General features: G+C 43.2%; 6 protein-coding genes across 7 annotated transcripts; 2 read left to right on the forward strand and 4 right to left on the reverse strand.

Annotated features, from left to right (window-relative positions):
- Positions 1–2769: 2769 nt before the first annotated feature.
- LOC308134974 (transmembrane protein 182-like) lies at positions 2770–7504 on the reverse strand. The gene is made up of 5 exons (XM_080502837.1): positions 7183–7504; positions 5244–5367; positions 4788–4886; positions 3469–3606; positions 2770–3278 (listed from the first exon to the last, which is right to left on the reverse strand). Exons 1-5 carry the CDS (start codon positions 7354–7356, stop codon positions 3058–3060), a joined length of 756 nt encoding a protein of 251 aa, XP_080358963.1. The 5' UTR covers positions 7357–7504; the 3' UTR covers positions 2770–3057.
- Positions 7505–8033: 529 nt separating this feature from the next.
- Positions 8034–14030, reverse strand: LOC308134132 (sodium/hydrogen exchanger 2-like; the record flags this gene model as incomplete). The annotated part of the gene is made up of 13 exons (XM_080501762.1): positions 8034–8203; positions 8313–8376; positions 9310–9438; positions 9572–9668; positions 10241–10375; positions 10701–10771; positions 11422–11511; positions 11584–11780; positions 11881–12098; positions 12184–12434; positions 12521–12761; positions 13243–13465; positions 13787–14030. The coding sequence occupies 13 exons, from the start codon at positions 14028–14030 to the stop codon at positions 8034–8036; spliced, it is 2130 nt and encodes a 709-aa protein (XP_080357888.1).
- A 9173-nt stretch (positions 14031–23203) lies between these two features.
- On the reverse strand, positions 23204–34669 carry sh3bgrl (SH3 domain binding glutamate-rich protein like). The gene is made up of 4 exons (XM_080502169.1): positions 34430–34669; positions 26436–26621; positions 24485–24565; positions 23204–24085 (listed from the first exon to the last, which is right to left on the reverse strand). The coding sequence occupies exons 1-4, from the start codon at positions 34472–34474 to the stop codon at positions 24050–24052; spliced, it is 348 nt and encodes a 115-aa protein (XP_080358295.1). The 5' UTR covers positions 34475–34669; the 3' UTR covers positions 23204–24049.
- A 1016-nt stretch (positions 34670–35685) lies between these two features.
- On the forward strand, positions 35686–39029 carry hmgn6 (high mobility group nucleosome binding domain 6). Its single transcript, XM_080502242.1, has 6 exons — positions 35686–35819; positions 36780–36806; positions 36972–37001; positions 37635–37682; positions 37778–37897; positions 37988–39029. The coding sequence occupies exons 1-6, from the start codon at positions 35805–35807 to the stop codon at positions 38033–38035; spliced, it is 288 nt and encodes a 95-aa protein (XP_080358368.1). The 5' UTR covers positions 35686–35804; the 3' UTR covers positions 38036–39029.
- A 10384-nt stretch (positions 39030–49413) lies between these two features.
- tent5d (terminal nucleotidyltransferase 5D) lies at positions 49414–55783 on the reverse strand (the record flags this gene model as incomplete). Its single annotated transcript, XM_080501763.1, has 4 exons — positions 49414–50028; positions 52495–52761; positions 52926–53240; positions 55640–55783. 4 exons carry the CDS (start codon positions 55781–55783, stop codon positions 49414–49416), a joined length of 1341 nt encoding a protein of 446 aa, XP_080357889.1.
- A 2478-nt stretch (positions 55784–58261) lies between these two features.
- Positions 58262–63403, forward strand: LOC308134853 (charged multivesicular body protein 1B2-like). Of its 2 annotated transcripts, XR_013936780.1 has the most exons (9): positions 58262–58387; positions 58688–58785; positions 59569–59715; positions 61230–61298; positions 61375–61482; positions 61597–61640; positions 61880–61952; positions 62711–62820; positions 63273–63403. XR_013936780.1 is itself a non-coding variant. In XM_080502688.1 (8 exons), exons 1-8 carry the CDS (start codon positions 58372–58374, stop codon positions 62756–62758), a joined length of 603 nt encoding a protein of 200 aa, XP_080358814.1. In that variant the 5' UTR covers positions 58262–58371; the 3' UTR covers positions 62759–62977. The 2 variants fall into 2 exon arrangements, 1 of the variants encoding a protein (XP_080358814.1); XM_080502688.1 differs by lacking the exon at positions 63273–63403 and having other exon boundaries at positions 62711–62977.
- The last annotated feature ends 4625 nt before the right edge of the window (positions 63404–68028 follow it).

Genomic DNA, 68028 nt, shown 5'->3' on the forward strand with positions numbered 1-68028 from the left:
CAACAAGTCAAAGTACTTTTTAAGCACACTCAAGTAAAAATGAAAAGAAACCGTAGATATTAGCAAACATCTACATTCAAAGCCCATTTCTCATTCGAGCAATTAAGCATATAGAAATGTGAAAATTTACTTTTTGATAAAATGCAGGATTTTTCTGTTCAAAACTTATTGGTTAGAAAAATGTAAAGTAAATAAAGTCAACAAAACAGCTGCAGTCAGTATGATTATAAAGGTAATAAAGTGAATTAATTTGTCCTCTTTAGTATAAGTGAATTCATGTCTATGTGAAGAAATGTGTAACTTCCATGCTTGTTTTTAATCTTGTACATATTTTATTATTGTTTCTATCAATCGGATACAATTAAATTACAAGTAGTGAATTGTCACCTAAAATTCAATGAGACGCGCTTTAGAAGCATAAGAAAAAAAAATTTTTAAACTTCACTGCATCAGTGTAAAATAATGCCGAGGTAGCGATGACGTATTAATACAGGAAACAACTTTGTGCAAGTAGAACAAAAAGCTATTTTTTTGGTGCAGCAGTCATGAAATCTGCCTCAGAAAAAGTGGATCCTCTCTGTGTTTCAAGACGGTTGCTTTGCACTAAAGAGGAAAATCACACACAGTGTAGGATATTGCTTCTTTCTATTTACTTTCTACTGATGTTATTGCTAAGCCCGTCTCAGGCTTTCTATGTTTATGGCAGGTAATCTCGCTCTTGTGATGCAGATGCACGGCTGAAAAGGAAATCTTACCACGTTTTTGCATACTTCCACACAATGAAAGTTATTTTTCTCGTCTGGTTTTGCTTTAAGAAATTGGAACATCACTCAGTTGTTACCATTGTGTGCGCTGGAGTCACTAAGAGTGTGTAAAACATCTCCCACATTAAGCAGGGTTCATAATTGAAGGTGAGATTAGTTGCTACCCATTGTAAAAGTGAGTTTGTGTAAACCAATTCTTAAAACAAACAATCTTACAGTACATTTTACATCTGCTATTTCAGATTTGAGTGCAAATACAAGATGAATTTAGTCATTTTAATATCCAGGTACGTTAGATTTCAGCAAATGTTGCCACCTATTTGGCACCAAGCTATGACTCATCATGTTTCTGGTGTTTGTTTTAATTTAATTACTTTGATTAATCAACAATATATTCGTAGGCTGAATATAAATGTCTGCAGCCTTTATGACCAAAAGCGCCCTTTTTTTCTACTTTCAACCAAGTATAATTTGTCTGGCGCTGCAAAACACGTTTCACCATTGAAAATGAAGACAATACATTTCATAAAGATTTTTATTTGCTGTTTTTATGTTTATATATTTTATATGTTTGCTATATGTACAAGATAACTATATTATGTTCCAAAAGTTTGATAAGTACAATTTTGAACACTTTATGATTTTTTTCTTTGTGCCATATTATACATTTTGTAGCGGCGTTAAACCTACATTAACTGATTCCACCACAGAACATAAATGGACGGACGAGATAGCTAATGTGAATGTGTGTAAATGCACATGTAGCAGATCCAACAAATTATGAGTCAGCTGGACTCTAAAACATACTAACTGGCATTAGTATTTAAATGACACTATGTCTCTAAATAATGTGTTTATTTGTAGTCATCATCATGGAACAGAAGTCATCTGTTTGGAGTTTCTTCTGCATGAGCTCAAAACTTTTTTTTATTCATATATAATAAAGTCATATTTCTTAATATGGACACATTTGTCTCGGGCTGTAAAATCTCAAAGTAAGAATGCCCATTTTCCACTACAGGACACACAGCTCTTATTCAGTTTATTCAAACGTGTCCCAGCCATTAATATTTTACATATTTTAAAACTGCTGAAACTAGCGAACACAGAAAATGTACTGGATATCAAATACACGTGAAATAACACAATAAAATAGCAATAACAGTCATGTGAGGGTTACAGTTAAATCCCAGCTAAGCTCAGTGACAAGCAACGTTTGATGACTGAGGTACTTTATTAAAGTGTAACACTCAATCTCACATGAATCAGAACTCAGCTGTGTGTGTGTGTGTGTGTGTGTGTGTGTGTGTGTGTGTGTGTGTGTGTGTGTGTGTGTGTGTGTGTGTGTGTGTGTGTGTGTGTGTGTGTGTGTGTGTGTGTGTTGAAGCGAATACACCCCCCTCCACCACCTCTGCCCCTCAGCAGAGCAGATGAAAGCTGATATGTGTGATTGAGAGTCCACTCGCTCGATGCCCATTCAGAAAACGCAGGCTGATCTAATATAGCGGCAGTTGTGATACAATCACAAGTTGGTGTTTCCTCGCTCTGTGATAACATTGAGGAGAGGGAAAGGAATTCCCATAAGAAATCTGTGTTGTTCTGTTTACATCTGCATGTTTTCGTTTATTTTACTTTTTTAAAATTTCCATTTCAGCTGCTGTCGGATTTTGAATTTAAACGTCCGCGTAAACATGTGAGGTGGAACCGAGGGATGGGACGGGGGCACGGGAGACTAAACTAAAGCAACGCGGTGGGGGTCGGGGGTGCGGGGTGGGGGTGGGTGGAGGGTTCGAATGCAGCAGTGAAATGAGATTGGGGTGAAGGAGGCAGGTGGCTGGCCCGGCTGTACACTGAACAAACCCACAAACAGCTGTTCATTTCTCAAAGCCCCCTTCTGCCCCCCCCCCCACCCCATTCCCCCCACACACATCAATTCTCTCACCCTTTATCCCACCCGCGTCCGTCCCTCTCCTGCTCCACCCCCACCCTCCACCCACCGCCTTCAGTTCATCCTGCCATTCCAGCCTCCCTCCTCACCCTGCACCCTTTGATCGTCGGCCAGAATCAGGACACAGCTGGTTCACCCGTCATCACTGTGGCACCGAAATATACAACAATGCACAAAGCTGTGACAGTGACATATTCATGTAAATAATGTTTTTCATTAGTGTTTAAGGGGCGATGTATAGAAAGCGGTGTTGTGATGTTGGTCGCGCTTGTATTTGCGTCCCACAAGTGTGCAGGACATGGCGAGGTCAGTGCTCTTCTCTCCCACGGCCCAGATGGCCGGCGCTCACTTGCTGGCACGCAGTGCTCGTCCCACCAGCATGAAAACCAAGCCGGCGACGAGCTCCAGCGGCACGCCAGCCGCCGCCACCATGAAGGACAGGCCGTAGAGCACCGACACCTCCGCGCCGTGACATGTGTCGCCCCTCTCCTGCAGGATGTAACGCTTCACGTCCACCACCTCCATCCACAGGACGTAGAGCAGAAGCAAAGACAGGAACAAGCAGGCTGCGGGAGAGACAGGCGGGGTATTAGAGGCGCGCTGTCACTGCGGCTTCGTATCATCTGCTGTTACAGTGACAGTGCAGCAGAGTGTTTATCGTGTGACAGGTATGAACAGCTGACGGCAGCCAAGCCTGCAACATGCAAACATGTGTGTGCAATCACACACACACACACACACACAGATATAGTTTACCAGCGGCGATGAGGAAGGCGCCACCCAGCTTGTAGAGCTTGTGGCTGATGAAGGGAACACCACAAACCAGGAGGAAGCCTCCAACCAGAGCCGAGGCCAAGCCCAGGATTATCAGCACGGTCCAGAAACCTCGAAACACTGCAGGGAACAGGAAGAGTCATTTACTTATGAGTGCACACCAACACACAGTCACCATTAAAATGTGAGGATGATTTTTTTTAAAAAGGTTTACAATGTGGTTTCTAAAAGTGAAAAAAATACAAGCAAAACATAACTTAACACAACATTTAGGAACTATAAAGCTGTATTACAGCTACATTTTCATTCCAGGTAAGAATGAAGTAAGAAGATGCTTGAAAGGTCATTAGCAGTGCTGAAAGTGATTTATGTCCTTCTGACAGCAGCATCAAAACAGCAGAGATCAACTACAAACACTATGAAAGCTGATTAGCGAATAATTATTTATGCCTGTTAATGCGTCGCAAACTACGACCGGGCCTCTTTCATGTTGTTGCCGAGAGAAAGGAGTTTGTGCAGGACTGACGAGCAAATGGGAGTTGAGTGAAATAGTAACCCCCAAGCGAATACCTTTGGTTAACACTAATGCTAACAGTAGTTGTTAGTGTGCGGGTCGCAGGGAGCCCAGCAGAAGTGATGTGATCATAACGAGCATAGATGTTCCTGGAGTTGACTTTGCTTGAACGTTTAACTTTAGTGAAACAACAATAGCAGGGTATCTATAAAGACTGGATGTAGGTATAGATATCGGTTCTTATTGCTTAGAGGTCACGACAAAACATTATGTGTTCATCATACAATTTGACAAAGACGAGGAAAATGAACATTCGAGCCTCGAGGCGCTTGTCTTCCTACACTTTGAAAACCTGTATTACAGAAACATATCAGCGTATTACTAATGGCCATGTATTTAATTATAGAGCTTTCAAAAAGCATTTCGGTGCTAATGTCAGTTGAAAAGTATGGTAATTATTCATTAATCAAATTACTTGATGTGCCAACTAATATTGTGACAGTGGATTCCAGTCACAGCCTGGGTTGTAGAATAGAATAGAATAGAATGGAATAGAATATTGTCATTAAGTTTATAATAAAGTGTCAGGCACTCAGTGCAACAGCCAGAAAAAATAGATAAAAGTATTAAAATACAGCTGACAGGGTAGAATAAATATGAAAACAAGATAACTAATAATGCATTTAAAACAGGCACATGCACATACATTGCTAGCACATCCCGCCTGAACTAAATAACCTCTCCATGACAGTGGATTATCTCAGACTGTGCTTGTAGATGTGTTTACCTGCTGTAGCATCATAAATTGGGTGAGGGACTTGTCCCAGTGCAACAGGAAGTGGAAAGAGGTAACCATGGATACACACTTTGGACTCTGGCTGGTATACTTTGGAAAAAAAGAAAAAGACAGAAAAAAACAGGGTTAAAGGAAAGATCTTTTTCTTTCTTTCTTTTTTAAATACCCTCAAAACCTCTAACTCACAATGTAAGCAGTTGTTAAAGTATGGTATATGATATATTAGGCATTAAAAAAAAACCCAAACTGTATATAATCTAAAGTAAATGGTCCTATATTATTCCTGCCGTCCTTGACTTTTTCCCCCGTCACATATCCACATATTGGATATTTTTCTCTCCCGCTCTTGTCAGCGTGTCAAACAGACCACACGGCTGCGCACAAGGCTGGAAGGCTCCCAAAGAAAACTTCGAGGAGCTTTCATGGCGGAAGGTTTTGCCGACATACTGAGCAGCGTGGCCAGGAGTGCGTGAGTGGTGGGCTCCACCTGGAACACACAGCGCCAGAAAAAGCCCTCGTGGTGCAGAGCGAGGGCCGAAGGAGCATCGGTGACGGCCTCCATTGGCTGGATCTGGAGAAACACAGACATCACAGAGATAGACGCTCAAATATCTACAGATGGATGGGAGCTCTATTTCTTGTCAGCTTTTTCAACACGCGTCTGTGCGATTGTGAACTTCAGTGGTGCCACGGCATCAAACGTGGTTCTGATTATGGGCTGCTGGTCTGTGAGGTTTTCCCCGGGAACTTATGAAACACGCATGAGCGAGACTCTCCACTGGCTTGTCAGGAGCATGATTGATGTTGCTGAATAACACAACAACTTTAATCATCCTCTTTTATTGAAAATGAAAGACTTTGTTGGGCTGTGATGTTACGGAGGAGTTCACCGGGGGATTAGCTTTTATAAGTATATCCCTTACTTTGCACTTTGTGAGCTTTCTCTCAGAGGCGGCATGGGAGAATAGACTGGAAAATTAAAGGGCCACGCCACTGATTTCACACATGAAGATCACAGTCACATGGAGCCTATAGAGTTCTGTCAAGTCCAGCCCTGACGAAGTCCTCAGAGGGAAGTTTTATGATGGTACACAATGCATTATAATCTTGTATATATAAGAATATAAGATGAAATGTTTTAAAGTAGAGGATATTGATCTAACTAGTAAGTTGTCAGTTCCAGTGTAAATCCAATGATGTTGACCGATGTAACTATTGTTACCATACATATTCACAACACGTGTGCTACACATTTGCTCTCTTTATATATTTGCACAAAAAAACCCATCTCTGGACTAAATAAAACACGAAAAGGGTTGAAAATATGTATCTGTGTTGCTCTTCTGGGCCCAAGAGGAGTTTGGACAATCCTCAAGCTAAGTGGTAATGCAGATCTGAGTTCAAACCGATTCTGTCATCGAATGCGTCACTACGCTGTAATTCCAATATGTATTTATGGCTGTGGTGGTTTAAAGAGACTACAGCCTCTGCTGTGAGGGGAGCCAGGCCTGCCACCTCTCATCATCTGACTCTCAGCTCACACTCTCACACCACACATTACTGTCATACAAGGAAACTTAATTGTCATACCACATGAGGTGGAGCCAAATTTCAGGTCCAGTTCAAGCCAGCGGACAGAAAAAGACACATTAAAAACACCCAGAAAGACAACTTAATGACAAGTATATACACAAACAACAAATGTGCACCTCATAAACCTCAAATAGCCAACATGGAATAATGATAAAAGTGAACTTGTGTCAGTAACACTGCTTCAAAATCATTTTTATTTGGTGGCTATTTAGGAAACAAAAGTATATTGTACTGATAAAATATACGTGACTGCAATTTTAATTGTATACAGAATGTGTGTGTGAACCCAAATGTCACTTTAAGTTGAGGTGAATAGTTGGCGGCCCTGGTAGAGCTAATCACTTTAATGCTGTCAACACTAATGTTTGTTTAGCAAACTGCTCGGACTCACTGGGGAAGTGTTTGCCTGCTCTATACTCAGTGCATTTTTTTTTTTTTTACTTATGCTTCTAAATCCAGACAGAACATCGGAATGAAGTCATTGTTTCAAATTTGTCTTCAGTCAAATCTTCATCTTGGTGGAAGTGACGTACTAAAACATTTCAGTGCATCTTTAAATACCCTGTCGTGGCATAACTCGCACGCCACAGTTCGCACGGCATCTGATCCGGTTCCACGCTGGGCTCTTTGTGGTCCTCCCACGAGATCTCCAAGTGTTATAAATAATGTTGTAAATAATGTTCTGCTGTGACTCCTACTATCATGTTTTTTTTTTATGAAGGTCACCAACGAGTTTGTGCTTCAGACACTTGGGTTACTATTTATTTTGTTAGCGAACGCAGATTCAACCTACCTCAGTTGCATTGGTAATATTTCCCGCGACACTTGTTGACTCCGTCAGCCATGTATATGGTCCACAGTTGTCGCTGGCCAGAAGCCAGTAGTCTGTACCGAAGGCCAGGAAGAAACACAGGGTCCCAGTCACCCCAAAAATCCCCCCTGCCAGGGCGGCAGCTCCCACTCTCATGCCTGCAGCCTGATAGTGTCTTGGATGTGTTGCTCTGGTCAGTGTTCAGTCCTCCGGTCGGTGACTCCTCACTGGTGTCCACCGTGCAGCCCACTGCCCAGCCCCAGTCCCAAAGACAACAGTCAGACTGGCCCAGCCACTCCCTGGCATGCTGGAGCGGCGAGGAAGAGGAGCTACAGTAACTGAGGAGGTCAGACAGGGGGACAGGAGTTATTTTAGGAGCAGTGAGGCTGTCCTCGTCAAATTACCAGGGGCTGTGCTCTGCATTTATACAGGCAACAAGGAGAGGCTGGACTGTTGTGTTTTGAGTGCATTTTCAATGTGAATGGCAGGGTCTCTGCATTTATGACCTCAAAGTATTTGCAGGCTAGGTGTTACTCTCGGAGTGCCACTTTGAAAATGAATTAGGCTGTAGACGCAAATGACCCTCAGACCTCGACCAGAGATGTTCGAGAGGTGAAACACAAGGACGGGAGACAATTTATTGTAGTCGGCCAACACTCAAAAGAATAAAACCCATTTATTTTTGGGCCATTTTAATTGTGAAGTGTCCATGAAAGTGATTAAGGATTCAAATAAACCTCTTGTACCCCATCAATGAAACTAAAAGACTAATGATCAGTTTATCATTTTGGGGCTGCTTGAAGTGACTTTTTTTTTTTTCCTCCAGTCTGTCTTCACTGCTGCTTCTCATTCTCCAATACAAAGCTGAGATGTTTCCTGGGGACTCTCTCCACACGTGATTGCTGGGCTTCTTCTGCACGATCCGTGTCCTGTTGACTTGTCTGAGCTGAGGCTGGTAAGGCTGAAGACACCGGGAGGACCGATCTGGGGCTTATGGAGCACACTGCCAGAAGAAGGAACGATTGGACAGTCTGGTAAAACATTACAATTACACATGTTCATAGATTTTGTCCTCTCTGAGTAAATAGCGATGGAAATCTCATCGTCTTTACCTGTATGAGATCTAATGAGTCCTACTCTTCCTCTGTGTGAGTCGCCGAACTCTTCATCCTCCACCTGCCATGATGGAAACATGCAGTCAAACAGCCTGGAGGGGTTCACTTATATGTCTCTAAAATCAGAAGCAGCTTTTTCATATGCCATGTTTAATCAAAATGATGATGTGCTTATGCATAGAATCCAACATTTTCCCATTTAAAGTGTAAAATGTAAGGTGCTTTCAAACCAGTTGTATTTCGATCTACAATAATGGTTTGAGCACCAAGAAAGGAAAACTAAAGGCCCGTTTCAAGTGAAAACACAAAACTTTCATCGCTTCTTGGGGGTTGCTCAACATCAAAACTGAATTATTTTCAGCTTTTCCGTCTTTTCCATGTAAATGCACAATTTTTTCAAAAGCTGAGAAGGCTCCTGTAGCCCGATGTGCTCCAAAGCCATCCACAAAACACATGAATGCGTACAATATGCTTACGTTTTAATTGCTCCATATCTCAATGCTACATTAAGGCAAAAATAATTGTGGTTTTCATGTTAGCAGTACTTTGCTAGCAATAACAGAGTTAGCTTCTAACTGCTGCATTACTACGAGCATTTTTTTTCCATCTACTGTTTAGTTCTGGGTGCCAATTATTTTTTATGTCCCTGTCCCCAGCAATTACATTTTTTTAAACTTGCAGTTAATGTCTACCTTGTCATTTTTATATCCCGCGGGCCACATTGCACGCTCTCAGGGGCCTGTTTTGGCCCTTGGGCCTTATGTGTGACATTCTTTCATTGTTACATTAAATTATGTAAAAACATCCCTGATAGAGATGTTGACAGACGGTTAAGCTGCTCCTATAATGATACCTGAGTCCAATACTGACCTTCAGCATTGTTCCTTGCACAGGTTCAATATGGAATCAGTTGGTTTCACAATTTAAATTATAATCGCACTCTGTCTCAAGTTTAGGTGAATCTGTGGATGTATAATGTAAAATTCTTCTGTACCCGAGGCCAGTGTGTGATGGTGTTATACGTGTGTCTCTCTCCCAGACTGTGGTGTCTGTGAAGAGGCCTCCTCGTCCTGCCCATGGTGGCATCCTGGTGCAGGGTGTGTCTGCTGTAGGCTGGTGTCTGCTGGAGTGACAACACACTCATCAACAGGGAAACCTCAGATAAAACCTGCATAGAGCTCACACACTGCTCATTGGTTGGGGATCAAAACAATGGTGAAATCAGGAATACTCAGAGGATCACGTGAAGTTCATACCTTGTTGTTGAAGTTGTGAAGGTTTCTGGAGAGGATACGTCTTATGCTGTCCATTTCCTCTGGCAGGAGGGGGCGGCTGTGGGACCGAGGATCCACTCTGAAAGCCAGTTTATCAGAGTCTGAGTCGGTTATCAAGGCATATAGAGGGTTTGAAGTAAAAATAGGGATAATCCTCCAATTAAACCAATGAAAGCGTTGCAGTCAGATATCTGGAAACCTTTAACTTCCTCATATCTCAGCTCGGGTCTCAGTGTTGTCTTAAGAAACATGTGTTTTTAAAAACATCAGTTTGAAATTTTTATAATTTGCTTGGTGGTTTGGCAAACTGGATTGGAGTCTCCTTTTGGGGCTGCTTTTGGCCTTGTGTTTGACTTCTCTGGCTTAAATCACTAGTGAAAAGCAATGTTGCCCACTTTACACCTGTCCCCTTAATTATATAACAAACAAATGATACAAAATTGTGCTGTTGTTGTTTTTGTTGTTGTTTTTTAAGTCTAAAGCTTTGACCCTTCAATTAATCAGCAAAAGGTCTCTAGAGTAGATTTTTCTGTGGTAACAAAGTAGTAACAAACTTCTTTTTTCCTTCTAATACCTACAGGGCTCCTCCGAGGAAACAAACGTCAGTGGTCCATGGAGGAATAGTAAAATGACAGAAAGAGTGATTCTCACATGGGTGTTGCTTCCTCGTCTCCTCTCTGCTCCCTCCTCTCCAGCTCCTGGTAAACTCTCAGGATGCTGGAACGGGCCTGGTGGTCCTCACGGATCAGGAATCGACGGAGGTACCTCTTGTTGAATTGTTCAAACCTCACACACACACACACACACACACACACACACACACACACACACACACACACACACACACACACACACACACACACACACACACACACACACACACACACACACACACACACACACACACACAAGCCAACATGAACGTGAAAGCACGACTGCAATGCATTTGCTGCCCCCTACTGGTGGTTTACCACATTTACTTTTACTAGATGCACATTTTTTTTTACCATTTCAAACAGCTATCAACAATATGGAATATCAACAATAATGAATAAATGCTCAAACGGCTTGCCAGTCAAACAGAATAGAAAGTTAAAGAGGAAGAACTAACTTGTCCTTCCAGTAGTGCTGCCCCCAGTAGCCCACCACATCCTCGATTCCTGCAAGCAGGTGATCGATGAGCTGAAATAAAGGATGAGTCAATGGAACGTTTCATATTTGAAACGCTTCACGCTTCTTTTTGAATGCCTCCATCCTAACTGCATGGATATTGAAAATTATACGAGGAACTATAAAGAATGTTTCACGTTCCTAAGTTACAAAGACTCAGTGTCGTCTTCACTTTGAAGAAAAACTTCCAGTTGGTCAATAGACATTGTATTTGTTATGGATTTTAAAAAAAAGAGAGAGAGCAGATGTTACTATTTCATGCAGGGACAACATGTGCAGCCTAATTTCTGGCTTCAGTGTTGCCTCACATACGGGTTTAAACAACAGTTATGAGGTTGAAAACACATATATGATAAATACTCTTGAGTCTTGAGATTTCAATTCATCTCAAACCTTTGACAGCCGATGCGGTGTTAAGTACAATTGGGAAAAACATGTTCTCCTGTCTTTTTCAAGTTGTGCAAATGTTTTGGTCAAAATACAATCATTTTAAAACAACAGTCTGATATTTCTTCAGTTTCCATCTGGCAGGTCTGGGGAGTTTGCTGTGAATTGTAGTTTTAATGCTCACATTCATTTACTGAATCTGTCACCAGATTTTCACCATATTATATTTACTATTCTGTGTCTGTTTCTATAATTGATCTTTTTTTTCCCCTCACCCTGCTGTGGATCTCCTCACTGACAGTTGGCAGGGCTCTCTTCTTCCTCTTCACATCCAGAAGCTCCACCAGAGGCTTTATGGTCATCCCCTGAGAACCAAAGTCAACCAGTAAAAACACACAATGCCATGGAAGAATGAGACGCTGAAGTGATTCTCAGACCTGCACAAAGACGGTGAAGAGGATAACCACGATAGTGGTGGTGATGAACAGTCGTTTTTTCGGGAAGTCGTCGATGAGGAACACCAGGGAGAAGCAGATTGCTCCCCTCAGACCTCCGTACGCGATGATGAACTGGTCTCGGAAAGTCACGGTGTTCCGGCGCAGCTTGTTGACCACAGCGGTCAGCAGGAGGACTCCTGATGACAGGAGACGTGTGCATTGGAGAACGTGTACGGAGGCAGGATATATGCTTTTTTTTTTTTATTATTTCTATTTTAAATAGATTTCCAAAGTTACCCGAGGCCCTCCAGAGCAGGCAGAGCAGCAGGGTGGAGGCCACAAAGGGCCAGCTCCACATGTGGACGTCCTGTATGGTGGACACGCCCAGGAAGATGAAGATGAGGGTTTCACTCACGCTGCTCCACATCTTCAGAAAGTACTGGATGCTGGTGTTGCTCCGCTCTGACACATTCGCTTCCACATACTGTTTCATGGTCACGGCACAGGTCACAATACTGCCGGGAGGAGAAGCAGCAACCGCTGGGGGACAAAGTCCAATTCAAGCAAGAAATGAGGTTTTAGTTTGAGTAACGTACTTACGCCATGATACCGGAGAGGTGAAGCATTTCTGACGTCAGGTAGGACAGGTAGGAGTAGAGGAAGACGAAAAGTGGGGCGATGACTTGAGCTTTGGAGGTGAACCGTGACGTGAGGGCTGCCACCAAGCCGAAGAAGAGCCCTACGAACAGGCCTCCCAGGCCCACCACCACCACCCTGCACCCGCCCAGCAGTACGTCCAGCCCCGACACTGACGGCAGGCGGAGGAAGGACTCAAACAGTTTGTACAGCACCTGAGATTAAAAAAAAAAAAAAAGGGTCTCACGGTAACACAGATACTGGCTTGACGATGAAACCCTCACACCACCTGTGCCCTCACCACAGTCACTGCGTCGTTGAGCAGCGACTCTCCAAACACCAGGATGTGCAGCTGATCGTTGACGTGCATCTCCTGGAAGACGGACAGCACGGCCACGGGGTCGACGGCGGCGATCAGCGAGCCAAAGAGCAGGCAATGGAGCAGGGAGACGTCTCCCAGAGAGCTCGGCGCCAGCAGGCAGACACCGTACAGAGACAGGCCGATGCCCAACACGTTCCACAGCGTTCCCAGCACCGCATACCTGTAGGATTGTACAGAACCTACTGTTTTGCAGCAGATATGATGCACTTGATTGTCATAGAAAACGGTCGTGAGGGAATTTGATGTTTCAAAATCCGTACAGAATAAGAACCTAGACCTACAAATAAGGCCTCTGTGGAAGAATACACTTTAATGTGTGTTTTAAAAACCAAAGTCGTCTCGTATTTGTTTTGCGTTAACATACACAGACTTGCATCTGTTGTGTAATTTTCATCATTCAATGTAATTTCTTACCATCTTCACTCACTATGAATACCACGACTTTAACCAAATTGCAGCCTTAAATGCCTGTGAGATGTCATATTTGAGTATAGTATGCTAAACTGTTTCGTGTTTAGAGTAAACCAACACACACTGTGTTTTCATGACTTTGCATTTGCCTCCTCAACGACAGCAAATTCATACCACGGATCAATAAAACACAACAAAACAAACAACAGCACACATTAAAGTTAACAAACCAGAGAATTGTGCCGAGGTTTTCAAAGAACAGCCTCCCTGGCAGAAAATACCCCGCATCCAACACGATGGGTGGCAGCAGAAAGAGGAAGAAAGCGTCAGCACTGAGAGTCGGAGGAGCAGAGTGGCGGACCCCGTAGATCACTCCTCCAACCAGGAGGCCCACCATGATGAGGACGCAGCTCTCTGGGACCACTGCTGGTACTCGACCCGACCAGTGAAAACCTGGCAGGATCAAAACACGATAAAAGAAGATTTATCCACTTTTTGTGTTGTTTCGAAGCCCGTTTTTTTTTTTTACAAGGCACTGACGCTCATATGAATGCGAATGGCAGTGCACTGACTACGGCCATCACATACCTCGAAACACCTTTTGTCACGACTGATTCAAAATTGTGAAGCAGTTTAAAACAACTCACTATTAGAGTGCAGTTTATTGAAAGTATTTTCGTTATATATGGCGTAAACTCTAACCCTGACAATATTACTGTCCCAACTATTCCATGTCAATAGCACACATGGCTGCCAGTGCAGCAGGGGGCTTACCCAGCTTGGCGAGTGAGGCCAGCATGATCCACAGCACGATTTCAAAGGGAGCCTGCACGTGGTGGTAGTCCACACTGAACACCCGCAGAGCCATGGGCACATCCACAGTTAGGCTGTCGTCGCTGCTGTTGAACCCCAGCGAGGGGGAGAGGTTGCGAGGCTGAGGGGGCTCATCTCGGGGAGTGAGGGCCAAACACACTGACAGATGTGCAGACAGCAGCGGCAGCGTCCACAGAGCGTCCATCCTGCAGCCATGCTGGTCTGACAGGAGAGAGAAGCAGAGGAAGAAAGGGAATGGGATAATAGGATGGGGGGATATGGAGCCAGGGGAGCACAGCAGCATGCACACACACACACACACACACACACACACACACACACACACACACACACACACACACACACACACACACACACACACACACACACACACACACACACACACACACCAAACAAGAGCATGAGTGAGACCCATGCAACCACTAATGTGCACAGGAATCCCTGAGCTTGCAGTGGTATCCAACCAGCAGTACAGAGCTCAAAGGCTGTGACACACACACACACACACACACACACACACACACACACACACACACACACACACACACACACACACACACACACACACACACACACACACACACACACACACGGTCATTATCAGTCAAAAACACAACTGCTCTGAGCTCCACTTTCACTGTATTTTTACCTAACTTCCGCTTTCAGTTCTGCATAGCTAATCACAACCCATCTCCAACCTTAGTTTGACTTTTAAACACGTCTTTTCTTCAGAATGCAGTGTTTTTCAACACGTTGCCTTCAATGTTGCTTCATGGTTTGATGTGTGGCTTTGAAACAGACCGGTAACTCAGAGTTTCTGTCACAGTCTGAAAACTAATTTGAACTCTCATGTTATTGGATCTGCAATAAATGACTTCAAACAATCCAGAGAATTACTGTTTGTATGGCTTGTTTAATTTGTAATGTTTCATCTCTAATAAACAAGTAAACAAGTAATTGTGGACGTGGTGTGGGATGATTATTGAAAAGACTTTATAGAGATACGAAGAAGATCTTATCTTCTGGCAACAAAAACATTTTAATTAGTAATATCTGTTGCTGTCAGTGTCTCATTATTAAACTCAAGGTTTATCATCTCTCTGTGAATCCCCATTTCTTTCAGTAATGTTGTTGGCTCGGTTTTATGTCTAACATGAGAAAGGCTATCAGAATTAGTTTTTCTTTTTAAAATTACACAAATAATGTGAACAGCAGGAGTAGTATTTCCTAAACTTAGTTGCTCAGGTCATTTACACTATAAACAAATATGGTGCTTGTGTGACTTTTCCTCTCCAACAGTTTTAAACAGATGGGTTTTTTTTTTTTTTTTTTTAAACTTTGGTGATCAAATCTGCTGCAGCTGCCTTTGGAAAGTTCTACTATTTTTCTCTTTTAAGTAAACGCTTTATGAAATCAATCTTTTTTTTTTGCTGGGATCTATTCATCTCTGTGAAACTTTTAAAATAGAAATACAAATAAGATTAAAAAGTAAGTGAAAAGTAAAATAACAGTACTGGAAAGTTGAACTGTTTGCACCACCATGCAATTTGATTGTTTTGAATATTTGAAAATAAAGATAGCTGCCAGAGGCGGTATTAGCCCAGTATTTGTACTTTATTATTGTATTTAAACAGGTCTGAACTTTCCGCATTTATTATTTCAATAACTGTACTATTGTTCCCCCCATTTGAATACAAATAAATGTGCGGCCTTCTGTGTACATTCTTCACACTGGAGCATTGTTGATAGTAACAGTTATGAAATCAAAAACCGATGGATGGATGGATGGATGGATGGATGGATGGATGGATGGATGGATGGATGGGATTTCAGTAAGAGCAACACAGGTCTCCTCATGATGCACCTCCCACCCTGTCATTAATTACACACACTTATTTATTCTGTGAAATGCCACCATATCTACTGTGAAAACGTGTGACTGACATTCCCATTTGATTGAGGGAATCTGGTTTGGTATATTTTTATTAACTTGACATAGTTCACCTCCAATCAGTAAACCTTTGATTGGACTTTTCAGATATGTAACAGTGGGTTGTTTTAAGCCATTCAATAATAATTTGGTATTTATTGTTATCAAAATGTTGGACGGGCGACCTTGTTACTTCTGTATGTTTACGATCATCAGGTTATTTCTCTGTGCACCCACAGCGAATTGCAAGAAAGATTTCAAAGACTCTATTGTTCCCCATCATCTCCTGAGGACTTTGACTTGATTTGTGCATCATCCATGGAGGAAAATCAGATTTTTCCTGCTCTTTGTCTTCATGTTTAATTTTTAGATTAGCTCTTCTAAATTACCTGGGAATTACCTGCCATAATCTCCTGACAGAATTCATATGCAACAAAGCCTGATTAGACTGCCAGCTCTAATCTATTAATTACAGAAGAACCTTACGGAATCTCTGTTTTCCATCTTTTTGTGCACTGAAGTGAAGCGCCTCCAGCCTCTGAAGAGTATGTTAGTGCATGTTAATGGGTCACTATTATTCTCACTGCACAAAAGACAGTATCTAGGATTTGTGATTCCCTGGTTACAAAACAACCTGATCATAAATCAGATAAATCCGAACTCACGGGGTCATTTGGATGAGGCTGGGGTTTACTGTGGATTTAAAGATCAACTGACTCCATGTTAACCTTCGGTGTCACCGTGGTGGAAGTCGCTGAGAAGGAGCATGGCAGGATCGGCACGTCTGAATAATTCTTGCAAACAAGACAAGAAGCTCAGTTCAGATAAGTCATGTATTGTAAATGGAAGACACCATGTTTTGTCAAGAGCATTATTTTCTCTTTGTGAAATACCTCAAGTGTAGATTGGGTCATGTCTGATGTGTGAAAGCATCCCCATATTTGTACAGTGGATAACACTGTGATGTCACAGCAAAAATATCTCTGGTTCAATTGTCAGCTTGAGCTCCTGTTTCCTGGTCCTATAGTTCTCTCTCACTGTCTATAGACGTGCTTATTAGGTGATTTAGTGTCTTCAAATCAATGATAAGTGTTTGCCCTGTGATGGACTGATGACCTTCTTTGCGATTAACCTGCCTTTTGTACGGTCTAAAGTGAGATCTGCTTCAGCACCCCGTGACCTTGAGCAGGATGAAGTGGAATAGAAGGTGGATACAGTTTCCTTTACGGCTTATTTCCATTTCCTAACCAGTAAATCATGCACTTGATAATCAATATTCAACTCTAAACTACTTGTTTCCTTTCCTCTGTGTTAGCCCTGTGATGGATCCTTATTTGAATGGCGTGTGGTTTACACTGGCTATCTTGGAATAGATTTCGGCTCTAACTTGGATTAGTTGGAATGGAAGAACGGCTGTTACGACATTCTGACTGCTTAACAGTGGTCTGCATGTTGCATCACGTTACACACATATCAAGTGAAGATTGTGGTGTGACAGGAGGCGGTTTGTCCATGCTCGGCCTCCACTATGTTTTGAAATGATACATGTTTGTGTTTTGACTTTCCTGGAAGACTTCAAAATCCACAGCCAAACCTCTTGAACTGAGAAGAACCAATACTTTCAGTGATGTATGCGCCGAATTGTCAAATGTGTTTATTTCTTTAAAAGAAAAGAAAACTACTTGCTTCCCTTAATGTTGCAATGCCTAAAATGCCATTTTGAAATGTAATTGTCTGGTGGTAGCTGAATATAAAGTTGTGGGAATTAATAACAGAAGTGTGTCTGAGTCTGACATCCTGAAGGGAAACAAAGAAACTGAAAACTTGAATCTCAATTATGTTTACACATAAACAGCAGTTGATTTAAAACCCCAAACATCTGAATGGCATTAGATTAATTACATCATATCGAAGTTGATTTGTTCCGAGGCAATGTAAGGCGTGATGGTCCTACATTGATAATAATATCAGTTCCAAGCTTGTATAATTTAATTTTATTCCATCCGAGGTAGATCCCAGTGGTAAAATCCATTAAGGAAAATTCTCTGATTGCAATACTTCAAATGTGTTTAGAATATATGCTTCAGCATTATTGATTATTTCTGACAGCAAACTCTATATCCTACAAACTGAGGGTACTTTTGGAATGGTACATTTTGTCTCCATTGTCCTACATCTCAGAGGGCGTTTGATGTAATCAGGACTCATTTTCATGAATAAATTAAACTGAATTGAAAAATAAATACATATCTATTACAGCACTGCAGATTGTTTTAATCAAGAAATAATACATATATTCACTTATGAAGTCTTTAAAATACTTTGCAGTCAGCGTCAGGTGAATTTTTAATGGTGTAATACTTAACTCTGCCAGCAGATGGCAAACGAAAGCAGCTCAAATTCAACCATCATTTAATTAAAGAGGTCAACAGGCCTTTGCGTAAAAATAGCATTGGTAGAGCAGATTGCATTTGTTTTGTCTTCACAGTCCTGATCACGTGTCAGTGAGTGCAAACTTTAGAGTAGACCAGAAATAGTACAACGTATTTCATGTGATGCATTTTCAGGATGCTTTCATTGCAGATGAGGAGTGGCAGCTTCAGAAATCCTCAACACCGGGGAGCTGAAGTTGGACGAGCAGGGAGCTAAGTTGTGGGTGTTCAGATAGCTGATTTTAGTGCCGCTGACTCCTCCTGAGTTGTCTTCCAGACTGGCCTCCAGCGACTCTGGCCCCCGTGACAGACCCCCGGGCTGCGGCGGCGGCACCAGGCCGTGCAGGAGGCTGTTACCCAGGTGGGAGTTGCACCGAGCCAAGTTGTCAGTCAGGTGCTGCATGTACACTTCCTCCAGCTGTTTCTCCAGCAGCCCATTCAGCACGGAGTTCGACATGGGACCCAAGCCGGATCCCGGCAGATCCAGGCTGACGTTCACACTGCGTCCCATCACCAGGTAACCCTGGTCTGGCACGGGAATCAGTGGATCCGCTTGTGGCGTCATTTCTGGGTGAGGGATATTTTCATAGTGGGGGGACAGAAGGTTAAACTGGCTGAGGCTGGCCCTGGATAGATTGTGCGACATGTGGGCGGAGTCGACCACATGCAGGTCTGGGTACTGTTCCAAGAGGCTGCAGTCCTCAATGTACATGGGTGAACACCCCGGGATTGAGAGGCCTGCAGGACCCTGAGGGGCCACTCGCAGCCCCTGAGGTTCAGAGGAGTCTGGCTGCTCCAAGTCCAGCCCTGAGAATGAAGAGTTATTCTGATTAATGCAATAAGAGGATTCTCACCCAGAGTCAGATGTGATAAAGTCAAGTTTTACCTCAAAAGAGTCACAAAATCTATTAATTCAGATAATATTACTTGTATTGGTCATTTTCTTTTAAGAATGTAAGGATGTATTAAATAAAATTGCATTGCATAAACAGCTCTCAACAGATCTTATATGCATATTTACAATTTAGTACCATGTAATATATATTTCTACAGAAAATGTCACTACTTTGTGCCCACAGTTATAGTAATATCCACACTATTTAATCAGCCTATTTGTCGTCAATTAGTTCATTTTTTAGTTTTGCGTAATGTAAAATACTTTCTTATTGGTCTGACAAATAAGATGTTTTATAAAGGAAATTTGTATTGATTTCTCACTATTGCAAGTAGTTAAAAAGTAGTTTCAGAGAAAAATTCTGTTAGTTGTAATTGAGTACAATTCCACAGAGTAGTTGTAGTTGAGAGCAAATTTTAAAATTTTCAATATTCTAACGTATTTACCTTTCAAGGCTATAAAGTGGTACTTTACACTGTTGTGACTATTATTGTCAGATTTAATATGGGCTTTTATTTCCAATCAAATGCTTTATGAATATGTTGTGTATAACATAATATTTATCAGCGCATAAGTGGAAATAACCGAATTTATCACATGTTGTTCGAGAGCCCGTAACAGATGACAACATGAAAGCTTGTTACAGACCCTAACAGGTCACAGCCATTACATGATATCACTTATACAATAATGTGGCATATAAAGCTACATATTAATACTAAACCAGACATACTCCCGCAGCTTTGAACTAGTGTGTGTAGCTATGAGCTGAAGTGGACTTAGTACAACTTATAGTCATTTTTCATTACATGTTCCGTGAAAAAGTTATGTTTGTCCAAAAAGAGGAAGCTTGAGTCAGAGTGAACTCAGCAAACTGAAGTCAGTGAGGAGATAAACTTAAGCCGGTGCAGAAAATCATAGTTCACACAAAACGAAGCAGACGTTTGGACTATTTTCCACAGAGAAAATGATGACGTGGTCATTTACCTGTTTCAGTTTCATGCACCTGAAGGTCTGCAGAGTTTGCCGGGTCACTGCAATGAGGGATTGTCTCGCCTCTCTTTCGCTTGGAAGCAGACGTTCTCTCCTCCCTGTAGCACAGCTGTCTGAGAAAACCTTCAGCCAACATGCCAGCGGGTCACTGTCCTCCTCTTCTCTCCTGTGACTGTCAGAAGTCTGAGCGCAGTCAGTTCAATGTATTCATGAAGCTCCTCTGCCCTGTTTCACTTCTGTAACCAACAGCGGGGCCCCTCACCCCCCCCCAACCACTCACTTCCTTCATTAATCTGTAACTGAACACTACTTCTGAAAAGCAAAAGAAGAAGAGTGAATACATACGGATGAGAAGAACTACATTGGCAAAAGAACACACAAAGCTTCACACGTCGGCCAAAAAGTACAGATAAAGTCCTTCAATCAACATCAACACGTAGAGAAGTCTTTTAAAAAATAAAGTCTGAAATTGGAAACTCACTCTCAAATAATGCCATGGAAGTGGAATATATTGTCAGCAGCGTTGTGCAGGATTGGTGTTTTTATTTAACAATGTTGTCCCTGTGTGTTTGTGGCTTTTATCCAGATAGTCCAGTTTCTCTCACGGTGCAAAACAACAAAGACAAAGAACATGTGTTTGAGGCCAATTGGTGACTCTGCATAGTCAGTAGGTGTGATTGTGAGTGTGTGTTCAGATCGGATCCAACACCTAAAGCTGGATGAAGCAGTAAAGAAGATAAACTACCACCTACTGCAGCGGTCGGCTCGCTTGTAGAGAAGCTCATGTTTACGTATGTGGCATGTCTAATGCGTCACAGGATCTGTGGATACAGCAAATCTCATGTTACTCACTGCTAAAACTTTTCATGTTGCAGCCAGGGCTGTGTTAGTTTGGTATCATTCAGCAGCCCCGTCTCCAGTAAACAGGTGTTTAGTGAAATGGTAACCTTTAATCCAATATATTCGGCTAAAGTAAAATCCAGATTCTTGAAATCTGCATTCAAGTGTAGCAACATTTTTGTGGTTTGTTCTTCTCAATTCTTGCAACCATGACATCATGTAAAAGTACTCAGATCATTTACTCACCTAAAAAGTAAAATGTATTGATAAAGTGGTTCCCATTTAAAAAAAAAGTAGAGACAATGTGTAAATCATAATTAAAAACAGGATGCAATCATTTTAAATTCTCATTAACCCAAATGTTACTCCCGATGTGCCAAAGACAGTAGATCAGAAGTTAAAAAAAAGGATATTTTACTGATTCATGATCATGTGAGTTTAATTTCAACTTTACAGAAATGAAACTTCTCAAAACAGGGACAACAAATATGCCAAATCCTCTTAATCACAAAATCCAAGGATTTCACACTGAAATTTGAACTTTATTGTCCATTGAATGAACAAAACGTGTTGTTTATCTGAAACATTCTCTTCTTCCATTGTGAAAACTTCACTTTATCAATAATCAAATGTAAAAGTCAAGACGGGACACTTTAAATCTTGACAACATGATAGAAGTGTCATTTCGGGAAAATTCACACATCTTTACTAACAGAGTGGACAAAGTCAGCAAAATGACTTTAGAGGGTTTGGGTATGATACATATTTTTGTTACTAATCAAAAATCCACGTTATGTGCTTCCTGTCATGACGGAAAGGTTTGTGTGGTCTATTGATTGTAATGTGCTCCTGTTAAGGTCACTAAAGGTGGACAGGCCTGGAGTGAGAACCCGGACCAACACATCTAAAAAAAAATACCCCAAGCAATATGATTGAGGATCATTGTGACCTACAGCTGGAGCCACAGCTGGATGACATCATCATGTCCATGGACTCCAGAGCACAACTGAATACCATCATCATATACGTGAACACACTGTATCACTCTTCCAACAATCAGATCTTTAAAGGTGCCATATTATTATTATATAAAATTATCCTTCTAGTGTTTTTTCCCTATCACCTGTCCATGAGGCCCCAGATTTCTAGAGTCTGTCATCTCCCTCATTTGCTTGATCCACTTTTTGGTGAACCTGTGCTCATACAGGCGATTCAGAGATTTTCCCCTTTGAGACATTAACCGGCAAAATAGCCATCCCTCAGGTAGTGGATACTCCCTGGGCCCTCCCACAGGTAGATGAGGTCTGCCCTCGAAAGTTAAATGTGGGCACAATTTCTTTCTCCTCGCAAGCACTACTTTAAAACAGACACATCCCGTTAGCATTCGAAGGTACAGCCTTAGAAATAGCCTGTTCTCAGCCACTTTATTAGTGTTTCACTTTTCCCATACAAGAGGGTTTTTGTTAAGGACCTCAACATATCTGGCTGTTTCTATTCTTCACACTTCTAACCTGTCTTCCTGTTTCTTCCGCTAAGGAGCATGATGCTGCCGCCACCATGTTTCACGAGCCATCCCCAGTCTGAGGAATAGCACATTATTGCAATGCGGCTGCTTTAAATGCAATAGGTTAGAAAGTGCGGTGCTAATTACTGGAATTTCAGTGAACTTATATAATTCTACTTTTGTTGTACATGAAGGTCCCGTGATGCATTTGCGGCCCTAAATAGAAATTCGCTTCATTTTCTAAAAGTTGTCCACAGAGTTTAACTCCACTTTTGCTGCATCTTCTCATTGTCATTACATCACAAATCTATTAATATGCCAAGTTCTGCATTATCTTGAAAGCTCCATCAACTTGAATGATGACTAACGCAAACTAGAGGATGTATTAAACGCCATTTCATTTCCATCGAACTGATATGAATCCGCCACGAGACTCATCGGCACAGTGCTGCCAGTTTACATGTACACTATCAAGAGATCCTAATTAAGAGAGACAGTTAGAAGTAAACCACAAGTAAATCATCTTTTTTTTAGCCAACTACTGAAATAACTCCATTAAAGTGACTAACAGTGTAATACAGCACAGATTTGCTGTAACATACACAAGATTACTCAACAGCCAGATGCAGTAATACATCTGATGACCCTGTTATTTCCCTTCAGCCGATGACGTTGGTTACTAAGAGTTCGAAAAGTGAAGGACCGGATTACTTTTTTGAGGTGACGTCAAAATTAGACGCAAGCAAAGAACAGACACGTTCAATAAACTTAAAACTTTTTTTATTGTACATAAAAAATAACAGTTTGTTAACAGGAGGCTTGTACATCTTAGTACATTTTTGAGCCACGTTTTTTTTTTTCTTTTTTTTTCCTTTTTGTTTCTTACGTTTCAGGAAGGAACACATTGCCAGCTTTTGACAAAACTGGCTTTCCCCAATACAATGCAAAACTGGAATCTGATAGTACAAAAGAAAGTGCTATCCAAATTTCCTAAAAACAAAAAAACAAAAATTACAAAAAATAAAAAACTACTGCACAGTTTTCTGTTTGCAGATGTGTCCATTTTGGCATCTATTATAATTTTTTCAAACATACATCATCTTATAAAAAAAGACAGGTTGCCATTAAAACTTTATTAAGACAATATAAAGTAAATACAAATACAGAGTATGGGATTGTAATAGATTACTTTTCCAGAAAGTGCTGCGAATGTTGGTGATGACAGCTCTAACAGGCAGACTATTGGTGTTCAGTGCGTTCAGGCTTTAAGACTCCTGCTGGTGACACCAGTCGAGTGAAATAACTAATCGACAACGTTGTTCTGAAGTGAGCGTGGATGATTGGAGGGTGTGAGTGGAATATTGTGATGGTTGGCCGACATGTCGTGAGTAGGCTGAGGTTAACGGGAGGGAGCAGAGGTCGTAACACTCTTGTTTTAATGCCTCCTTTCACTACAGCTGGCAAGGCACAGCCGAACAGTTTGATTTATTAAAAAACAAAAAAAACAAAACAAAACAAAAACAATTTCCTGAAAATGAAATGAATAAAGTCCACATAATCATGGTCTGGGTCCAGGTCTGGTCTCTCAGGTAGAAATGGCATCAAGCTGCTACTGCTGTGCTTTCTTCGCCAGAGCCTCGGCCTCCTGGTGAGAGCAAGGAGAGGAGGAGGTTGAGCGCGCTGTATTAAAATGGAGGATATTGGTTTATATATGCCCTGAAACCGCTCTGAGGAAAACCCCGCTGTTTCTATGGCAACCGGCACACCTCGTTGCAGTTCCTGTGGCGGCAGAGAGGAGGTGCCAGGTCGCAGGAGTAGAGAGCCAGCCAGAGCCAAAGCAAGAGAGATGAGAAGGAGGCGGCTGGGGTGTGAGGATATCATGAACAGATGTGTTATGTAATGTGTGTGTTTTCTGTATTTAAATCACAGGATCGGTATATTTAGGCACGAAGGCCTGTTTTCGTAGGGAATGTGGCTGGGGTTCCAGGATGCAGTTCACTGGAAGGACGCATATCAACATGTGTTATTGTTTTCAGAAGCTTACCTTGGAGCCCGGGGGAGCAGTCAGACCCAGAAATGCATACACAGCGTTGTCCTCTCTGGCATCAAAGAAGGCCTCATAGTTCTGACAAAGACAAACAAGAGGACTGTAATGCAGACTGATCAGAGCATCAGCTCACCTAAATCCCAACTTCTGCTGGAATGATAATGTGAAACAGACTCTGGATCGAAGCCCTGGGGCGACAAAGGGAGCAGTCTGTGAAGAAGAGTGGAGGTTGTGGTATTTGTCCAAGGCCGGGCCTCGGTAGTCAATATGATAGAAAGCCATTGTCCGTTTGAATGCAGCCCAGCGTAAACAAGCCATGCATTGGCGTTCATTTAGCGTTCCGTCGCACACACCCCGGCGAACATTCTGAATTGGTTTCAACCCTCTCGGTTTTTTTCCACTCCAGCTCCCTCCAGCTGCAAGTATCCTGGGAAATGCTGTCCTCTTTGTCTGTGACACTCAATACAGCAAACTGTGTGACTTGGCTTGCAGTCTTCCATTAGCAGCCCAGTGTGACTCCACAGAGCTCTCAGCCTAACAGGCCTGAGCGCTTTCATGTTGGACCTGTCAATATATTATTGAAGATTTGATAGTGTCACTGATCAGGGCTCCAGCAAGAGCTTTAGCGGCACTGAGGATTCAAGTCCAGTCCCAATTGCAAGATAAAATGTTTTTAATGAGATCTAAAAATATTGTGAAGGTTGCATTAAGTTGTCTTATTATGCTGTGTCAACAAATTCCACGCGTGCACACAACGGCATTAAGAAACTCTGCAGAAAGCTGCATGAAATGAGCCTAATCTATCCACTTTATAACGTTTCTATGTAATTTATGGAAAAAAATACAAAAAGACAGTTATGTAACACCTGTCAAAACGAAAATATACAATCTCTAAATATTACATTTGCGTGATTAAAAACTTCATAAACAAGTGGCCACTTTCAGTTGCTCAAAGTACTTAAGTTATAAAGATTTTCAGTTTCTTTTTTCACATCAAGAAAATGTGAGACACTTTCTGCAACCTTTTGAACAAGTCTGAGTTGTGACATAGTTTTTGTGCGATGCTAGGTTAACTACGCTGCTTCCTGTTCTATTTAGCAGGCAGATGGTAAGACTATCATCATCTCTGCTTTGACGTAAAATAATACATAACTTTGGTGCATTATTGGGTACATTCCTATTTTTTTTAACACGTAAAATAAATTAACATTTACACATTTTGATCCTAAATGCAAACCACTAAACTGGACAGATATTCATTAAGAAGAGTAACAGTTAAGCTTGTGGTCAGTTGATATAATATAAGTCGACAATGCACTATATTCAACTCATTTGCATCCATATTTTCCATCTCTTACATCTGGATTCCCTCCTAGTGCCTGGATGGAGTTTTTTGAATAAATCCCACCCCTCAGGGAACATTGATCGATGCCGAGGGCCACAAAAATGTAATCATCTCTATCTGAGGATCAAACTGTGGCAGATTATTTCATGACACTTGGATCTATCAGTTCAATGTGAAGGTCTAACTGAATGGCAATAAAATAAGCTCACTGAATCAAAATGAATGTATTAAAAACATTTAAATCTGAAATGTTTATTGAGATTGTGTTTGAATGTGGTTAATTGACTTTTTTTTTTACATCCTTATTTTTGTAAATTATCTCGCGGTCCAGGAAGTACGCAGATGGGTTTCGCATACGGTCGACCAGACGGGACAAAATAAAAATAAAATGTTGTTTTTTCCTAATGTGTTTGTTTTGTAGGTCAGATCTCCTGTGCAGACTGCAGAGCTGAAACTCTGATCCATTTGGCTTCACTTTGAAACAATAACAGCAAACATGAACACCTTATATATTTCACTAAAAGTCTGCATCGCAAGCACATCATATCATTGAGATGCACTGAAGCTGAAGCAGAAGCTGTTTGGATAATCACTGACACTCACCCCGCAATATTTACTTTCGTTAAATATCTGTGGGGGCAGCGGATGCCCCGTGGCAGGCCTGGACTCTTCAGGGACATTCTCTCTCATCCACTTCCTGTTCTCCTCGCTGGCTGCGATGTCGCACTCCAGGAAGTCGATCTTATTGGCCGCCAGGAAGCCCATCACATCCTGCTGCTGCTTTTTAATCTACATGGGGGGACGAGAGGAGAGAGGAAGTTGTCAGTTGGCCTTGCAGTAACTCATGGTCATATGAGGAAACATAACGGGGCCTCGGGTTCACCTTTTATTACAACAGGAAATGTCACTTCATTGTTTAAAACCATAATGCTTTGACTTCATTGTAACATTTGCATATAAAAACCACAGACTGTGCAGGCAGATGAAACGAGAGCATCGCTGCGTTTGTGAGATGATTGTTTTTGACAGGCGTCTCGAAATGCAGCACCCAACCTGTCGCATCCGTGTCTACCTGCTTGACACGAAACAAGCACTGCAACGGGATCCAAAAGCGCCTTAAAGGCGACGTGGTGACACCCTGTGGGATTCCTCCGTTTTAAATGTTCTGTCATGTGCAATTTTCAGTTGTTGTGTTACTGAAATTCCCAAAAGACAATCAAAGAGACGATAAAGAGTCTGTGTGTGTGTGTGTGTGTGTGTGTGTGTGTGTGTGTGTGTGTGTGTGTGTGTGTGTGTGTGTGTGTGTGTGTGTGTGTGTGTGTGTGTGTGTGTGTGTGTGTGTGTGTGTGTGTGTGTGTGTGTGTGTGTGTGTGTGAGAGAGAGAAATTGCAGTCCAATGAGCTCTCGGTGGGTGTGCGTAAGTGGGAGGATGGCCCTACAAGGCCAGACGGAAACAAGAGCTCCTCGGGGACTCGAGAGGAGGTAACTGGTCAAACACGAGCCAAATAAGGCCTGCTGTAAGGAGACGCACACATCCAGCCTGAGCTACACACACACACACAAACCTAAACCCAAACAAAGCCGAACTTCACTCAATACACATGATTAGGATCAATTTAGAGTGCTCTTGTTAGTCCTCACACTCCCATGCGAGGGCTCCTCCCAACTGTACGGCATACCCACGAGTCAGGTGGATTATTAAATGGCCGTCTGTCGAAGCAGCGAGGGACTGCACAATGCTGGCAGTATAGCTGCGGTGCAGTTTGAATCAGTTAATGGCAGCTTCACTCCAAAGGTCAACGTCTCAAACCCTCTCCTTCCGTCTCTCTCTCTCTTCCTCCACCTGTTCTGGACGAAGCAACCAAGTAGAACGTGATCTCACACTTGCTGCTTTTTCGTCTCTTAACAGACATGAACACAATCATTTCTCCAACGGAAGAATCTGCCCAGCCTCCCCTCCACTCATGCCATCCTTCCTCGTCCACTGACTTCCATTTGCTTTGTACACAATAGAGCAACTGGGTCGTAAATTGCTAAGAAGACGGATTAAACACACGGTTCCTTACCCTGTGCACCCCCCTCTTTGGCACACTCTGCCCATTGCCTCATCAAGCCCACATTGTATCGCTGCCAAGCAAATTTAATTTGTAGGACACACTGGCCTCGTGCCATCTGCCCCTACCTCTAATTGCACAGTGAGAGCTCCCCAGATTTGCCCGTTCAAATGCTTTCTGGTGTCCTCAGTCTGAATTGGGCCCCTGACGACATTAGTATGGAAAAAAACAGAGTCGTTCCTGACTCTGGACATGGCAATAAACAAATACCCGTCTCCTCTTGGCTTGTATAAGCAGTCCTTATCCATATCTCTGGAATGCCTGATTCCTTCAAGGATCTGAACCAGTGTCAGGTTTGCTTTCACGGTACAAGATTTCCATGATCCACACTTTCTCCTGCCAGTGTCTTGTGCACTTACCCACACAGCATGCCCATGGATCCAAATACATTCAAATGTAATGTAAAACCAAAAACTGGGAATGTCTTTGTGAGCGGTTGGATTTGTTCGAAAGTAACTGGAGAGGATCGTAGTGAAGCTCACAGCTGCCAGTCCAACACTGAGGAACAATTTGAAATCTTACTATTTCCAAAAATGGGATGATGTTTTTGCTTTTAGTTTAGACTTTTAGACATTTATATATCTGTAGTCCCCAGATGATGAACGCTTGTGATACTGATTATCTCAAGTCGGTTTAGTAGAACCTGCAGGTGGGAATTTCACTTATTCTTCACAATTTGTAAGAGTCTGCCATGTACTTTTATCATGCTTCTTAGAAGATCCCTAAAAATATATATATATCATGACAACTTTTGAAAGTAAGTAAGTAAATAAATAAATAAAGTGAGACTCTTTAGGTCAATGACCTCCCAACTCCAATTCTTCTGGAAGTCTGTAACAACAAGTGCTTCGTATAACTCAATACCCTTGAAACGCCCCTCAGTTTCAAAAGGGATACCGTTCCCTCTGCTACCCGCCGGTAACGTGTGATTTCCAGCCCTGTTACTAGTGAACGAAAATTATAGGTCATCGAGACCAGACGCATTACGTGCTGTGATTTCACCAGTAGACATGGAATGTCTCCTTTGAAACAGAAATTTGGTAGTGGAGTTGTTTGATAAGTAAAACCGTGATGACTCATCATCGGAGAGATTCCATACGTCGTTCAGTAAGTCTGGCGAGATAGAGACACCTATTCAGATGCATCATTAGTGCGATTACAGCATTCGAAGCACGTATATCACAGCAGACTGAATTAATTGTGTTTCGTTGCACTATGCACTCATGCTCTGCATGTCAACCCTTTTGGCCAACGGGAGGAAGCCCTACTGCCCTACATGTCTGTGCACTCGGAAGATGTGAGTGTGTGGAGTCGCAAAGTGTGTGTGTGTGGAGAGATCAGTCAGCATTTAGAGGGCAAAAGAGACGGACACAAAAGATGAATGATGTGTAAAGTAGAGAAAGAGCACTGTTATTTAGAGGAACACAGCTCAAAGCACAACGTGAAAACCATATCATTGTTGCAATACTGGACAATAATATCACTCGACTGATATTGGAATGTAATATTTTGGGGTTACCGGTATATAGTAAAATGACTGAAATATAGTCAAATCTGACCCGATCGCATACTTGTGGTGTCCAAACATAACCTGCACCTCATCACAACATTGGTTTTTAAACAGTGCCAACTCACACCATTAACCCTGAATTACTTAGCATTCCACACAAAGCATGGCAGAAGCGTGCATATCAAAATAAGCTTAAAAAGGGCTTCCAGGAAATTGTGACACAAAAAAACTGATCAATGAATAACTAGTTGACGTTAATGAGGGATAGAAGGAGGAAGGCTTTGAAGCTTTACGTGTGAATGAAGGGGTTTCACTGAAGCAGGAGTCTCACTCTCCCAGAAGAGCCTATTTTAGTAAGTTTCCTCGTAACAAACTTTTCTTAAACAATTTAGTGAGGAGAAGCTTTACTTAAAAAAAAGGAAGCTTGTATGGACAAAAAACTGATATGTATGGGGTTTTCTTTAATAATTGTGTTGAATATGAAGTAATGCAGTCACATGTATTGGCAGAGTGGTTTGTTAGTTCATTGGAATGATTCAAATAGGCATTAAAGAATTGAGGAAGAATGTCTGTTCGTACCATTGAGTTTAAAACATATATATATATCATCAAGCATTACATTCTATTTGAAATAGAAGAGCCCTTTTTGAATAATAAATATGCTTTACATGAGCCCCTACTTCATGTTAGTTGGAGTGCTTGTAAACTGCACTGGACATGTCATGTTTCCAAGACGCAAAGAAAAACTGCAGTATTCACTGAATGAAACCGCATCTTAAAAATGCATTTACATCTTGGTTTAACAATGTGAGAACTGATGTGCACACAAAAATTGTTTCAGATTCCCTAAATACCCAGAGCGCAGAGAAGCAGTAAATGGGTCAGACAGAGGCCTCCCATGTCACAGTGGGAAATGCATTAGGACTCATGATTTTTCACTATCTGGAATGTGAAGAGAGGGAATCTGCACCATATGCACTTTAGTTTACATTCCACATCATTGTGAGAATTGAGGCAGGCCGATGAGATCAGATCCAGACGTGATCAATGCCAGAAAAAGGTCAGAGCTCTGGATTTAACAGCTGCCAGACAATGGCTGGGATTGATTGGACAGACTGTATCAACAACACAGGCTTAGGTCAATACAATGGAGACGGACTCTGTGAGTTATGTCAACCCCGGGTTGAGGACAAATCAGGTTCGATTCAATAAGACAGAAAAGAAAACCAATTTCAACTGAATTTGTCAAACAACCTTTATAGATGAGACTAAAAAAAGGTTGCTAAACCTCACAAGGCCCAACATTTGAATAAAGGAAAATCCGCTCTGCGGACCAAAGGAAACATAAATCAGCCCCGGCCCAGTGTGTTTGTAAGGGATAAAGGTTTGCCTTGATTAGATCAAGACAGATTTCTGTTGAGAACAGCTGCTTACTGGAAGTTCAACAGAAGTCTCCACCCAGTCCTCAACTCAGTCAGCGTTGCAACACTGGCTGGATTTTCACTCCGCTGCCTAAAGGTGAAACAGCAACCAGAGGTCAGGAGATCACCAGCAGCAGTCATTCAAATCAGGTCAGACCTACAGACCCCGACGCCAGCCCACAGTGAAGAGAAGTGCAGCTTTCTCAAGTGGAAAGCGCATGACCGAGACATGCGAGGTGACACTGCGTGTGCACAATCACTCACATTATTACAGCTGCTTGGGGCATTTATTGCAGCAATAAGGAACTCGCACAAGCAAATTGTGTACTGGTGGCTGGCCAGTGTTCGTAGATCAAGTCAGCATTTTGTGAGCTCCTTGCTGCAGGTGTGCATGTACGTTTCCATGAGTATGTCCAACACGAAATCCAACCCAATACAAGTTTGTTCTTCAAATCCGGCCTCAACGTAAACCCAGAACCAGGTGAAACAAAGACGATTTACAAGGATGGTGGATCTATAAACTAAGCATTATGGCCAAACCTCTTGCTAATCCCTGGGTTTATATTAGGATAAAGGTACGCGGTATGAGCTAATCTTTCAAAAAGCTATCAGCATTAACACAAGATGGATTTCTAGAGAATTCACACCAAGGAGACAACTTTATTTCCTCAGGTGGTACAAACACCATGCTTCTTACTGGGGAGAAAATACAATAAAGTCAAGTGCTGGTCGTAGGTTGTACTTCCCTCCAAACACATGTCGAAGAACTAAAGTGGAAATCGGTGCTCTCTACATAAAAATATCTGTTTCAAGACAGATTCCAGCTGAGACTTTACCTGAATTTAACAGTAACAAGCAAAACTTACTTAGTGTTTTGCTAAATTAAATGTTATAATTTATGTTCTTGTTATTCTCCTTTAAAATTACAATGTGAAATACAATGTGCTTTACACTAATTTCATGTTTAGCTGCAATGCAGGAACGAAGTCTGTTTTACTGAGGAACGATCATGTCAACACACTGCTTCCAGCTTTTCACTCATTTATCCACCCAACTTCTCTCAAGCTTCTCCAACAATAGTGTTGGTAAGTCCACTGACTGCTACATACAATACTATCTAATCATCTATACTGCTTTATAAAACTAAGGGTAGCAGTGACACAGAGACAGACACCTACACACACTCAAATTGAGTCGCTAATCCATCTATGCACAGGGGGATCATGCAAACGCCACATGAAAAAACCCCCAACAAAAACCCTGGACTTGAACAATTATTATTCTCACTTAGGCAAAGTTACCAACCACAACTCCACAGTTGACCCACCATGTTTTCAGCAACAACTTATTAAAGAGCTCAAACAGGAGCTCCAGCATTTAATGTCTTTGGAAAGTTTGTCTGCGTGGATGATGCTGCTTTTGCAAGTGTTGAATTTGCTCACTTCTGACTCTCTGACATCACGACCTGCATTTGTTTTTCTTGGCAGAGAGAGGAAGAAAAAAAAAAATGTTAGAAGCATATGTACTTGTCGCCCAGGTCTGGCCTGTTCATTCATTTACAAGCTGAACTAAAGAGGAGAGATTAACATAGCTGTAAATATAACTGGGTTATGGAATGAGATCACATTGTTGTGCAGACATTCAAGCAATCTGACTGCCAGCCTGGTGAGGGCGGAAGGTTTCCACCGCAGTGTGCCACTTTACAACAAACCGTGAAACATTTCAAAATGCTCGGCCCATTATACGTTGTGATTGTGACGAAACCAAACAAATTGCAAGTCTTGGCATTGAAACAGACAAAGGCCATGTGTTTATGACACACTGCATGTAACGGTGCAGCGGAGCTGTCGACTCCTGAACCGCCGTGAAGCAGAGACGATAACACGGGTATGAGGAAGTGTGTCCGTGCAGCGAAGGAGTGCAAGGGCTTGTTCCGCTTGTTCTCTCAGACCCTACTGTAGACAGATCAATGAGATGTAATGCATTTTTCCCGGACAGGCTCCAGCGCGCTGATGGTATTTCTGGCTCTAAACTCTGACTGATCTGACTCTACTGGACAGGCTGCTGCCGTCCAGTAAGGCTGCTGCTCCACCTGAATTTTTGCAAATGTCATTTATTGTAATAAAGTCACTCTGCACAGCTGATCTGTACAGAGGCTCCGTGTGCAATAATCTGCTTGGTATGCTAGCAATAACAAAATGCTCCTTTTGAAGATACAATACAAGCTGTGTGTGTGTGTGTTTGTTTTCTGTACATTTTGTTTCCCAGGCTCAACAGATGGAGGGTAATAACTCCCTCAAATATTGTGTGCAGAAAAGTGGGTTATGGGGTTAAGTCTTGGCGTTCAGTGTGGGGGAGCCGGGTTTGAATCCTGGCTGCAGCAGGAAGGACATCTGGCTCAAATACGAGCCAAATCCAAGGTGCAAGTTGCAGTGAGTTGCTGCATTAACCTCTCACGGGAAATCACATTAGTGCAGGCCTGAATTAGTCGATTATATGCTGACATTATGTTGCATCTATTTTAATTCTGTTTAAAGCTACGGGGTGTTTTGGTCGGATGGAAACAGATCAGCCTGTTGTGTTAAGAGAAGAGACAGCTGATTGAAATGAGTCCATTGGAAGTTTGATGAAGTTGAAGAAGAAGCTTCTAGAACAAATAAAGTTGAGTATATGCTTTCAAATATTACACAAATTTAAATATGGTGAGTGCCTACAACACGTTCTTCCATTTTAAGGTAAATTAAGTGATTATGGTGAACTCTTTAAATGATTAAGTAAGCTTGAGACATGAGTATAAGTGTTCAAGGTTGTCCTAAACTGTTTGACATCTGTTAATTTGTTTTGCGCTACAGGATGATGCAGGTCCTCAGTAAGTCCTAAAAACAAAAAAATGTTATTGCGCTGCAGCTGCATGCCTAATAACGGGCCCTGGAGAATTGCATCATCATCATCATTCCTCTCCACTGGAATAAAGTTGCAAGTCTGAAAGCTGAAGGAGTAAAGCGAGCACTTAGGAATCCGCTCTCACTCCCCCTCGATCAAACACATCAACTTCCTGCCCTGGCATCAGGTGACACCGCAGAGAATGTGAAATTATTGATCCCCCTCTCCCCTGCATGCTTTTCCTGTTTTCAGTCTGGCTTCGAGTCGAGAACTGTCTAAACTGTGACTTCAGGAAGCCGCGAGGCAAAACCACAACCAACAGAGAAGTGTGCCCTGTGCAGCCATCCGCCCTCACACTTGCTGGGAGTTCAAAGTTAAAAGATCATCAATAAATCCTACCCCCCCCCCAAAAAAAAATATGAATATATTGAGGCTGGGTCCAAAGTCCTGAGGAGTGCAGATCCGCATGTTTGATGGTGTCAGACCAGTCGAGAATGTGAAGATGACAGCCGGATGGACATCAGTTAGTGAGTTCAGTGAAAGTTCAGCTGTCTCCCTCTCTGAACTGCCTGGATGCTGCACGTTAAACCAGCTTTAAAAGAAAACAACAGAAAAAAAAAACTCGCGTATGCATGTGCGCGGAAAGGCGTTCCATTGTGTATCTCTTACCGAAGTGGATCCGGAGGACGATGCTATGTACACTTTGATCACCATGATATATCCCTGATGCTGCCACGAGTGTCCCTGTTCTCCTTTGCTTGTTGTTTTGTTTTTTGCTCCCCTTGCAGGCTTGCGGCTCAACGAAATCAAAACAAAACACAAACTAGTACAAAGTTCCCCGTCTGAGACGCTCGTGCGTTGTGGAGCAGCGCAGACTGTCTGCGCAAATGCTCCAGTCGTCGGCTCTGGATGGAGCTTCGCGTTCCTCCTCCGCCTCCACTCTGCCTCTCCGCCCCTTTCTCTCTCTCTCTCTCTCTCTCTCTCTTTCTTTCTCTATGTGTGTGGGGCTGAAGAAGAGGCACACACACTCCTGTCAAGATGGCAACACAACGGGGTTATCTGAATATTTCAAGCATCAACCCCCTCCCTCTCTCCGTCCCCGTTTTTTTTTTTTTTTATTGTCTCCAAGCCGGGCTAGACTCCGGCTGTTGTTCTTCCAACAATGCAAATACGCACCGTTGCAGGTGTTGTGATAATCCCCCCAAAAATAGTGATGGATTGTAGGATGGATGTTGGATTGGAAATTAAAAAATAATAAAAACACGCCGTGATGATTCGGAGCACTTGCGAGCGCTTTTGTGTAACGGCACAGCCTGTGGAAGCGGCATCTTGTGCAGCCACCTTGCATTAGACGGGCTGTGTGGGCCCCCTGCAGGCGTCTGCGCCCGACAGCCTTTTTTTTTTTTTTTTCTCCTCTCCACTCCCCCTGAAACGAATTTAGGAAAGACAAACAAAAAAAAAAAATGTGTCGGAGAGAGGAGTGGGCGCCATATTGGACTCAAAACACCAAGTGAATTTATGGTGGGAGCTCTCCTCGCTGACCGCTGCAGATGTGAGCGCCTTCCTTTAAACGCCAAAAGGCGAGAAGCGGTGATGCACACGGGGCTTTTACGCACGGTGCAAGCAATGTCCACCTTTTTTTGTTTTTAAGTGGAGGGCCTCGCTTCTTCTTTTTTTTTTTTTTTTTGCACTCTCACGGTTAACACACGGGGCAACATGTCCTCGGATGCAGAGCCCCTGTTAATTCTCGCAGGCTTCCTCCCCATCTCGCCCTGCAAGAAGCCATTCGCGCAAACCCGAGAACATCACCGGCTCCGAAATTCCAAGTGTTCTGCGGCCCCGAATCCGCGCCCCCGATTGGCTGCGCGCGCGTCAATCATGGCGGTAGCCGCACCCCTCCCCCCATTCAACCACTCGCCTCTCTGTTCCAGTGTGTTTACTACACTGCCGAGCATAAGGGAGACACTCGTCTTCACATGCACTGAAACCCACTGAGAAAAACAGTTTTTACTTGTGTTTGTAAGAAAACCTCCAAGAGATCAACATGCCCAAGAGAAAGGTACGTATTCTCGAAAAAATAAAAATTATTTGGGGGGGAAATCGTCTCTTAATGCAATGCAAACGACTGTGAAGACATCCCTCAGAGACATTACTTAATTATAACGACACGTACAACGGTTTTCCGTCGCCGGGAATTTTTGCCTATTTTCTAGATATAATGTACATTTTTTGTGTGTGAGAGCGAATATTTTCCTGCTCGAGCCGGGCCTTTAAAACGCGTTTTTCGGCGCGCGAGCCGCTGTCCTCTGGACAGCCAGAAGTCCCTCTCGGTCTCCATGCAGTTAAAGCACAAGCAGCAGCCATGCTTTGCAGCTCTTGTCCCCCTTCGTCGCCGACCCACCGACGAACAAACGCCTCGCTTATCGCCATTCCGCCACCGAACCGGCTGGAAGTGGCGCCAGAAAATGCCTCAGTGCCTCTCCTTTGCATTTTGACAGCGAAAGCGGACATTCGCCGTCGCGTTTGGATAAAATTATATATTTTCTCTCTTTGTTCATAGTCCCAAATGGGTGCGATGGCGCGGCTCGGCCGCCGGGTGGCGCCTGGGAGCCCCCCGGCATCTCCCTCCCCCTTCTCGCAGACTCCCGCGCCAGCTTTCAAATCTGAGCTGCATGCAGTGAATGAGAGGAAGAGATGGGGGGAGTGCAGGGGAGACTCAGGGCCTGGACCCTCAAAGTGTGGCTCCACAGACCCACATGGCACCGCTCTCACAGCCCACGTCTGATTTAACCCCCCAGCCCCGCAGATCTGCCCTCTAAATCCATCAAATCCCTCTGGAGATGGAATAAATTTCACTTTTCGCCTGAATCTGAAAAGTTTTTTAGACAACTTTGTGAGCAGCCGTAATATGCGCCTGAACCGTCTGCTGCCAATATAAATGCAGATTAAACCCCCAACATTGCGCTTTTTTGAATTTTTCGCATTCTAACGTGTTGTGTTTCTGCCCTTTCCCACACAGAGACCAGAAGCAGGAGAAAAGGAGGAGGTAAGATGATGTCGCATTTCATACACGCCAATAAAAAATAAAACTTATTACAGTGTGTTGATTTTATTAAGTAGAATGCATTTAACCATTAAACACTATTACTTGTTTCCTGGATATATCCGCCGTCAAAACAAAGCCTAACTAACGATATTTGTGTCCTTTCAGCCCAAGAGGAGATCAGCTCGGCTATCAGCAGTAAGAACACACCCTCATACGCTCATCACTCAAGTTCACATGAACACACACGCGTAACATCCATGTAAATCATGCTAGAATTCTAAAAACAACCAAGTATGTACATTACAAAGTAAAGCATCATTAGGCTTTCAAACAAGCGCATGAAACACAAATGTACAAGTTACCCTTTGTTCAAATTCAAATGAGGCCTTTATATGCACATTAATTCAACAACTAATGATTATAAACTGCTGATAACTTATTCTACATCTAAAAGGTGATTTAGGAGGGAAGCAGCTCGACAAAAAAACCCTTTATAGAGACTTTTAAAACACATTCTGTGTTCTACTCATAATAGCGTCCGAATGCCCATAGCTGGCGTCATACAACCTCGAGAGAGTGACTTATTCACTAAATATTATTGAAATTTCCTTATTAATCCATTCAGAGATTTAAATGAGTGTTGGAGAGTCTTGCTAAAGTGCTGTTACTGAAATAAGTGCTCCGTAAAAACTTATTTTAATGTGCCTTTAATCCCAAATTTCCCGGCAACTCTAGAACTAGAGGGAAAACTTTTAATTTAGCTGTGGAGGTGTTCCTCTGGGTTACAAGTGCGTCCGTATCCAGATTGCTGTCCTGCTCTTTTTGCAGAAACCGGCCCCACCCAAGCCGGAACCAAAGGTCAAGAAGGCAGCAAAGGTAAGAGAGTCTTGCTTTGCTTCTGCGTTGCATAAGCAGGCGGAAGAGGCGGGTATTGGTTTTTTTTAAGTTCCTCTGGCATGGTCTCTTCGCAGAAAGAAAAGGCTGTGAACGACAAGAAGGAAGACAAGAAGACCAAGAAGGCGAAAGAGAACGCCGAGGCGGAGGCGAACGAAGAAAACCACTCTGAGAACGGAGAGGCCAAGACCAACGAGGTGAGCGGCGTCCTCTTCCAGGCGGGACGCTCCCCGGTGTTGGGGGGGAAAAAGCTCTGACCCGGCCCCCCTCTCTGCTTCGTCCCACAGGTGGAGGCAGCCCCCGAGGAGGCCAAGGAGGAGGCCAAGTCCGAGTAGCACCACTGCCCAAGCTTCCTCTTCCTCCTCCTCTACGAACCCCCGGCCCCGAACCCCGAACCCACCCCAGTCAGCCAGCCAGCCCCACCACCAACCCCCCCCCCCCCCCCAACCCCCAACCCCCCCCCCCAAGTCTCTCACATGGTTTCCCTCCAAGGCGTATTGTTAACAGAGGAATATTTTTATCAATGATTTTATAAGTATCCGTACAGATTTTTAGCACAAAAAGCAAAGCTGATTATGGAGCGCCTTGCAGATTTGCAGTGGTCATATCAAGTGTCTGCAAGCAAGATGAACACACTAAAATCTTTTTTAAATGGCATTTCATGATTGTTGAAGGCTTGTTTGGTGTAGAAAGCGTGTCCCTGCCGGATTGGCTACGTCGTGAGTTGTGTATTACTGTGCCCCCCACCCCCTCCCCTCCCTTTGCTCTTCACCCCCCCCCCCCCCCCCCCCCTTCCTCCTCCTCCTGCCCCCACTCTTCTTCCTTCACAGATTAGACCTTCCTCTTCCTCCCAACAGTTCAGCCTTTATCCATGTTTTATTAACGGTTCAGCCATGTTAATGTGGGTGATTCTTTTAGACCTCTAAATGTGCAGTGAGTTCCCTTTGTTTCTGTCTCATGACCTTGTTTCTTTTCTCCTTTTTTTTTTTCTTTCTTCTTTTCATTGAAATTGTGTTTTAAACAGACAAACAAATGAGAAAAAAAATAAATAATCAAATGTTGAAGCGTGTTGTCCATAAGAAAGAGGAAGACGAACATGTGAAACATTCCGGGAACAGCAATTGCCTCCGACCTGTCTCCTAAACGACCCTGCGTGTAAAACAGCTCCTGCTCCATCCACGCTGTCATGTCGGCTTTTCTAAACACTTTGGTTTTTTTAAAACAATTGAATTTGGAAACACTACACAACACTGACAAATGCAGGTGTCTGGTACCTCTTATGTTCTGAAATTCTCTTAATAAAAAGAAGTCCTGGGAATTTTCCTCGAATCATCGTCTCCGGTTTGTTTCTTTAACACGTCGTTAACACTTCCTTTAGGATAAATATTGTCACCACTCTCATTAAAAGCTTCATTGGAGCGCTTCAGTGCTCTTTATTAGCGTCCGCAAGCAGATTGAACATTAGCAGTTGAGGTGTTCAGGAGGTATAAGAGTAAAATGAATAAAGCTGGGGAAGTAGGATTGGAACGCTCGGCAGGTCCTTAACCACCGACCGCCGGTGATGCTACAGGAAGGACGTCCAGTGGAAAACTCAAAAAGCACTGTCGATAAACCTGCTGAACCCAGTCTCCATTATTAAGCACATGTGAGAGCGTTTCAGTGCTTGCCCCCGTTAAGGGCTGTGTAATCTGATGATTGTGTTCACTTTAACACCACCAGATGATTGTACCCGATGGCGCACCACTGCAGGACACACTCATAAGACCACTGTCTGATCACACAATGTCTGTGATTGACACAGACCCAAAGAGGAGTGGGGTCAATGAAAGGTCAGACACGCAGCAGGGACACTATCACAGTACGCTATGCGAGGGAGTGAAACCGATCCAGCCTGACGTCTGCTTCTTCGTCCCTCTTAGGAGTGAGTCAAGTCCCATCAGAGGCCTTTAGCAACTGCCCGGACCCTTCGTACGTCACTTTGAGACTGAAGGAAGGTCAGTATTTCGGCAGAGGAGACGAATCCGTCCACCCAGCTCCTTCCTTTCCCGTCACGCTTTGCACATGCATATTAAAACTGTACAAGAAGTCAGGCGTGCGTGCCGTGACCCACATTCACCTCCAAACCTTAAACCAGCAGTTGAGTGAAGAGGGCTCTGCATGTATCTAATGCACATGCAGCTGCTTTCATCGCTTCGTGGCAGATGCCCGACAGGAGAGAGGAAGTGAAAACGCTTGCCGGCTGTTGAATAGAGGACTATTCCTGGGCTTTCAGTGTGTGCATTTGCCTCCAGCACTTGACACAGTTAAACATGTCTGTGGACGCATACTTGCTGTGGTCTTCCAGGCCCAAACCTCATGTCAGTGTGGCGACATAACCAAAGGATGCCAAATTGTATTTGCATCCTGAATTTCTTTGATAACCCTCTTTAAAGCTGAGATTCGGGTCTGATGTGGAGTGCGCCCTCTGCTTCATTCATCACTGCAGCCACAACTGCTGGCTGGACTGTGAATCACTTTAGGCGCAGAGAAGCGCGCAGTGTGCTCGTCAGTGACCTTTCTTCCGCTATTGTGCGCAGCAGTCGCAGCCCCCCTGACCTGCATTGTCATGGCCGAGCACCGGGCTCCATTTTGTCGATATTTTGTTGTGTGCAGGGTGTTGTTACGTCACATCGCCGCTAGATGGCAGCCGAGCTTTACAGTTCCCACATGTACACGTTTCCAGAGCACAGCTCCGACTTCACGTCTGAGGAAAAAGGGACCTCTGAAAGGTGCTAACATTTCTCTCTGATAACAGACTTTAATCACATATTTATTAGTTGAAAAAAGGCCTAAAGATTTTTCCTGCTCCTCTCTCATCATCCATCCATCCTTTCTTTTAATCCTCGGTCATTTACTTTGCACTTTAACACATGGAGAGGCAGGGTGTTCAATGAGCAGCAGAGACATCAGGTGTAGTGAAGTGACTGAAACTAAAGGAATACAATAATGATCAGAGATTTTCAGATCTCTCTCTCTCTCTCGCAGCTTTCATCTTTGCTCCCCTTGTGATATTCCTCAGTTCTTTTACTTCCATTGATCCATCCATTCACTCCCGTGTCTCCTATGATCAGCCCTCCGTCTTGTTCACAGCTTCGATACTGAGATTTGCACATGGTGTATTTCTACAGGCCTTATGGAGTTGTTGCATTAACTTGCATTCAGTTACTCCAGGTTTTCTCCCATTCTCGGCCTAAACCCCACCCTCAGCCTCAGACGATCCATAACCTGACCCCTAAAGCAGGTGCTGTGCTAAATGTTTATGGATTTCCCCCATGGGGACTTTCATTATGTCCCCACAGTGACACGTGTCCCCGTCAGTCAGTCCCCATTAATGTATAAGAATAGGTTTCACACACACTCACACACACACTGATTTACATTCATTGTCAGAATCCCTGCTTATACGTGATTGATCTGCAGCTACCTGTACTGCGTTTCTGTTTTCATTTCAGAAAGAATTTATTTGCAGATAGCAACATTTTGAAAAGGCTGTCATTTCTATTTCAGATCTTTTGGTTTGGTTTTTTTTTGTTTGTTTTTTTTTTTGGGGGGGGGGGGGGGCTTGTCAGTGAAACCTCACATTAATGCATACAGAGATCAGAATGATGTGATGATTAAAATGTCAAGTCTATGCATACGTGTGCTAGATCTACAAAGATTGGCTCCAACTGGAAGGAGGAAAAAAGGCAGCCCTAAAGTGATGAGTCTATTGCCAAAGCTCAGGACGAAGGTGGTGGTGGGAAATTATTACTGTGGCCTTATGTTCCAGACGAAATGAAGAAGTTGAGTGAACAAGTGAGAGAGTGATACAGGCATTCTGAAAATGTCACTTTTTTCCACACCATTTTCAGACCACACCAAGTCTCGCGACAAAAACACAACAAAAGATTTGGTTTTTCACTTGAAAATGTCTTGCAAATTGATTTTCACTTTTAAAAACTGCGAACGGTAGAGGAAGCTAAGTTTGACTTGGTAGATAGACTATACTGGATCAGTCACAGCATGTGCTTAACACTTTGCCATTAGAGAGGGTGAGACGGGGGGATTGAACCCACAACATTGAACGTGAGCATGTGTTTAAACTAGTGACAGTGTAAGTCATGATGAGTTTATATCGTTTATATGAATACTTAGCCCTAACCTCACCCTAACCATCGCCTGACTTTGAAATATATCTTTCTATAGGAAGAAATAGAGTTCCTCCATTATTGTCCCAATGGGCACATGGATTGTCATGAGTTAGGTTGCAGTGAGGGTCCCAGTAAAAACTAGACACACACACACACACACACACACACACACACACACACACACACACACACACACACACACACACACACACACACACACACACACACACACAGCTCTTCTCCCGAGGCAAGCGGCCATCAAAGTGATAATTAGTCTATGTTATTTCGGCTTTTGTATCGCTGATCTGCACGTTTGCTCTGCCCTCATATCTTGGCTGCCCGACCATCTGCCAGTCTGCTGCTCATCCTTCTCCGTGTCTTTTCACCGTCTACCCTGAGCAGTCGCAGGGGAGTTACGTCCCGGCCGTGCATGAACATCACCCCCCCCCCCCCCCCCCCCTCCTCACTCCTCCCCCATCCCTTCATCAGTGTTCACTCTCACTCTGTCCTCTCTCATGCTATGTTGTCTAAAATAGCACCCATTTTCCCTTTTTAGATGTGTGTACATCCTATTCTGTCATCCTACGCATTTCCAGCCCCTGTCGGCTCCCCCAGCACGCTCATCTCTTCACACCCGCTGTCAGCATCAGCACCAGCGCGCTTGCGCACATATCTTCCCGCGCACTGCTGTATGTGTGTGTGTGTGTGTGTGTGTGTATGTTTGTGTGGGTGGGGGTGGGTGTGTGTGTGTGTGTGTGTGTGTGTGTGTGTGTGTGTGTGTGTGTGTGTGTGTGTGTGTGTGTGTGTGTGTGTGTGTGTGTGTGTGTGTGTGGGGGTTTCTATGATTGAGGAATAAGGATGACCTTTTACGAGGAAGTGATTTAAATGATGTCCTGTCGTCAGCAAGGGACATCACTGTGTGAATGTGGATGAGCAATTGTTGTGGATGCAGCGTCACACTTTAACACATGCTTCGTGAAAGAGGACGCCACAGACGATGCCAACAGATACACATTTTGTGTACAAGGGGGGGGGGGGGGTTGGGGGGGGGGAAACACCCGAGGAGTCTTTTGTCCTCGTTCCAGACCTTCAGACCTCAGACCCAGAGAGGCTGATGCTGCTGTCTGGCTGTCTTAAACTGTTTGTGTTTGAGTTGTTTGTTTGCCAGACTGGCTGCACTCTATGGGGGTGGGATGTGCAGGATTGAATGGGAAGAGGCAGGATGAGAAAGTGAGGAAGAAAAGTACCAAGAGGTGAAAAAGATGAGCACGGGGCATAGGGGGGAGTGTTGCAAAAAAAAGAAAAAGAAAAAGAGAAAAGAGTGAGGGAGTGTGCAGGGGAGAAGAGCTGGATGCAGATGGGGATCTTTTCTCTCTGTACACGCAGACAAGATGGAAATGAGTGGGCGTCTGTGACGTCAATCAGCGTAGACACACACACACACACACACACACACTGGAAGAGCGAGACGTCCCCTCCTCTTTGTGTCCCCTGCTGATATATGCTTCATTGCAAACAGGAGCATCGCTCCATATCACAGTCTTTATTATCTCACACACACACACACACCAAAATGTGTGTGTGTGTGTGTGTGTGTGTGTGTGTGTGTGTGTGTGTGTGTGTGTGTGTGTGTGTGTGTGTGTGTGTGTGTGTGTGTGTGTGTGTGTGCACTCGTTTTTATAACCCTGGATACAATTAATCCTTACTGCATAAAACTATTAACACATTTTCAGTTTGAAAATCGTCTCCAAATCCAGTCAATGACTGCTCCAGAACTGTCTCGGTATCTTCATCAGTGTTGGATGAGTAAGGTTTGCTTCCAATAAATTAATAAATCTTATCTAAAAACAACCAGAGTTATCTAAAAAAAAGTTTGCTACTTTCAAACACCATATCTGCAGCAAGTTATATAGTTTTACAGGAGTTTCTATAAGCTCCTTATTAATGTTAGCTCAAGGAAATTATACTTTTTCAACAAACCCCTGTTTACGAGAGGCGTACCTCACATTAATACTGGATTAACTCAATACACGTCAAAGCAACACAACAGATGGATCCCTAAGTAGCTTTAACAATAACCTGTATCCACACTCTGCAATGCATTGGCCGCCCTAAAATAGACAACCTCTGGTTTGATAAGAGTATTAGGAGAGTTGTTTCTTCTTGTTTGTCATTAGCATATCTATCAGTTTCGTTCAATCCAGATTATAGTGCATCTTCCTCCAAATGACTCATGTAACTTCAGCTGAACGTAACGGATGATTCAGCCATTAGACAAACCCACACAGTGCTGACAGCTAAAATAATACGCTACTGCAAAAATACATGAATGCACCTAAGTGCACTTTATTGTGACTGTATGACAGAGGCAAAGTAATTCTAAGAATTACTCCACCTTTTATTGGCATCAAGTAGAATTACCACAAGGATTGTAATCTTAATTAACTTCCACCTTGAAGTAATGTCATTTTAATTAATTTGGTTTGATATTTGGAGTGGTTTAGTGGCTCGTGCACTTCCCTAATTGTGATTCCTATCTTTAGTTGCAAGTTTTTGCTGTATATACATGGGGTGGCAACTCAAATATTCTTTAAATGTCCTTAACCCTGTGAAGCCGATCATTTATTCATTTTTGGAAATGTATCCATGTCCAACAACAGTTTTAAATATAATCAAACAATTGTGAAATGAATAAATAAATAATGCTATTAGAAATACAATATAAAACAGCAAAATGCAACACAGATGACTCAAAGACGTGGGTTAAAAATGACAACGAATTAAAATGTCCCAGCAAAATGTAGCAGCAGTACCACATCCAAACAACATGACCTCTGTTTTACGGTTAGACTTTAAAATGATTCAATACTAACTCAGCTTTGATGGACTTGAGTCATTCCAACAATGGACACTCTGTGTTTTTAAATGACTGACCTTAGCTGGAGCAAGTGCAGGGCACAGTCAAGTGGCCCAAGAATGGACCCATGAGGTACGCCACAAGAGGAATGCAGATGATGAAAATTCACTCTAACCCACTGATAAAACATCCACCAGTGAGATAATCTTTGAACCGCTGTAAAGCAGTAAACACATTTCACCAAATACACAGTGGCACATGGGCTGCCGTGTGAAGTTAAATAATTGGCAAACTGGCTGCAGCCAGCTGCTGATGTAGCTGTGCAGTCTTTCTCAGTGAACTGTATTCGTCGTAAATCTCCCTTCCTGCCTGCCTGATTGATCACATGTTATGTAAGCATGTGTCTCGATCACATGGCTAACAATATGATCCGTGATGCTGCATGTCATTTGCATAATTAAAGTAAGGTCTTGGTGACCCAACAGCTTCCAGAATAGATTTGAGGAGATGAGCAGACTGGCAGGATGCTCAGACGGCATTCAGGAAACATAATTGTCCCCCGCTATGTTTTGCATGATTGCATAATTTGGACTGATGTAAGAGGAGTAAAAGTGATGCTTGGACACTTTGAGCATGAAAACAACACAGACGGGTTAGCGTTAAAAAGTTACAAAGTAAAGTGAATGACAGTGATCTGACTCCTCAATGTTTTTCTGATTAAGCCCCCCCCCCCCCCCCCCCCCCCCCCCCCCCCCCTATGTCGGGCATGTATTTGGCAAGTCTGCCTTTAAGAAATCATCCATCCATGTCACAGAGTCGTGACGACACAGACATCTATCTAGGGAAATGGAAAAACTATTTTTGAAACACTCCACACAGCCTTCCCAATTTTGCTTTTAAGCATGAATTAGCAGATAGAGTAAGGCTGCACAAATTTTTGGTGTGGGGGTGGCATGTGTGCTGTGAGCGTGTGTGCTCCTGTACTTGAAATGAGGGAGAATTGGGTGCAGTGGGTGGCATCAACAGTGAGGAGGCAGCTGCCTTTTGCCTTGCCAATTACGCTCTTTCTTTAAGTAAAATGGTTTTCTTGGCTGTTTCATCAAGGTTTTTATCCTCATATATCCTCAGCTGGAAGAGGACTGAGTCATAGCAGTCAAGGGAGCAGGTGGGTGGGAGGCACACAGTGGGTGGGGGTAGGAGAAGGGTAGAACATGTGGGTAGTAGAAGCTGCAGGGGGGGGGGGGTGAGAGGGAGGCTGAATGAAGAAAGAAAATTATGAATGGTGGATACTATGCATCTGTTTCATTGCCTGGTGTGCATGAGCTGAGACTTAGTCTGCAGAGGAACATAATAGCTTCTCAACGTCATAGATGACTATTCCCGGTTATACTTGCATGCCATTAAGTGTGAACAGATTCCTGTAATGTTTGCTGTTTCATTTTGGTGATAGTTAACAAATACAATCATCACCTGAGATCTTGAATACAGAGAAATGCATCTGTGGGATATGAGCAATTCAATTCAACATGTTTCATCCTTCTGTCTATTTCAATCCAGGGATATATAAAGATGTTTAGCAAACAAAGATCAGTCAAACCTGTGTGATTATAAATTATTTTTTGAGTCAAATCGTGTATCAGAGAGTTGCAATGAGAGGAAAGCAGATGTGTGGGTGATGTTCTCTTTTGTCTCAGTGAGTTTGAAAATGTTTGTTGAGGGTGGACGGGTGGGCAGGCCATTAAGAAAATTGATGTGCACGCAGTGTGTGTGTGTGTGTGTGTGTGTGTGTGTGTGTGTGTGTGTGCTGTGCTGTGCTCTGCTTTGCTCTGCTCTGACATCACTGCTGCCGTCACTGCAGCCACCTCACAGTGACTCCCTTGTGACTGAAGGCCCTGACAACCTCCCACGCTCTCCCCATCAACTCCCCTGCTCCCACTCCTCTCGCCTGGCTTTAACCATACCCCCCCCCCCCCCCACCTCGCCCTCCCCCCACCACCACCTCGCCCTCCCCCCCACGTACCCTCCAGCTCACGCACTTCTCTGTCCTCCTCCTCCTGTCTCCTCCTCAACTCTATTTTCTCCTTCATCCATCTCCCTGTCCAGTCCCTTTTTTTCTCCATGGCACCCACACCTTTTTCTTCTCTCTCTCCATCTCTTTTTGCTTGTTTTCATCCTTCTCTCTCACTCCCCCTCATTCGGTGTGTGGGTCTTCCCTGTCTTCCGTCATGCTCTCTGCGCCCACAGTGCTCCCTGTCTGTGTCTCTATGGAAACCCTGAGTGGACAAGAGTGGCTTAGAGGTCTGTAAGACACTGATACAGACCCTATTAGATCACATGCTCTCTTTCTTTCCCAGAGGCGCGTGCATGCATGCGAGTGCACATCAGTGCAAGCCCATACAGTGTGTAAATAGATTGTGTGTGTGAGCATGGTAATGTGCGCCTCCTCTGTATCGAAAGAGACCGCATCTCTCTCAGCGCCTCTGACCTGATCAGTGGTGTGAAGTGGGAGTAAGAATGGAGGCAATGAGGGAGTAAGGATGGAGTCCTATTGTTTCATTATGCTGCGGTTTTTCTCAATTTCTTGGAGAAGAAAGGGACCACCTGATGCCATTCCTGCACGTGTGTTCCCGTCTGAAGCACACACGTACTCAGCTCCCCTCTTCTCCTGTGTACCCCTTCGGCCTCACACCTCACCAGCCATATTCTCCTCACATTTACACATTGCTGCGCCTGCTGTTTTGCGTAGCCCGTGCGTCATCTGGGTCCAAACACATCTGAAGGACAGGTGATTTGCGATAAGAGGCCTCACACAGACTGGATTTCACAGTGTTGGCCCACTCTCATCGGCACCATCATGGTATGACGGTCATGCTTAAGTGGATCATTGCAGGTTGCAATCATAGGTAAGATATGTAAGCTGTAAAATGGCAATTTTCTTTTCTTTCTTTTTTTTTGTGGGGTGAGAGGTGGCGGGGGGATGCAGGAAGAAGGGATAAATGGAACAACTGATAACCTACAGGAATTCTTTTCTTTTTACAGTCGAGGTTTATCTGCTACAAAGGGAGAAAATCAGCCTCTGTCACATCCACAGGTTTGTTGAGTTTCCTCTTTATTTTATCAAAACGTACATGAATAAACTACAACAAAGGACTACATTAAAGAAGACATCAAAATGGGCAGCAATAACAGGGGTCAATAATTGAACACACAACCCAACCCAGGCCCTGGCCCACCCCATTAAACATCCCCAGTGCAGTGAGATAAAGACATGCCAATGATGTCTCACATTTAGGCACTTAATTTCCCTCCTGAACCATCTTTGGTCATAGTTGCTGTTGCGCGGCGGCTTTAAACGTAGGTTGAAACAGGTTTGAGGTGGATCGGAACTCTTTTCATGTTGGTTCGAGTGTGAATCGGTGGAAGTTGATTCACGACGAGAGGAGTCATATGTTTTTGAATGTTATCCCTTGGTTTTTGACAGATCATCATCTGCCTTGTTGGAGATGACCCAAAGATGGTTATAACCTGACCACCATGAAGTAAACTTTAGCATTAAATAGACACTCTATATCACGATACTTCACATGAAGGACTCCACAAGGGAAAGGAATCAAGCAGTACATCTTAACACAATTTACCTGAAAACAATGCAGTGTATTTACACACGATGCTGTAATCAATACTCTGTACAGTCTATTCCAAAGGCATTGTAGTTGGCATTGGTTGTAGGAACTAACCAGTCTATTTACCACTGAGTATTCTCTTGGAAAGTCTTGCAAAAATAGATCCATTTTTTAATAAATTAAAAGCCTTTGCTTTGACTTAAGGACATGATCTATTTAGCTACACATGCATTGTTTAACTTTGTGTGCGTACAGTTTTACACGCATACTTGCGCGTAAGTACTTGTTTGTGTGTATATGTGTTTTGCATGCGTGCATTTTGACGAACATACTGTACACATCACTAACCTTGCCTTTTTTTTTTTTTTTTAAATACACTCCCTTCTGTAAAGAAACAACAAAGATACATTGAACTGTTTAAGAAGCATAGTAATCACACAGTATTTGGCAGTGAGGGAACAGTCCTAATTTATCCATGCACAACATCAACCACAGGCAAGGTCCACATTCTGAACAAACTCATTAAGAACAACACAGTAGGAACATGAAAAGTGTGTACAAGAATTCAGGTACCTGGAAGAGTGTGTGTGTGTGTGTGTGTGTGTGTGTGTGTGTGTGTGTGTGTGTGTGTGTGTGTGTGTGTGTGTGTGTGTGTGTGTGTGTGTGTGTGTGTGTGTGTGTGTGTGTGTGTGTGTGTGTGTGTGTGTGTGTGTGTATTCTTGTGTGCGTGTGTGTATGAATGTCAATAGCACAGTCGGTTTCCCAGGGAGACCAAAGGCCTGTGACTCATGCAGTGCATACAGCATTTTCTGGAATTTTAACAATATCGGAAGATCATTATTTCCCCACAAAGCCCAGATAATTACATATAATCATGTTAGACCCTTACGGAGTTCTCGGGGCGTTTACCGTAAAAACCCACTCAATCCCATCCACACGGGTCTATTATAGACCAAAGAGTTTATCTCAGGATTAAATTTCCATTCCCCATCTCCTCTTTATGGTGAGCACCATATCCTTGCTCTAAGTGGGTGTTTTCTGTGAGTACATAATTCGTGCGAGATTTAGACTAGTCCAGTCTGTGGGTGCAAGTGTAAGGGGTAAGGTTGGTATAGCAGAGTGGATCCCCCTTGGGGTATGTAATAGCTGCAATAGCTGGGTTCTGCTAAATAGGGGGCACTGTGCTCAGCAAGGTAGGGGGCAGGCTGGTAGAAGCATGTCACATGGTCTGTGTTGGGTATGATGTTCTGCTCTCCTAGAACCTTCAGTGCTAACACCGTGATCATGTTCAGTGTTTGGCGCCTCTCGTGTCCCATCAGACACACCGTGCTGTCATCCACCACACGACGCAGTGTCATCAGATACTGGTACTTGCTTCGTTCCTCTCCAATGAAATGGTTCTTCAAGTAGGACAGGATCTTCCTCTGCTGCTCCTGCACATCAGGAAAATCTATGAAAAATCGAGAACACATGTAACGTTCCAGTGTTTTTATCTGAGTTTCGCTGGCTGGCCTGTAGTCTCTGACCAAGAGGTTGCTGTATTTCAACAAGCCACCGCCTCGAATCTCTTCAGGGTTCCTAGTAGCAATCAGGCGATAGCGCAGATGGTCCATGGCTGCCTCAAAGTCACCATACATGCTTTCTGCCAGGACCTCAACATCAGGAACTGAGTCAGATGCCTGAAAAGTGTCACACTTCCCAGACAGGTCAGATGGTACATTAGGGGCCTCTTTGTTCTCAGGCACAGAGTTGGATGCTTCGACAATTTTTGGAGGGGAAGATTCCTCACAGTCTCCAGACTCAGAGTGGGGCAGGGCATGTGAGGTGGAGCTTGGGATTGTGATGGGAAAAGAGACAGGCTCACCAACCTGGGGCAACGATGAGATATAATCGTGTTCCTTTTCATCCTCTAACTGTAAGAGAGAATCTGCTGTCTGTGCAGAGGGCTCTTTAATCTGTACATCACTGTCTATGTTCAATATCAAAGGCTCCATGTCTGAAGATACCTGAGGTACAAGATCCTCTGACTCCACTGGGGGAGTGAGGCAGAGGAGGGGAGGACTGAGGCAGGGTGAAGGAGGGGTGAGACAGAGAGGAGGAGGGCTCAGGCTGAGCATGGGAGGAGTCAGGTAAGGAGGTGAACTGAGGCAAGATGATGTTGGACTGAAACTTAGGGGTGGAGAGCTAAAACTGGTCGTGGGGCTGATGGTGTTCAATGTTGGTGATGAAAGGCAGTGAGATGGAGGGGTTAGACAAGGGGGAGGGCTAAGGCTTTGGGGCGAAGGAGTAAAGCAAGGAGGGGAGAGACTGAGTAGAGGAGGTGTGAGACAGGTTACAGGAGGGGTGACACACTGGGAAGAACAGGGTGAACCAAGTTCGGTCTCTTGTGGAGTTCTGTTTATATTTTTGGTTTGTTGGTCTGTTGTGTTTTCAGTTTCATTGCTGAGCTCAGCTACTGAGGTATGTACAGGTTTGGGATTGTTTAAGCTGGGTTGGTCATTGTGTGAAATTGCTGGGTCCCCTGAGTCAAGAGTCTCTGATTGTTTGGATCCAGAGGCAGATTCTCTCAGGGAGGATTGACTTTTCTCATCAAAAAACATATCTGTGGTTGGTATGCCTTCCACGCTCTGGATACTCATTTCACATGACCCCTCTGTGGTTAGCTGAGAAGATGCTGGCTCTTGAGGTAAAGTAGATATCTGATCAACAGCAGGGGTGGAGATTATATCTGGGGCTGGATCAGGAGCTGAGGTAAAGTCAAGGTTTAATGAAAGGTTATCTGAAGGATTGTGTTCAAGCACAGAATGTGTTTCAATTGGGAGAGTGTTTGTCAGTGTAGTTGGAGGATAGGAACTGTCAGCTGTTGCCTTTGGATCAAAGGCTAACTCAGATTCAGGGCTGGAACAAGGATTTGAATCTAGACCGGGGTTGAGCTCACTTTCAGAGACTGAACTGGGGTTTGGACTTGAAGCAACCTTCCGGCACATCCTCCGAGGGGGCTTGGGAGAGGAATGTTTGAGCACCACCATATGGGACAGTCTCTCTGAGGCCTTACAAGAGGGAGAAGAGGAGGTCTTTTTGTCAGAAAGAAGGCTGGGTGGTGCGGGTAAAATATCCTGAGTATTTGGAGGGCTGACAGTGTCAAGTGTGTTTGGCATATTTTCTGAGTTATCCATATGTTGTGTGCTGTGAATCTCCAGTGTGTTCTGTGTGTTGCCAAGTGTAAGTGAGGAAGAGGTGGAGCAAGAACAATCGACACCTAGTGTGTCTTCTCCATGTTTGGTTTCCAACTCAGAAATCTCTTGTGTGATTTCATTTGTGTGTGTGTCAGATGTACTTGATTCTTTAATTTCCTCACAAGGCTCTGTTTCAGCTTTACTTTCATGTGCTGACTGTGACTCTGACACTGCTAGTGAGGAAATGCTTGTGTCTGGAGCTGACACATGTTCAATATCATCTTCCTCGTTGCTTTCCTGTTCCTTTCCTAAACACAGAGATATGTTTGTTTCATCAGATTGCTCTGCACTGTGAGAGTCTTCTGCCAAGTTTAGACACTCTTCCTGGGTTTTGTTTGAAGTTTCTGGCATTGTGACTTGTTCCATCTGCTCTAAGAGATCTTTCTGTTCATTGGGGAGTTTTGTATGGTCAGCCAGTTCTTTCTCCATTGAGGTTTGCTTGTGGTTTGAATGTGCTGGTTGTTGGTTATCACCAGGCTTCATTTGCTCGGACTGCTTTGTTGAGCACTCATTCTCATCCAAGTGCTCTTGCTCATGCCTGAGTTCAGTCTGAGCTACTGGTTTAGACTCCTTTGAGATAACGTTCAGAGATGTAGGGTCTGTCTTATTTAAGTTTTCGCTGTGCTCTGACACTTCTTTCATCTCTGCAGGAGATTCTTCTTTGTTGTTTTTCTCCAGCGTAGAGTGTTTTGTCTGATGTGAATGTTCCCTTTGTTGTGAGATTTCTGTCTGAGACTCTTTTTCATGGACCTCATCTCTTTGTTGTGTCCGGCTGAAGTGAGCCCCATCGTCACTGGGTAAGTCTCTACCTGGACTGGAAGTCTCTGTCCCTTTTACAGTGTTCTGACTCTTTGTGGTCTCCTCTTTGAGCTCAGCAGTCTTCATTTTGTGCTGTGAGTCCTGCTGCATGTAGGACTCTAAGAGACGATCCAGAATGATCTGGAAGGAGTCCACACTGAACTCAAACTGTCGCCTCAGCACACTCACAAATTTGAGCTCCAGGTTTTTTCCGCTGTTGTTTGACAGGGAGATGAGGCTCCAGCGGTCGTGCTCATTGAAGACTTTGACCATTTTCTGGACGTAGGCCTCTTTCATTGTGGCGCTGCTGATCCGCTCCCTGTTGACGCCGGCAGGCAGACAGTCCAACAGGCAGCTGAGCACCGACTCTTTGATCACCTGGGAGGACAATAGGTCAACGTCATGACTGCTACACATAATGAGCAGAATCTGAAAGTAATTTTATTACTTTTATTCAACTGAGTATTGAATTATGGATAGAATTACAATAGTAATACCTTTTTCTTTTTTAAATTTTGAAATAAAAACTGCAGTACCCATACCTGGAATTCCTCCTGACTGGGTAACTCCACTCCAAAAATGATGTCCAGGTCCTTGTAGCTCGTCCCGTTGTCTCGGACAAGGACGTGACTGGCTGTCGAGCCATTCAGACGCACATCTCGAACCCTGATCCCTTGTCTCTGCAGCCTCGCCCGCACAGCAATGATGATGTCACGAGGACGCAGCTCCAGCGTGGGAAAGTTTCCACGGCCGTGGATGGGAACCACGTCTGAAAGCACCTGATGGAGTACCTCCACCTGCTCTGTGTTCAGGCTGTGAAACCGTTGACTGGATTTTCTCTCAGACATACTGTTGCCCTGCGGGGAGGGAAGGAGAACAACACTAACAGTTTATTACTGCTGCCCAACAAAACCAGCTGTGTGTTTAACTCTCTTTTTTTCCCTCACACACACACACACACACACACACACACACACACACACACACACACACACACACACACACACACACACACACACACACACACACACACACACACACACACACACACACACACACACACACACACACACACACACACACACACACACACACACACACACACACACACACACACACACACAATCCCTGCCAGTCTGCAGGTCACAGCTTGGCTGACAGCTTCTCCACAATGCTAATGTAACTGCTGTGTTGACAAGCTGACACATGGACCACACCACATCAATGTGCTCTGCATAAATATTCAGTCTGTGCTGAAGTTACGAGGAAGTGTTTGATTGGAGTGAGAAGTTAAGTTTGAAATATAATACTGTTTCAATTATGCAAGACCAACACAATCACACTGCAGACTTCCTCAGAAGCAGAATCCAGTTTTTAAAGACATTACAGACAACAATAATTTTTTTATTGTACAATACTCACAACAATACTCATTGGAATAAATATCATAATATTAATAATGCACGGAAACACAGAAAAAAACCTTTGTTTATTGATTGTTTCCAGCAGAGGAGCAAGGGTTAAGCTGAATGAGTCATCACCAGAAGACTGCATTAATCACACCAACGTCACTAATTAAAGACACACATCTGTTTTTGTGTCTGTCTATGTGGCACATGATGTGTGTACAACTACAAACAATGACCCTTTCCCATATTCAGACTTTTATGTAACAACTCCTGAAAATGCAGCTAAATAAGAACTAAGTGGATTTTAATATCAACCAATTATTTGCTATCTGTGTGGCTATTCACATATGTAGTGCGCCTGGCTGTTACTGCATTCAGGCTCCTTCAGTCAGTCTGTACAAACTGGAATTACTCTTCAATAAGCCACATAAAATTTCCCTAACCGAGTAAGTCAGGGGAGTCTCTGTAATGTGATTGAGTGTATGACTGTGGGCGTCTGACAAAGTGTTTTTTCAGGAGTGAGTGCTTGTATTTGAGTGTGTAACTGTGGTTCATGGCAACCCATTATGATCTATTGTTTGCTTTAATCAATAGCTGTCACTCAGTACTATGGCTGAATGCTGCTGATTGCTATGATTTGCCAATACTCGCAGGCAAAATGCTGGGATCCTAATGAGCAGTAATGGGGTGCTTTCTGGTGTCATTTTGTCAGACATCAGATGGGGCTGAAGTTGGAAACAACCACAAATAAGCTATTAGGAGGAGTGTTTAGAAATGTTATAATCCACACTACATGCATCTCAACAAACACTGAAAGAGCACTTTACGCCATAGCATACTTAACCTTATCAGACTCCCCACGTTGTGCATGCACTCCACAAGCGTGAGCATGCTTACAAGAGTTGAGTCTGATCACAGTCTGCTGAAGATTTGTCTGTGCCACAATTAAACAAGGTAGACTCCAAGATGCTGAAAAGAATCACTCGTCCTGATGTGACAAACACAGTCCCAGATGTGGACACTGACCAGATGCACAATAAAACAATGTGTTGAGGAGGGAAGGAGAGACAGAGAGGGATTGAGGGACTGTTTTCCAGCTGGCCCCTGTATTCCACCCCTCCCCTTTCACACTCTTCTGCAAACTTGCAGCCTGAGTGACTCATCCAGGCGTATCGGCTCAGCTCGCACATAATCTATGGCCACTAAAAACCCAGCAGATCTGTGGCTCTCACTTTCACCGGTCTACATGCGAGGCAAACAATAACAATAGAACTCTGTAAACTTGCTGCCTCTGCAATGTAATCTTCAAAGTGGCACAGAGGAGAACAAACAATTCTGCCTGAACAGCTCTTTGTGTCACTGACTCAGTTTTTTTCCCTTTTAATTATTCATTGTCCTTGTGAGAATATTTGTTCTATTATTCCCTATATTGCTACATTCAACATTTACGCACACATGAGCACTTTAGTAGAGGGGAAGAACGTGGTGTGCCAATAGATAATTCTACTGAGATTTTTTTTGTGTGTGCTTAAATTTTGATTGAACCATGTCAAAAGCCACCTCTTAAGTTTTTTGTAATCTACATTTAGAACAAGTAAAATCAAATTAAAGCAATTGAGCATCAGTTTACTGTTAGATTATTTATATACATTTAATTTTTTATTTTCCAGTGATTAACTTGAACTCACAGGAAAAACACCTGCTGAGTTCAGGCTGATCAAATACGTCAGGCGAAGGAAACTCGCCGCAATGAGAAGCATGAAAGCAGAAAGTTCACACTGGATTCTTACCTGTTGCTGTGGCGTTTGGCGGAGCGTCTGGCTCCGGTCTCCTCCGCGGAATCAAACCTCGGGTCTCCGCTGAGCCTCGGGTCCGGACAATTCGCTGTACGCGGGGTTCTGTGTCACCTCCCCGGTCAGTGTCGGCGCTACCGCTGGGTCGGCTCCGTCCCCGGTCAGTCGTGCGATGCTCGAGCCTGTGCGCGAGTTCATTCGGGTGCTGTCCGGGAGGCGCGTGGTGCTGAAATGAAGAATGAAACGAGTCCTCGCACTCCTGTTTTCTTCTCCGGCCGCCCGGAGCGTAACGCAGTTTCCATGGCGACCTGCCGTCATTCACTTATGACTGGGGAGTGTGCGCTCGTGCATGCGTGCGACTACATGTGTGTACAAGCGCTCCCTGCTTGCGACGGAGAAAATAGGGCGTTAACAAGTGTTGAACGGAGGAAAAGAAAGTTTAAAACGAGTCCACAGTGAGGTATGAGGAGGGTTACCATCACCTGACCGCACTTTGTGTTCCTGCTCTGGTGAGTATGAGTGGGAGTTCAACTTCAGCTGCGTCACCTCAACTTAAAGGTGACAGATGTTTTTTTTCTTTCTTTCTTTCTTTCTTCCAGGAGCCATTGCAGCATAGGTGTCATAAAATGTTAGAAACATGCTTTTCTGCCAGCACAACAAAGGATACATCTTTGCAGCATCATTTTGCACTCATATAACAGACCCTCTTAAGGTTGACTCATTTGAGTACATATCTCCTTAAATGCAAATGAGCAATTCCCTCCTCCATGCAAGTAAAGCTTTGTCATCACTATGGAAACCAGCATGAAATATTATAGCTAGGGGACTACAAACCCTACAACCTGTAGCCCTACACGTTTAGCCCACACCATCACACACAAATAGCGTATCATATAAAAATGGAAAGCTTACCAAGTGGCGGACTGTTTCCTTGTCTTATGTCAGTACAATACACGACATGCTTCAACACTTCATCTCAGTCCTTTTGCAGAGCCAACTGTCCACCAGAGACTACAGGATGTAACTGTGGGCATTTTCATGTGGTGTATTCATTTTGCTAATTCGCAAATGCCACAATGCAAACAGAACACAAACGACTGGTAGATGGGGAAAAAAAATATTCTTGAGCCCATTCACTCAAACTTAAGGATACCTATAACTTGTAGTTTTCTGAAAAACAAGTTCCGGACATATGGCTACCATACATTTCTGTCCTTACAATGACACAATAAGCGAAAGCAATAAACAACATAAGAATGTATCATCCATGATTATTCAAACACCTAGCACTGCATCTCTACTAAAGTATTGATGTCCATATAAAGTCAAATGCTTAGTTGATGGGATAAAAGATAATAAAATCAATCAATTGTATTCTTTGCATACGACAAGCTGTGAGCAATACAGAGGCTTAAGCTTAAGACCTGGTGACTTTTGGTTAAAGTTCACTTATGGAGAATCAGGAGGGATGTTTGTAATGCCAGTTAGGCAGTTTTCTGGACATTGGGTTTGCTAGACAGAATGGAGGCTTTCTTATATTCGTAAAGTTGAAAAACGAGGAGGAAATCATCATATTATACATGTATAATATGCCGAAAGGACATTTTCTATAATATGCCTCATTAAAAATATTACCTCGCTTTCAAAGAAGTCAATTAGGAGAGTTTCGGGGCACATTTTTGTCTGTGCACTTTATTCTCATAATTATATCTAATGCTGTGTTCATGTTAAGTGTCAGCAGATACAGTATGAGTCATCCTTGCTGCTCCCTCCCCCTGACCCATCCGTTAATCCCCCCTTCCACCAACCCACGGATGGCCGCTGCACGCACTGGAGCCTTTCTTCTCTCTGGACAGCCGATGATCCTTTTATCCCCTCTTTTTTCATGCAGCAATTTCGGTTCCACCTTTCCTGCAGCCGCCAGCCCCCCTCAGCAACAAACAAACAAACAAAACGCCCCCACTGAGTGTCCCCGTCTGGACTTGCACCCTCCCTTCCTCACTGCTGGTTACAGATGTTACACAACTGGTTAAAGCATCACAACAAAGAAAAGTGCGAGAGAGAGAGAGAGAGAGAGGGGGGGGGGGGGGTATGAATGAACGCGTTAAAGCAAACAGCGTGGCTTTGTGGAAAAGGTCAATTTACTTCCTCACGCACACAATACACACTGAGAAAAACAACAACACACACATGACGTCACTGGACGCGCACCACAGCCCACCAAACGCCGGGTACAAACTATTTATAGCCCGGATGGAAGTTGTCTGATGTGGACACGCGTGCCTGTCCACTTCTCCAACGGCGGTGACGTAGGAGGCGCGGACACGCCGGGATAAAATCGTGACCGTGCGTGATGACGGCTGTGAATAGGTGGCCTGCGATTGTAATCAAAGATCAAGTCAAACCAAAGATGATTCGGGCACCGTGGCAGTCCCGTCGTCCTAGTTCAGCCCGTTAGCAAACATAAACGAAAAAAACAAACTGAATCCATAAATCAGTATCTAATAATGACAATTATTTAAAAAAAATCATTATTAAATAATATGCATAAAATTAAAACAACAAAAAACAAACAAACAGAGAGATGTAATTTACTTTGGCCGAAGCGAGACAAACGCGGAAGTACATCCGGGGTAAACCTCTCGCCTCGGCGCAAAGCGGCTCCGTCAGTGACCAAAACAAACGTCTCTGGCAGAGAAAGCGGTTTGTGAGATGTTGTTTTCTGTCTGGTTATTGCCTTATTGAGTATTTTTCTAAGTTAAAAAAAAAAAAAAAAACGCTTCGTCATGTCGAAAATGGAGAGTATCCTTTCCTATGCGCTCCATAGATGCAGTAGCTTATTGGCAGGATTTCAGCTGGTTATTATTAGTATTCGATGAGAACAAGCTAAGCCTCAACGATGCCAAGTAATAACTCCTGCAGCGTATATTCAGAGGTAAAGATTCATGCCACTGTGGTTTATTTATGTTCGATAATTTAGATTGCACTCAAAACGCTTGTATTAGCTATGTGTATTATAGATGCATTAATATATGCTGGGTATGTATTTTCAATTTGACTGCACTGTTACACACACAAACTCTTCATTAACCGGCCTGCCAGAACACCTGTTCAACCTGAAGTTTGCAGCCAAGGAGCTTCAGCGCAACTCCAAGAAATGTGACAAAGAGGAGAAGGCAGAGAAAGGCAAAGTCAAGCAGGTTGGCTAAATTAAATCTACGTTTAAATCTAAGTTTCATCAGTTTGAATGTAGAAGCCCCATGCCCAATTATAATGGGACTGCATTCTCAGAAGGCCTTTGCTGTCTGCAGGCAATTCATTCCATAGCTCCAATTCTGCAAGGTGGATCAGTGGTTCATCTTCTCGCCTCACAGTAAAGACGTCATTGGTTTAAATACCAGTCAGCCAATTTGTGTGGAGTTTGCATGTTCTCGCCATGTGTGCATGGTATTCTCAAGGAATAAAAATATGGATGTGTGGTCTAAATTGCCCCGAGATGACTTGTGTGGTTGTCTGACTTTGTGTATTTGTCCTGTGATTGACTGGCGATCTGTCCAGGTCTACCTTGCCCTCGTCCATCGGTAGTTGAGATTAGCTCCAGCACAGGAGAGAGCGAAATGGAAGAATTTCAATTTGAATGATCAGCAAAGTCTTTATTTATAGCCTACGGTGTATGTAATTGTTATACATAAGATTTTGCAATGAAATATAATTTAGAATGACCTCTTAATAATAAAAAATATATATGCTTTTGCCATTGTTTCTTCATTTTTATCATGATTTCTCTCATGATTCCCTCTCACCTGGCGTAAAGGGATCAGCTGAAATATTATGAAGGGAAAATCATAAGGAAATCCCTCAACCCTAAGATTTCTTTTGTTGTTGCACCTTGTTCAAGTAGCCTCCAGGATATGTAATCCTCACACTTTAAAAGCTCCTGTCGAGCCATAATCACAACAAATGACTGTTCCTTTGATTTTCAGGCTATCCAGAAGGGTAACACGGACGCAGCAAGGATCCATGCAGAGAACGCTATCCGTCAGAGGCACCAGTCTATTAACTACCTGAGGATGAGCGCCCGTGTGGATGCTGTGGCGTCCAGGGTGCAGACTGCTGTCACGATGAACCAGGTCAGGGATGACAATCATGTTCTCAGTGTCTTGCACAGCAGGTAAAGAGTGGCAAGCAAAATGAGGGAAGACACTCTTTATTTTTCCTATCATGAGGTAATTTGCATCACTACAGCAGCACAAAATGAGACAGTAAGACGCATACAGTTTGGTGTAGGTGAAAAGAACAATAATAATATAAATAGTACACGACTGAAGGAGCTCCTCAGCTTTATCATGGTGTCCGGCAGGTGGTGAGAATCATTATCAAACACATATGACAACTTGGGCGTCATTCTCCAGCCTAAAACCACCAGGTTGTCCATGAAGCGTCCTTTGTCTCCATCATGAATCTGGATAGATGTAACCTAAAACCCACAATGGTAGATGCATTTTGATTTGTTTTATCATTCACTAATTCACAATCATTCATAATAGTGCTAAAATGACATACAATTGTCAAAGATGACAATATACATACAATTTAACTTAAATTCTACAGACACTAATTACACAAGAATTCTTTACTACCTACCCAGAATAGAAAACTATAACCAATGTATATGAGTTAAAGGAGTGAAATAATCAGTAATGTACACATTTTAAAGAAGAAAAAAAAAGCATTTTGCAGAGAACCTTTTGTGCTCTGTGGTGACACTATTTGTGTTTTTAGGAAGGAAGAAAAAAAAAACCCACCTCATATGTATTTTTTGCTGTCATCCTAAAATTAGTGTTTGAGTAACTTTTGTTCAAAAACCTGAGGCTGTGCTGTTGTTTATCTATATGGTCACGACTGAATCAAGTTTGTTTTTCTGGTGCCAAGTAAAGTTGAAATGAGGCACCTGCCATGATAAATATCATGTCTTATTTTAGACATGGGTATACTTAGCATATAATTTAGACTGCATGTAGCCTTTGGCGTGCATATGCTGGAAAGTGCCTCTTATTTCATAAGGTAAAGAGCTACAAAGAAGGAGCCACTTAGAAGTCATCTAAAAAGGCGAGCAGACATGCAAACAAAAAGACACCAATTATGTAATGTCATTAGATGTGCTTCAGACTTGATGCCATTAGCTGTGCACTCTTTTGAGGGTGACATCTTCTTTTAAAGTACTTTAATCCTCATTTGCTACAGGAAAAGCACCATTTCATAGAATAGTCCTTGATAGCGTGTAGAAACTGGGAGAGAGTGAGGTTGTGTTGCCTAGCACCTCGCTGTGTGTTACTGGCAGTCTCATGAAACATTAACTCTCCGGCATTAATAATAAACCCATTTGTTTAACTAATGGTAGGTCGGTTTTGACAAGATTAATCCTTAAACAGCCTCTTCCTTGAACTGCTGGGGGATGCCTCATGGAAGCATCTATTTTAAGTTAAAAAAAAATGTTAAAGTGACACCTCGTGGAAAAGTGAGGGTACTACATGCCAGGCTTTTGACAGTCCCCAGCCAGTTCACTGGTTCCTACTTTATGAGATCAGAGCAGGAAAAAAAAATAAGAAACACTTTCTTTTATGTCTTTTTTTTTTTTTCGCAGGTGACTAAATCCATGTCGGGAGTGGTGAAGTCCATGGATGCCACGCTGAAAAGCATGAACCTGGAGAAGGTAAGGCGATCACATGAAGCTGCATTAATGAAACGTGTGTCAGTATACCTTACTGCCGTGACGTCTCCCTGCACAGATCTCCACGCTGATGGACAAGTTTGAAAACCAGTTTGAGACGCTTGACGTGCAGACGGCTCAGATGGAGGACACGATGAGCAGCACCACCACTCTGACGACACCTCAGGTCTGCCGTTGACGCAACAGCTCCTCTTGCTGCTTGTGTGAAAACAATTCAAGTCTTTTTCTTTTTTCTTTTTTTTTTTTACCACTTAATGTTTCTCATTGCCTGTGTGCTTAGAGTGAAGTGGATTGTCTGCTCCATGAGATGGCTGATGAAGCAGGGTGAGAGCTCTGAACACTCATGATGGCAGTACACTAAGCACTCGTGAACAATAGTGATTGTAATGTTATTCATTTGCTGTACTTTTAGTTGGCCGGCTGTAACATAAAAAAGACCCCTAAGATCCGGAAGCTGTTATGCAAATGCCAGGATTCGGTATTGTCATCAACGCCATTTTACACTCCAGCAGAAACTCTGATGAAACTGTCCCCGTGTTTGTTATCCTCCTCCATATATTCAGGTTGGATCTGACCCTGGAGCTTCCTCCAGGCCAGACTTCCTCGCTGGCCTCATCTGTGGCGTCGACAGAGCAGGTGAGACGTTCACTCCTGGGAGTCACACGTGGCTCCTTTAACCCACTCAGATCAGTTGTGGATTATTTCCACTGACTGTTGGGATCCATTCAGACTAACTAAGGTTTGTCTCCTATATGGATAATACTTTTACTAAACCCTGGTTTCTGAACCCTTTGCCCTTTTATTACATTTTGCATTCTTGAGATGTTAAATTTGCACCTTGCACAGAGAGAAAGACAATCTCAAACACGCACTCAGGCCTATAGGCAATTTTAAAATCACAAATTAACCTCAAATCCATGTTTTTGGATTGTGGAAGGAAACTGGAGTAAACTCATGTGTTTAAACTGTTCAGAAAGCCCCACAAGCTCAGACTTAAACGGGAGATAGTCTTCCTGTGAGGCCACAGTGCATACCACTGTTCCACTAAACTGATAGAATTTAATGTGACGTTTGACTGGCTCCTCCTCGGTACAGCTGAAAAGAAGCTGCAAAGCATGACAAGTACATCAAACTTCAGAAACTGACTCATCCTGGAAGGATTATCCACCATTCTCACATCCAATGTTTAATAATCTTATTATAAAAGCAAGAGATCTTTCACAATGTTTCACTTTTACTCCTCACGTTTTACATTACAATGCTATTCAATCTGGATAGTTCGAGATGTTTCCTCGATCAGGAAGCCAAAATACTTTGTGAGCTTCATTCTGAGTTCCTCGTGTGTTGCTTCCATCACTGATGTCTTTTTTTTTTTTTTTGGGTGTCGTCCATAGGATGAGCTTTCTCAGCGTCTGTCCAGGCTGCGAGGCCAGGTGTCCTAATGCTGCATGGAGGGAAAAGGAGAATGGAGCGGCAAAGGAAGGAACCATACGGAGGGAAAATAGTGAGAGCAAAAAATGATGGATTAATAAAAATAAAAAATAACAACAACAAAAAACAGCAATGTGCCTGCAAGTTCTGTGCCCTGTGCTGTGTTCTCGACTTAAAGAGAAATAATAGAGAGGCTCGCTTCCCGAGACAGACGAGATGTTTACAGTGCTGCTTCCCTTCATTCTGATGTTTTTCTTTTGCACTCACACTGAACTTGTTTATATTCCCGTTTACTCGCTCAGCAACACTGCACTGCTGTGTTTGATTTAGATGCTCACAGATAATGACTTTTTCTTTTTCCATTTTTCAAGAAATGTATTGTGTGCAGCTATTACCTCATTCCGAACAAATTATGCACTATGTAAAATGCAGAGCTATTTATTTATATATTTATACATTGATTTATTTATCTGTGTATTGACTGGCTATTTGAAAGCGGTTAATGTTAATGTTTTTTTTTTGCAGCATGAGTGCAGATGCTGAGTCGTCTGGTGTCCCGGACTCACAGTTTGTGTTTCGCTTCCACTTGTGGCTGATTGGTTGTCAAAGATATACTTGATTTGTTTCTACTAAACAAGCACTTCACTTGTGTTAATGTAGCGGCAACCATTCCGGAGTCTTACTGTACACTTACACACACAACTGAAAAGTGATTAAAAGTTCTTGACACACCTCAAAGAGGGTCTTTTTGTTTGTGGATTGTTGGATTATTCATATTTTCTTGTGTGTTGTGCTTATGTACTGTATATGTGTAATGATTTTGGTGTATTTGTCTTATGGATTTGTGTTGCGACTTAATTATAGTTTTGTGTGTATAATGTAACAGTTTTTATATTTGTGTTGCGACTAATCACAAGTTAAAGTACATGGCTATCCTCTCTCTCTCTCTCTCTCTCTCTCTCTCTCTCTGTCTCCTCCAACAGGGAACAGATGAGAGGTCAAAGGTGTCACCTGTCGAGGAAGCGGCCTTCTGCCGCTCGCATGCCAGCGGCTCATTACACACATACAGAGTTCACAGTATCGGAGGTGGGAGGAGGGGTTGGGGGGGTGTGTGGGGGTGGGGGTGGGGGTGGGGGTGTCTCAGCTGGGAGCCATTACAGGTGCCATCCGAGCATCACGTGACACAGTACGTAGCTGGTGGGGGTTCTCTGGAGTGACACCCCTCCACCTCTGACCCTTTTTGTGTCCCTCCTAATCATCATCAGCGCACACTTAAACCACATCCACAATCATCATCAGTGCCCCGAGACTGACACAAGTCTCTATTTTTCCTATTACCAGATACTTTGATGAGTGAGATGTCTGCGGTGTGTTTGAGCACGCGCACGTCTTTTTTTTTTCTTTTTTTTTCATGTCCTCCCTCCCCGCTCCCATTTGCCGCCGACCTCAGTGATCCAGCAGCTGTCAGTCATTTCTGCCTTCAGTTAAATCATCTGAAATTAAAATTCCACGTCCCTTTGCAGCAAGAACCTCAAAATCTATTCGATACGTCTTGTTTTAAATCTCAATGGCCAGCGCTTCTTTTTCAACATGATTAAAGCTGGAAAGGTCTGTCACGGCCCATTTTTCCCCCGTGCCGCGAGCACCCCTACACATGTGAGGAGATGCTTCCACCAGATGTGCTGGAGGCGGCTCCTGTACGAGCGCCGCTGTGAGGGGAAACCTGTGCTTGTGCAGATTACATGTGTGTCGGGCGTTGATACCTGGTGGCTCTCCCCACCGGTGCCGTCAACACCCTCCGGTCCCGGTTCCTGGAGGAGTGCAAACCTGCTGACAGGCGGGGGTCCGGAGAGCTGGTGGTCCTGTCGATGTGGCCAAGTTGACTGTTCCTGCACAGAGGAGGAAGAGTGGAGAGAGAAACAGAGCCGACAAATCTCTAATTACAACGAGAACTGGTTGGCCTTGTGCGAGAATCAGACACAGGATGTGAATCAGTGTGTTGAGGCAGTTAGTCACAAGCTGCGATTCAGCAGGAAAACATACAGCTGAAGCCCAAACTTTCATCTTGAGGAGACAATTTGTGGTAAGATTGATTCAGATTAACATTTTTATATGGTGCCAAACAGGAAAGGAGGAACAGTGAAACTTGTTATAAAGTGGCATCGTTACACAAGAGAGAATATATCACAAGAGAAAATATATCATAAGAGGATGAGAAATGGGTATGTGTTTGCATGCATTCAAAATCAATATATACGTTTTATTTAAAAAAAAATTGTTAAACTATTGTCCACGTCATCATACCATCAAGTTTTGCGTAATTAGATCTGTTGTGCGATGAAATCTCAGAATCAAAAATAAGGAAATAACAATATGTTTGGATTAAAACATCTGCATCTTACTCTTTTCACATAATCTTTGATTTAAAAAAAAATAATAATGCATTATTCAACCAAAAGTCTGGTTCGGAATGGGTGATCCTGGCATCGACTGAAGGGGAAGAAGCCCCCCCCAAACAGACACACACGCGCACACGCACTCGCACACACACACACACACACACACACACACACACACACACACACACACACACACACACACACACACACACACACACACACACACACACACACAGGGAGAAAATCCAAACCCCACACCGAAGGTCTCTCTCAAGTCTCTAACTGTGGACATTATTATCATCATTATGAGGAAAAAGTACAAACCACTAAACCACTGCACAGACCTTTTTAATCACCATCTTTCATCATAATCCATTACTTTCCTACCATCAATTTCAAAATGTCAGTCTCCAGCTTGTTCTGGAAGATGAATATCAACAGAATATTTGCGGTTTGAACATGTGAGCACATATTGCCCTTGTTTTTATATTCATGAGATAAACCAGTCACTAATTGACTGATGAAATGTGACTTGGCGCAGTCATCATGTTTAAATCTTTCAATAATATACCAGATAATTAAAATCTTTCCAGGAACATTGACCAAGAAATCACGAAATGTCAAGATGATGACAAGATGTAGTGAAATCACTTACAATCTCACATAATGACCTCAATTCTGCATTTGTACTTTACAACTGATGTTTAGACCCAAGTGATGAGGGTTTTCCAGCAGAGGAAAGAATGAAATTAAATTGTCTGTAATTTTACACACAGCATAACACATACTGTTTCTGAAATTGGTGTTTGTGCCTTGCACCTTCCTGTTATGTATTTAACAATGTTTTGTAGATACTGTTAGCGTAAGACTTATGCTCTGTGAGTGTTGGCATGAAAACTTCCAGTATCAGTGTAAAATTGCATTTCAGATGCTTTCCTGGGTGTCCTTCCCCTCCTCTCCTCTGCCTCTCAGCTTCCCATCTGAAATATTCAATTACCAGCCGTGAAGGGTCAGGTCAAACACAGGAAGCCAAGCTGATTGGTTCTACTCAGATATCGATGGGCATGTGTGACCAATCGCTGCAGCCCAGGGCTTTCCCCAGCGTGTGTGTGTGTGTGTGTGTGTGTGTGTGTGTGTGTGTGTGTGTGTGTGTGTGTGTGTGTGTGTGTGTGTGTCTAATCATTCCAGACTGAGGCTTCCCCTTCTTTTCCACTCACCTCTTGACCATTGTATCTTGTGTGATGTGTTAACGCTGCTTTTAATCAGTTTTACTGTTTCACACACACCCCACTCCCACACATACATGTACACACACACACACACACACACACACACACACACACACACACACACACACACACACACACACACACACACACACACACACACACACACACACACACACACACACACACACACGGTTCCAGCTGGCCCTGTCCATCCGCGCTGTCAACCCCACGCTTCATTAAGATTGAACCAATCTCCTGCCATACACACACACACACGACACACACCTGATCCACCCGGCCTTCTTCTCACCCCTGTTAACCCCCCTCGACTTAACCCCCACCTCACCCCGTCATCTCTCCCTGATTCCTCTTGCAGTGGAACGAGCAGCGAGCGAGGACGTGTAGCCGAGTGTTTAACACCGAGGCTGTCTGCAGGTCTTTGTCCACACATGTGACTTCCACTCATGACATTTGTTTCAATTCATCACCTCCGAGAGGGGACGGCCTCCTTCAGGTAAATCCAGCATGAACAGTCTCAAACTACAGTCATTTGGCACACGTGCTACAGAATCAACACTCTTTTCTTCATGCCAGCACTGTGGCTCATTGTGGAAGCAAACACTGTCCTCCTTCATGCAAGTAGAGTTTATAGAAACATGTAAACCAGGGTGAACATATCTCAACCTAAAAAGAGGACACCTAAATGATACATAAAGATGCCATTTATTTCAGTAATCAATGCATTCCTCCTCTGTGCAGATAGATAATTGTTTTATACCAAAATAATGTCTCTAAAAGCAATACATGTTTAGATTCAGCTTCTTAAGGGTTCTTCATCATCCAATGGCTCCAACATAATAATGGAATGAAATGAGACCACATTTGTGATATAGAAAATTCAAATACAATAGGAAAGGTCTCTTTTTAAGTGTTCCTGGACAAATACCATCCAAAATATTAAATAACGCTCATCAACACACACCAACATCTGGTTTAACAAATATCTCTTGCTGTTTCCTCATTGTTTTAATATAAAGAATGAAGCAGTAAACTCAGAAAGATAGTCAAGGAGCTTTTGTATGTAGATTAGAGGCAATGCGAGTATAACAGAGCAGAACATAAGCAGAAAAGTACAATGATATTTAGAATTTAACAAGAATTTTGAGACTGTCTTCCCCTAGAAAGCAAGCTAGAAGACTTGTTGAGAATTCTGTGTGTTAATTTGCCTGAACTACTGCGTGTCTAACTTTTTGGCTTCTTGTTTTTGTACAAAAAAAACCTGTATATGCCAGTTTTGTGTATCACAAAATTGAATTATGTTTTATATTGCAACAAGAGACTAGAATTATTGTGTTATGTTACATATCAGCTAAAAAAAAAAAAAAAGTAGAAAAGTTTTTATTTGGACGACGACCCTGTCAGTAGGCAGACTTTCATCCAAGGCTGAGAGATTTCAGTTAATGCACACTATAAGTATTTGTAATCTAATCAAGTGTTTTTGTGCTTCACATTTGTACCTACAAGAGCAACCATTTAGGTATGTACAGTAAAGCAATGCAGCTTTTCTAGATCTGGCAAGCTTTGTAAGTATTTATTTGAGCTTTAATAATTGAATTAGGAGCCAATTACTTTTAGTTATTATTGTATGTGTAC

The sequence above is a fragment of the Blennius ocellaris genome (assembly GCF_963422515.1).
Source record: "Blennius ocellaris genome assembly, chromosome: 9".
Classification (NCBI taxonomy): Eukaryota; Metazoa; Chordata; class Actinopteri; order Blenniiformes; family Blenniidae; genus Blennius; species Blennius ocellaris.

What these genes read in the sequence shown, in the direction of transcription:
- LOC308134974 (XM_080502837.1), bottom strand. Translation starts at nt 7,356, where the DNA reads ATGAGAGTGGGAGCTGCCGCCCTGGCAGGGGGGATTTTTGGGGTGACT. An exon ending in ATATTACCAATGCAACTGAG is followed by an intron (nt 5,368 to 7,182) that starts GTAGGTTGAATC and finishes GTGTTTCTCCAG; the next exon opens with ATCCAGCCAATGGAGGCCGT. An exon ending in CGCCTTCCTCATCGCCGCTG is followed by an intron (nt 3,279 to 3,468) that starts GTAAACTATATC and finishes TCTCTCCCGCAG; the next exon opens with CCTGCTTGTTCCTGTCTTTG.
- sh3bgrl (XM_080502169.1), bottom strand. Translation starts at nt 34,474, where the DNA reads ATGGTGATCAAAGTGTACATAGCATCGTCCTCCGGATCCACTTCG. An exon ending in CGTCCTCCGGATCCACTTCG is followed by an intron (nt 26,622 to 34,429) that starts GTAAGAGATACA and finishes CCCCCCATGTAG; the next exon opens with ATTAAAAAGCAGCAGCAGGA. An exon ending in ACGAAAGTAAATATTGCGGG is followed by an intron (nt 24,566 to 26,435) that starts GTGAGTGTCAGT and finishes TGTCTTTGTCAG; the next exon opens with AACTATGAGGCCTTCTTTGA.
- hmgn6 (XM_080502242.1), top strand. An exon ending in GATCAGCTCGGCTATCAGCA is followed by an intron (nt 37,002 to 37,634) that starts GTAAGAACACAC and finishes CTCTTTTTGCAG; the next exon opens with AAACCGGCCCCACCCAAGCC. An exon ending in GAGAGGCCAAGACCAACGAG is followed by an intron (nt 37,898 to 37,987) that starts GTGAGCGGCGTC and finishes TTCGTCCCACAG; the next exon opens with GTGGAGGCAGCCCCCGAGGA.
- LOC308134853 (XM_080502688.1), top strand. An exon ending in CTGCTGTCACGATGAACCAG is followed by an intron (nt 59,716 to 61,229) that starts GTCAGGGATGAC and finishes TTTTTTTCGCAG; the next exon opens with GTGACTAAATCCATGTCGGG. An exon ending in AAAGCATGAACCTGGAGAAG is followed by an intron (nt 61,299 to 61,374) that starts GTAAGGCGATCA and finishes CTCCCTGCACAG; the next exon opens with ATCTCCACGCTGATGGACAA.